Raw genomic sequence first — 72,089 nt, 5'->3', positions numbered from 1 at the left:
GCATAAAAAAGTTTTTTCAAAACAGTGTAGGCCATTCTGTCAACGCAAAAGGAAATAATGATGGTACTCACCTTCATAGTTGAAAATATAGCTGGACACATACAATCTGAAGCCCTTGTCCAGCAACGAGTTGGATGCTTTACTGCTGGCTTTTACCATCCTGTGTACATCAGTTATTTTCATTTTTGGTAGCTCATCTAAGCACCTGGTGTAAAAAGGAGCCACTGCCATTCCTAGAAAAATAATAGATTTTCAAAATATTGCATTCATGTGTGAAAAGTTTGATTTACAAGTATGTATCCAACTTCCAGCTTACAAATGGAACCAAATTGATCAGTACAGGTCCATCCTATAATTTTACATCTTGACTTAGATCTTCATACACTTGTATAGCAGGACTATGCATGCAGACAGATAAACAAACAGAACACAGAAAGCTTCCATATATGATAAAATAATACAAATTAATAAAATACCTGCCAACACTGTCCTCCTGTATCTGTCAGATGATAATACCAAGTGGGTCCCTACACACAGAAACGGGGGGTTATTCAAATTTGAATACAAAAATGAAAGATCTACAAACCACATTGCATTGTGACTTGTTGTGAGCATTGTGAGCTTTTGTCATGCAATAATAAGAGTACTGGTATGTAAAAATAATATGCAAAAATAATAATAAAGTACAGAGTGTTTGTACAGATAAATACATTGATCTGTGATCAGATGCAGGCATTGGTGGAAAAAGCAGACATACTGAACATATTTGGCATAACATTATAAACGTTATGCTGAGGGTTGGGCAGGACACAAACATAAATAAACAATCATCATCATCATCATCATCATTCATCATTATGATGAATTGAAAACGGTGGACCCTCTGGTAAACAAGTGTAATGCTTTATGGTGTCGTCCACTCACAGTTAACAGTTGTTGTATTTAGTTGTGCTTGAATGTAGCCTACTGTAATTATGCAAACTGTTAATACATATTTCAATCAATCATCATCATGTAGCCTACCATGGATGTTCACATGTTTTATTAAGCCATATCCATGTAGCATGGCATAGCACAAGTCTACTTTAATTAGCAGAGGTGGGGACTTGGACTCGAGACTCGAGACTCGACTTGGACTCGAGTCCCGATTTTGATGACTTTAGACTTGCTTGATCAAATCAAAAATAGACTTGGACTTGCTTGGGACTTGAATGCCAAAGACTTGAGACTTGACTTGACTTGAACGCCAAGGACTTGAGACTTGACTTGACTTGAGCCCTCTTGACTTGAACATTTTCAAGTCACTTAATACCTTACAGTATCTGATTATCTTTTTTATGACATGTAAAATAGTTTGGTATTTGTATATAAAGGGATGCCGCGGATCGGATATCGGGTCGATATCAGCCAAAAAACGTGATCGGGATCGGATCGGACTACAGCGAAAATGACCGATCCATTCCAAGCACTGCAAGCACTCCACTCCAGTCCATTCTAGTACTCCACTCCAGGACTTTATTCCTCCAGCAGTGTGCACTACAGAGGCATTGGCAGCCCCAGTCACACTTCACAGTGGCAGTCTTGCACAGTGCAGGCTGCTAGGCTAGCCACTAGCCATTACTGCGCGCTGCTACTCAGTGTGGAGAAAGCCGCATTGACAGCCGCTCCCGCATGGGAGTATTATATATTATAAAACAAAAAAGACCCAACAGCCGAGTGCAAAAATGGATTTGCCACCGTGGCAACAACAGCAGCAAAGTTTCAGCCTTAGCTCCATGCAAGTTAACCTTAGCATTGATTAGCGTCAACGTCTTAGACGAGAGAGACGGAACAGCGCAACAAGCTGACAGCTGAGCATGACGACATGCTCATGTTCTTAAAATGATATATCCCCACAGTCCCCAACAGTTGGTTGACAAATATGACCGCTGTCAATACTTATGTGACAGACCATGCTATGATGCTAATAACTGCTTAAGTGCTAACCAATGCTTAAATAAACAGACGTCACTATTTCCATTGTCATGGACAGACAGTGTGCTGTGTAGCTGTAGACAGTATGCACGGTTTGGGGATCAGGGGTCCCCACTCCCAGCCAAATGATAGGTTCCATTTGTACACTCTAAATTGACATTGATTTTACAATATAAACAAATACAAAATAATAATTTGGGGTCACAGAGATACAAATTGCTGGGTCCTTAAAATGTTGTGCATAATGTGCATAATAATAATAAATAGTATGGATAAAAAAAGGCATAGAATACAATAAAATAAATTTGTCACTAGAACACTTCCACATTTGAAGTATAGGCTCAAGTTGTTAAAAATAAATGGGTCAGTTATTCTCAACCTATACTCATGTGGAACTTGTTTGTTGACTATTATTCTGGGGAGGTGTTCTCTGTTTTGAGTAATAATATTATCACTTGATCAATCCTGATTCAACATTCCAGACTATAAAATCTGTAATAAAAGGTAAAGATAAAAAAAAAAGTCTGACAGATTTGGGAAAGCATAGAGCGACTTAAATATGTGCTGGATCGGATTGGATCGATATCGGATCGGTATCAGTTATCGGATCGGTTTTGATGATTTTAGATCGGTATCGGATCGGGAGTGGAAAAAGTGGATCGAGGCATTATGTAACATTCCTCTTCTACCCTGGATTTGAACACCTTTTCAGTGCAAGTAATGACATTTTACCATTGTATAATAATAATAGCCTGCTTGCTCAGGGGAAACATTTAATTTGTGTCAGATCCTGTGTCTCGGTGAGACATGACCTATGACATGATCTAAATGGCTCAATAGATGCTCATGATTTATGTAAATCTTTACATACTGTATCATTAATTAGTATTATGTCTTGGTGGGACTTGTTTGGGACTCGAAACAAAAGGTAAGGACTTGGTTGGGACTTGAAACAAAATGCTTAGGACTTGTTTGGGACTCGAAACAAAAGGTAAGGACTTGGTTGGGACTTGAAACAAAATGCTTAGGACTTGGTTGGGACTCGAAACTAAAAGTTAAGGACTTGGACTTGCTTGGGACTTGAATGCCAAAGACTTGAGACTTGACTTGACTTGAGAGCAAAGACTTGAGACTCGACTTGGACTTGCAACATAGGGACTTCCTCCCACCTCTGTTAATTAGACTTGCTTACATCAGGTGTTAACATTGAGCATTTGAGTTATCAGTAGTATAATGTAACTCCTAGAGTTATGAATAATGTATGTGGCGCACAGACGTTCTATAGATATATTTAATGGCCATATAGAGAGATTGGCTTCAGACGGAGCTAATCTGTGATGCTAATGATCATGATAATGATGCTAATGTTGTGCTGTGTTCTTCTTTGTCATTATCAAACGAGTCTAGGTCTAACAAACGCGATGGTGACACAATTGAATTGATATGTCTCATATAATGATATGCTGTATCCCAGCTAGCAAGTCATGGCGCGCCGCCAACGTGAGGCGGTCCCCGCGCGCCGCGGATCGTGTCCTCCGCCGGGCGCGTGACGCGACGTGGGTGAGTCGTTCATGATCAGCGTGGGCCGCGCGCCCCGACGCGCGTGTAGCCGGCGCCCCGCTTCTCTGCCGCGACTCGAACGTCAGCTACGGACGGCAGCAGCAGGACAGCGTGAAGCTGTCTTATGACACCCCCCCCCCCATATATATTGCGACCCGCACACCTCGATCCTCCCCCATGCTCACCTCCCTCCCACATATTTATAGAAACATAATTAAGCAGCAAATGTATACTTCATTTTGTTTCTTTATTAGGAAAAAAAAAAGGTTACAATGAAAACATTTAGACAGCCATGTTAAACATAAATAAAGGCACATAAACATAAAAAAACATGGAAATATTTTAAAACAGACAAGTTTAGAATACAAGTGGTTGATTTTTATGCCATTTTGCTGAGAATGCATTTTAGGACCACACTTTGAGAACCACTGGCTCCTAAAATCTATAAAACAGTAAAACACCAACTTTCCTGAAACCACCAGAACATTGTTGGATAAGATTGTGTCCACAATTCCACAGTTTTCTGAAAAACCCATGTTTCTATATCAGTAGTCTCTCAAGAATATCAGTGGTTCTCAAATTATGTCATGTCAAGGACCCCAGAAATATTATGAAATTGGCCGCTGACACCTATCTGAAAATACGTTGTTTCAGGGACTACCCAGAAGCAAAGAGGAGTTAAAAACGTTTGCTCTGAAATAATATATATTCAAAGATTTGCACATTTTCAGGATAAAAAAAAAATAGCAGACCTACAAGCTCGTAGCGCGGTCCCTTGAACAACATATTTTCAGATTAGAGTAAATCGTTTGAACACCAATGATACAGAAACATCTAGGGTTTTCAGTAAACAGTCCTACTGAAAATGTGGCCCAAACCCAGTGAACGTTTTAACTCAAATCTGCGAGGATTTAGAAGACATTTTGTGGAATCAAGTCTATTCTGTGTGGTTAGTTATGTAGGCACAGTAATGTTGCAATAACAGTTACACAGCAATAAACAGAACACACAATCGAGATTCACCTTTTGAGCAAGAAATCGTGCAGCATACATTTGAACCCTTTTCATGCCAAAGTTATTCAGCATTTGAGCCACGGACCACCGTTTGATGAGCTGCCTGCTGTGCCTGGCCGTTTCCTTCCTTTCTGAAGCCTGACTGGTGGTGGCTGCTTAGCAGAAGTTCCAGAATGCACCCTATCCAACGTCTCCGGCTCTCAGACCCCAGGTCCCCGTCACTGAAGTCCAATATCCCCTGGTTTTAGCCACTTTAACCATTATTTAAAAAGCTGTAAGCTGTTGAAAACGAGCTTGTAGATTTGCTAATTTTGAAACATCGTGAAAATGTGGCACAAATCTGTAAATATATATATTTTTGCAGCAAACGATTTAACTCAAATCTGTGAGGATTTAGAAGACATATCAGTTCTCAAGTTTAAGTGCTTAAGTCTTCAACAATTCTCTTCTGAGTGGAGTCAGGAGATTGAGCGTAGCAATGTGTGTATGTCCCCGTGTCTGTATGTTCAAGCACGGAAAGCTGGGTGCGTTCCTTGAGGTGTGGATGTTGCGGGGACAATGCAGGCTGGGTATAGTCAGGGAAACCCGACTGGTGGTAGTCTTTCCAGCAGAGGTTGCATTTGAAGTCGATAGGTCTTCCTCCAGCGAAAGTTCGTCTGAAATCACAGAATTAACCAAATAAATTATTTTCACCTTAGTCATTTATCTGGCTTGTGATCGATGACTTAACAGTTGCCCTGTGGGTAAAAACTAAGGCTGTCACGATTCTTGATACGAATCGAAATTGACGTTCGATTCAGTGTATCGAAAAGCCAGCTGTATCGGAGCCTTGCCACACACACACACACACACACACACACACACACACACACAGTCAGTCACACATGATTGAGCATGGGGAAGCATCGGACAAACACATGATTTCATTATAAACTGTAGGCCTACGTACCGGTAGATTTTCACCCAATGAAAATTTACACTTCACCGATTATAGGCCATTTGGAATTAGAACAATCGGTTGAAAATTGACCGAGAATAACACGATTTAAATATCAACTTTTTTGTTGCGCTGAGGACTTTTTGCGCCGAGGTGTTTTATAGTACTATACTTGTGAGGACCTGGCTGGTGCACGCCGCACACAAAAAGGGTTAATCTGCAAGCTCACAAAGCGCTGTCATGCAACACTTGGAGCTTGTAGATATGATACACGGATGACAATAAACACACAGAAGTGAGAGAACGAGACCGCTGTTGTGTTTTACCATGGCCAGTGCTGTTGTAGACAGCGACGACGATGACACACGGAAAGAAGTTTGGAAATATTTTGGCTTCCCAGTGAGTTATGATGGCACACGACGCATCGTTGACAAAACGGTTTCAGTTTGTCGTTTATGCTCCAAACGAGTGCCAAAGGCAACGCGTCAAATATGGGCCAGCATCTTAGCAGACATCACAAAGAAATCGATCTGTCCAAAGATGGTACAAAGACAACAACACAGCCAACTATTCTAGATTCTTATAGAGAAAAGCTCTCAGCTAATTCGCCCCGTGCTAAACAATTAACGCACAGAGTTGCGGTCTGCATAGCTGCAGACATGCGATGATGCGACCACTTTCAATGGTGGAAAACGTTGGCTTTCAATATTTAATGAGAGTTGCAGAACCACGTTACAAAATGCCATGCAGGTCGCATATGACCACATGTGTGTTGCCTGGCATGTATGATAAAGTGAGGGCACAAATCACTGAAGGGCTGAGCCATGCAGATCAAATTGCACTAACTAGTATTCACACTTTGTTAGAGCTCTCATAGTCTTACCTGTTCAAACAATGTGAACATTCTACAAAGTAGGCTAGAATAATTTGTAACAGCCAAATAACGCAATTGTTTGGTTGAACTTTGTATTTAGGACTACTATTTGTCTTTTTTCCCCTTTATTTTACTTACTTAGAGCTTAACAAGAATGTTACAAGTCATCTAATCTTAAAGAAACATTTAAAAAAAATGTTAGGGCATAAAACCCAAAGTTGTTAAACCTTTTATTATTCTCATTCTGATTTGTTATTTATAGACAAATCAAGATATTGGCCTAAATTATAATTATTAATTATATAGCCCTCAATGCTGAAAAAGGAGGTTTTAAAAAAATAGATTGAAAAAATCGAAGCAAATCGTGAGCTTCAAATCGAAAATGTAATTGAATCGTGGACTAGGCGAATCGTGATAGCGAATCGAACATCGAATCGAATCGTGAGCTTCAAATCGAAAAGTGAATTGAATCGTGGACTAGGCGAATCGTGACAGCCCTAGTAAAAACCCAGCCATTTTCTAATTTCTATTCCTGTGCTAAAATGTGACATGTGACAACATGTGAAAATGTTCTTACCATTTTTATTATCCATTTTATTTATCCATCACCATCATCTCCACGTGACCTCCTCATCTGTAATTTGAACAAAATCAAATACAAAATTGATATGGATTGCATTTGTATAGGGCTCACAACACGTGAGCTTGTAGATCGACTATTTTCACCATGCAACCAAGTGTAAATTCAGGCATTCTGAAATAGGCCTACCTACCATCACTGCTGTGAAATGTGGGATAACGTTTTGATGGCTGTGAGAACCACTGCCTTAACCCATTTAGACCTGAGGACGCATCTGTGTCGCCTCATAGGGTTTAAATATTATTTTAAAAGCTAGTTTAGTTAGTTTAAAAGCTCATAGTGTGGCACAGAGTGCCACAGTACTCATCATAATACACCTCAGTCATTTAAAATGTTATGATGGTAACAATGGTACACAGTTACTCATTGTTGGGTGCCAATTTTCTGTCCTTGGTAAAAATGAAAATTAACAATTACCTTAACTTAAAGAACGATGTCTCAGCTCTGTACAGCATGTCACCTTGTCTGTAAAATGAAAACAAATGTAACAGCAAACTTGAGGCAAGAGAGCTTGTAGCATGCAACCTTAATTCAGTGGTAGAAAATGTTCTTACCGTTTGTACGCCCAACAGATCCAAGTCCTGTGTCTGAAATCACAGTAACAACAAAATGGTAAACATTGTATGTAGGCCTACATAAAATCAATTTGATGAAAACAGAAGATCTACAAGCACACATGTGCTGCGAACTTGTAGACCAGCTATTTTCAGCATGCAACCAAGTGTAACAACAAAATGACTAAAACTAAATCAAAATGTGTTGTAATTAGACAAATCTTTATTTGCAATTGTGGCCTAGCAAAAGCCTTTTGAGCGGGGATGAATAATCACACAACACATCCCTCTTTATAGCTTAGTTGACAGTTAACTCTGTGCTTTGCACGTTATGAGCTTTAATATACTTACAAGAACACATTGTAGTTGTAAGTAGGCCTACTTACTTTAGAAAATGCTTGAGTTTCATGGTTTTCAAGTTCTGAAACAAAGTTGACAAAAAAGGAGGCATTAGGAGGCAAGAAAGGAAGATTTACATTGATATTCAAGTACACATCACCAGTACAGTAGGCCTGTTGAAGAGTCTGAGCAATTAAGTTTTAGTTTACTTTATGCCAGTGTTACATTTTTTGCTAAGACTAGATAGTTTAAGTAGCCTATGCATGCCTAAAGTTCAATGGATTGTTCAAAGACTGAGCTTAAATCAGAATTTGCTACTAAAAGTAACACTAAGACTTAAGTTGCTAAAATACTTTTAGTTAAAGTGAGGAACAAATAACCTTTTTGCATGGTGGGGAACAGTACGCTGCAGCCTAAAATCAAATACAGAGCTGCTAAATATATTTGCTAAAGTAATAAAACCTTTGCAAAACAAACACGGCAACATCAACAGTTACATTATAACCTCATTTCACAGTTTACATTGGTTTAAATACTATTAAAACCGGAATCTATTCCAAGAGCAGAACATTCTTCCAACAACAATGGAGTTAGCTATTTCGCTAGCTAGCATGGAGGCTAGGTAGAAACGCTGATCAATAAAGAACTCTACTCTAAATTGTAAACCACACACGGCAGATATATCCCCAGACAGACACCAAAGTGCACTCACCTATAGACAAAATGTAACGAGAGGAGAAGGTATCCATGAGGATTTATTTTCCAAATGTTTGTTTTGTTTATATCGAGTCGATTTGAGTGTTGAAAGTAGACCCCGGCGGACCTAATCCTGGTGGGCTCACACTCACAGAGTAGACTCAGTGGAGACGCGACGGACCGCTACCTGGAAGTTGTTGCCAGATTGCGTGATAGAAATAAGCAACAAGTTCTATGAAAACAATCCCAAAATAACCTACTAGGCCAGTAGGCCTTTTGAAAATAGTAGATGTACAAGCTCATAACGACAAATATATATTAATTTGGGGGTTAGGAAACAAGCCCAAAAAACCGCAACCCACAACTAAAATTATAAATATTTACAAGCAACTTAACAGACAAAGAAGTCCAAAGTATACTTATAAAAAGCGGACATGGCAACACTGGTGCCAGGTTGGTTACAGGCTAAAATATAGTATATTTGTATATTATACTTGTATATACTATATACAAATATATAGTCCCTGCTGTACTAAATATTATTATTATTATTATTATTATTATTATGAATAATCAAATAATAATAATAATAATAGGTCACTATTAATGAGTTTATACAATAACAGCATAAGAATAAAAACTAAAACAAGGCAAACATTTATTTATACATACGATGCACATCCATGCCTGAGAGAGAGAGAGAGAGAGAGAGAGAGAGAGAGTCGGGCGGGGGAGGCAAGCCTTACGTCAGCGTGAGGAGGGGCTGTACATCGCTGTAAATTCACGAGGCATTAAAATGTGAATGAGCGCGATCGTCCCTCGCCCCGACAGCGGAGCGAGGGACGATCGCGTTCGGGCGTGCTACGCGAAGAAATAGACAGCGGGAGGCGGTACCTAGCGGGGAAATGTTAGCTGGGATATGCACAAACAAATGTGATTAAACCAGCAAACTGTGCCTTGCTCTAACAGTAAATGTTTTTTTATACATTAAATAAAGCCCCAAAAGCTTAAAAGACACCACTGATAAAAACACTTAACAAACGTTAACTTATTAAACAAATTGTAGCATAATAAAATAATTCTGGGTGCCTGCCATGCAATGGCAGAAACACAGGTTGAAATCCGCAACCAATACTTAATTATTATTATTCAGACACGGACACTTCGGTGCCTGCCATGCAATGGCAGAAACACAGGTTGAAATCCGCAACCAATACTTAATTATTATTATTCAGACACGACACTTCGACGTCTACGGCCGGCCGCACGGTTTACCAAAGCCCCACAATATATACATCGAAACGTGCGGCTCGGCCGGGAATGGTGTGCTTGTGCTTTTCTTTCCGTTTCGGGTTACCGTGCCGACGTAATTCGCAATAAACGACGCGAAAAATGCCCCATGCAAAGTCAATGGGGAAACGCGGGTAAAAACAGAAAACGACACGTTACTTTGGAGCCACATTGCTCTGGCATACTGTTACGTAGAAACACGATTTAAACCTCAAACAGCACACGAGGCCATCGACTTTGTTGTGGTTCAGACGGAATTCGAATACGTTGCACGGTTTGCCCGCTACCGCAGTTCAAAGTGTGTGTGGTCTGAGCAAAAATCTCGACTCGCAGTGTCGCACGCCCAGAGAGAGAGCGGGTCAGAGGGACAAGACATTGTGAAGACTGTAGCGAAATTCTCCGAACAAATCGTCCTCACGGCCAAAATATTAACTTTACACGCATGGGTTTCGGTAATTTTGTAGCCACACTCGTCCTCTTTCACCCAATGTCACAACCACAGCCCAGATTCATACGGTACGTGAACTACAGCCCTGAAAGCGACAGGTGTACCATCATAATGTGTCATACAACTCCATGTTAAAGCATGAATGAGTCAGCAGTTTTTTCATCACAAACACAATTTCTTAACTCGCTCTCATAACCACGTTTTTTATCGTACCAATACCACGATCGCACACGGCGTACCTCAATGTCTCGGGTCACTCACGGCGAAAACAAAAATCGCATTTGACGTTTACTTTTTGCGATAGAGCAATTTGTTCGGACATACGTTCTCTCACTGAATCAGTGTGGTTTTAACTTTCAATAGTGTTTGCATTCGCATAGACTAGCCCTAGCCCAGGTGAAATTGATACTTTGTTAATGATTCAAGGTCAAGTTGACCACCTCTCAAACACGCGCACACACGAACGCACATGCACGCACATGCACACATGTGCACGCACACACACACATTGAAAGTCAATGGAGAAAATTGGGGAAACACGTAACTCTGTCATTTCTCGACCGTTTCAGAAGCAGGGCGGCTCGCCGGAACCGGGCCGCCCCCCTGAACGAAACCAAATGGACCCTTACAGCTCAGACATCTTAGCATTAGCATGTTAGCATTAGCATGTTAGCATTAGCATGTTAGCATGTTAGCATTAGCATGTTAGCATGATAGCATTACATGTTAGCATTAGCATGTTAGCATTAGCATGTTAGCATTAGCATGTTAGCATTAGCATGTTAGCATATTAGCATGTTAGCATTAGCATGTTAGCATGATAGCATTAGCATGTTAGCATTAGCATGTTAGCATTAGCATGTTAGCATTAGCATGTTAGCATGTTAGCATTAGCATGTTAGCATTAGAATGTTAGCAGCATTAACATGTTAGCATGATAGCATTAGCATGTTAGCATTAGCATGTTAGCATGATAGCATTAGCATGTTAGCATTAGCATGTTAGCATTTTAGCATGATATCATGTTAGCATTAGCATGTTAGCATTAAAATGTTAGCATGCTAGCATGTTAGCATGTTAGTATTAGCATGTTAGCATGTTAGCATTAGAATGTTGGTGGCAACGTAATGCGCAATGAACTAAGACAAAATACCTCATTGAAAGTCAATGGGGAGACCTGGCTCACATGTAACCAAATGGACCCTTCTGAGAGGCTAAATGTCATCAAATGGTGGTCCGTGGCTCAAATGCTGCACAGACTTGGCGAGCTTCAGGCACCCAGTAAAATTTCTTGAATTTTTTTTTCTAGTGTTTACCTTAGAATCTAGCTGTGTGCAGTGTGCATAGCCATTCGCCTGCCATACAGTGTTGAATCCACATCAATTCTCTTTGGAAATAAACACACGATAAAACAATTCCGATAAAAACGAAAGGTATATTAATGAACCATACAAATAAAAGTAATTTTTTAACGTAATTAATACATTTACGAGTGACGAGAAAATAATATAATTTACCTTAGAAAACCAACGGAATCAATGCAATGTGGATAGGGCGGAAGTAAACAGAGGGGCACTATTCCGACAGGAAGTACCCCTTAGTCCCGCCTCCTACATTGTGCAAAGGGAGAATAGCATACAAGTTAAGCAACAACAGTAGTAACAAGTAATAATTATTTGTATTAATAATAATAATAATAATAATGCATTGCTTGTAGGCAATATCCAACAATACCCAATTCAAATTGCATTACGCTGTGACATTATATGATCTGTTATCTAATTATTATAATAAAAAGGCTACTATGTTTCTTTTCCATTTTACCTCCTTTATGATGAATTCCTGTTCTGTTCTTTTACTATATAGAAAGCTCTGAATGTTATGATGAATTGAACATGGTGGACCCTCTTGTAAACCAGTGTAATGCTTAATGGTGACGTCCACTCACAGTTAACAGTCTTTGTATTGAGTTTGTGCTTGAAATGTACTGTAATTCTGCAAACTGTTAATACATATTTAAATCAATCAAAACTCAATAATCAGACCCAGTGTTACATTTCTATATACAGGTTTAATGTTTGTTTTTAGTCAATTGACAATAAAGATAATTTATAAGTTTGTTTTGTCACCGTTTGTTTCATTATCATTACATCATACCAAGCTACACTGAATTCCCTCCTCGGTGTTGTAAGATCATAAGAGCGCCCCTCACTTCACATGGGTGTGATTTTCTCAGCAGATTTTTGTTCAGATTTAGTTTTAGTCTTTTTAATAACAAACCGTTTAGTCTTATAGTCCTATGTCGTCTTCTGAAAATGTCTTTATAGTCTAGTCTAAGACGACTAAATATCAAAAACCTTAGTCTTTTAGTCTTTACTATTAGTATTTTGCTATTAGTATTGTAGTAGTCAACAAAAATAACGTTTAATTGATATTGTTGTAGTTCAGATGTTTGGTCTAAATTAAGCCTCCTGAACCACGGGACAATAATATTATAACTATGTTCACAACTCACTGACCCCATCTGTTGGACACAATGAGAAGTGCATCCAAATACTAGCACTACATTTGTATGGCGTTAAAATGTTCTGTTGAATTGAATATTATAATGATGTACCACAATGGAAACAACAAGCCATAGTGCTTTATTTATAAATCCTCTTAACAGACCTTGTATTGAACTGGACTTTACTGTGCTTTTCTTTTCTCTACAAAGTATTAATAAAGTATTCCATCAATCTGATTCAATTACTGCTATTTTTCCGTTCCATATATGGTTACACTTGGTCTATAAATACATGTATTCTCTCTCTGTGTTCTCGGGTTTCTTCTATTATGTGTTCAAATATAATGTCTGTGTTTACCATGCAGAGAAACACCGTGTTTAGCCTGTAAATAAACCCAAATAGTGTCTGAAACACAGAATCAGCCTTCTAAAAACAGTGGTTCACAAAGTGGGGTCCGGGGACCCCCAGGGGTCCTTGAGGCAGTTCTAGGGGTCCCCAGCTAAATAGACTTTTTACCGGGCCAGTTTCGAACTGCAGCCACCTGTAAGGGCTCTTTGAGAGCGGTTTTGAAGGAGTCTAGGGATTCACATTTCTTTACTGTTGGTAGCGCCCTACCAACAGTCATAAAGGAAAGTGAATTTCCGTGGCATGGGAGAACGAACTCAACCCCTTGTTGTTTGAGCCAAATCTGGGCTGCGATGTTTAAGTCTCACTTGTTTCGTGGCCATGTGAAAAGTGAAAACACTATGAATAATTAATAGACGACAACAGAACCACGACAGACTTTTCAACAATACGTTTATTAAATTAAAACAATTACAGTTTATCATCACTGAGCCATTTACAGTAACATGTTTTAACATTTAGGGCACTGAGCCATTTACAGTAACATGTTTTAACATTTAGGCACTGAGCAATGAATCCACTGAGTCATTTACAGTAACATGTTTTAGAACACCACAAAGTTGGTACGGTGACTTTAAAATAAAATACACCATGAAATAAAATACACCATGAAATAAAATACACCTTTGGCCCAGCCTGTAACAGGAACATCTGTTCATAGGCCTACAGTAAAAATCACACCTGTGTGAAGTGAGGGGCGCTCTTATCATCGTACATCATCTCATCCCGACCAATCACAATCTGCGTCCCCACCTTCGTCATCAATGCGTGTGTGTTTACACAAACACTTTAACCCATTCAGGCCTGACGTCGACATTTAAATAATGTCTTCTAAATTCTGACCGTTTTCTGAAATATCTGTATCAGTGGTTCTCAATATTTCATGTCAAGAACCCCAACCCCCAGCAAAGATTTGAGTTAAAATGTTCACTCTGTAAGTCTGTAATAATATATCTTCAAAGATTTGAGGCACCTTTTCACGATTTTTCAAAAATAGCAGATCTAAAAGTTCAAACGTCGATCACTCTCTGCTGATTTCTGATCGCCTGCATCTTTGTTAAATTGGAACGCACGCACACACGCACGCACGCATGCACGCACACACGTGCGCGCGTGTCTAGATTCTCCCGGCAGATCCTGCCGGGAGCTACCTATGCCATAGAGAGCATTGGACCCCAGGAAAAGATCCCTGTGGTGATGACTAGTTATAGACCCTCTGTGTTTGAACCAGTGTTAACTAGTGTTAACTAGTGATAACTAGTGTGATAACTAGGAGCAGTAACCAGGCAGGCTGTGCCACTAGATTGGTTGAGACGGTTGTGAGTTTGTTGATCTGCTATTTTGAAACACATTAGAAGGAGATGAAGAAAAACAAAGTAAAAAATATCCAAATTCACAAATAAACCTGAGGTATAAATCTACATATTCATATATTAACCTGAGATGAGGTATAAATCTACATATTCATACATTAACCTGAGATGAGGTAGAAATTGTGGGACACTGCACTCCCAGTGGGGGGGTGGGGGGGGGACACTGCACTCCCAGTGGGGGGGTGGTGGGACACTGCACTCCCAGTGGGGGGTGGGGGGACACTGCACTCCCAGTGGGGGGGTGGTGGGACACTGCACTCCCAGTGGGGGGGGTGGTGGGACACTGCACTCCCAGTGGGGGGTGGGGGGACACTGCACTCCCAGTGGGGGGGTGGTGGGACACTGCACTCCCAGTGGGGGGTGGGTGGACACTGCACTCCCAGTGGGGGGGTGGGGGGGGACACTGCACTCCCAGTGGGGGGTGGGGGGACACTGCACTCCCAGTGGGGGGGTGGGGGGGACACTGCACTCCCAGTGGGGGGGTGGGGGGGGACACTGCACTCCCAGTGGGGGGGTGGTGGGACACTGCACTCCCAGTGGGGGGTGGGGGGACACTGCACTCCCAGTGGGGGGGGGGACGGGACACTGCACTCCCAGTGGGGGGGGGGGGGGCACTGCACTCCCAGTGGGGGGGTGGTGGGACACTGCACTCCCAGTGGGGGGTGGGGGGACACTGCACTCCCAGTGGGGGGTGGGGAGGGACACTGCACTCCCAGAGGGGGGGTGGGGGGGGACACTGCACTCCCAGTGGGGGGGACGGGGACGCCTGTGTCAACATTAGAAGTCAGTGGGGCGAAGAGTTCTGAAGTTACGTGGATTACAGCCGTGCGTACACACGTGCACACACAGAGACGTAGTCGTGCGTACACACGTGCACACACACAGACACGTGGTGCATTTATTATAGGATATATATTTGTTTCCTTGGAAACAATTCTACTGGAACACAATATGTTCAGCTGGAGGTCAGGGGTCAAACCCTATCAACCTGGGGTCAGGGGTCAAACCCTATCAATCTGGAGGTCGGAGGTCAAACCCTATCTTGTGGTCTTTAGCACATCAAGGTTTGATTGACAGATTGTCACTGTGCTTCTTATATACATCATCAGTGTGACATCACCATGATGTCATGATGAGTCACTCATGACCAAATATGGAGTCCATGATGTCAGGCGTACTGGTGACGGTGGTAACCATGACAACCTGGACTCACTCAGACATGTGGAGTAACCATGGCGACCTGATGTGACCCTCGCTCACATCGAGACTCTATCTCTGCTCACACAGAAACACTGAGGAGCCAGACAACAACCTGAACCCAACGCAGAGCGGTTCAGTGGACGTGATCTGGAATGTGTGCAGGTGGGCCAGAGTGTCCTCTGAGGACACGTCATAGAAGGACAGAGTCCCAGCGGGACGGTCTACATACACTGCTACTCTGTAGACCCTGTCCTCCCTGTCCTCACGGTCAGCATCCACTGCTGCTCTGATGGAGCGTCTAGAGGGACCGACAGGGAGGTCAGTCTTCTCCCTATTGTGTCTGACATAGTAACTGTGACCACACTGCAGACTCCATGACATGCCATAGCCTCCAAGCCAACAGTCCTCACCACATCCTTTCCTGCTGATTGCTCTGTCAGTCCCTGCTATATGAACCGTTCCACTGCACTCTACCTCAGAGTAGCAGCGTTCGCTCACACTCTCTGCACTCAGAACCTGAGGACGGACATCAAACCGTTCAAGATGATCAGGATACTGATGACCCGGTTCATCCTCCAGTGTGACCTTCCTGTTGTCCTCAGACAGAGTGAGGTCACAGTTTGCTGTGTTGGTGTCCAGTGAGAGACGCTGGAAATCTGATGAGAAAACACACAGTAACCATTAAGTACATCATTCACTGACACACACACACACAATTTACAATTTACAATTTAGGCATTTAGCAGATGCTCTTAATCCAGAGCGACTTACATTAAGCAAGAACAACAAAGCATGGGAATACATCACATAAAAACATTTATCATGAAACATGCGTAAGCTAAGAAAGTAACAGTGGAATATCTATATAATGAAACTATACATATAAACTATACATCTATACTACTATGCTATACATATGTACTATGACGTGCTATGACTACATACAATGCAATTATAGTGCTGTATACATAACATGCTATAAGTCTGTATCAAATGCTATCTAAGTCTACAGAAATGCTATCTAAGGGGGTGGGGTAAGTGCTATGGGCCATGATGGAGTCTGAAAAGGTGGGTTTTCAGACTACGGCGGAAGATTGGGAGTGATGCTGCAGTTCTGTCTGCAATGGGAAGTGCATTCCACAGTTTTGGAGCCAGAAGGGAGAAGAGTTTGGGACGAGTTTGGGACGTGTGGAGCGTTGTCCCACACACACACACACACACACAAACACACACACAAACACACACACACACACACACACACACACACACACACACACACACACACACACACACACACACACACACACACACACCGTTGTAGACTACTGTTACAGTCTATGATCGGGAGCCACCCCCCGTTCGAGTCAAAATAAAAACCAACGAAGAAGAAGGGGGGAAGTCCTGCCATGTTGTCTGGGCCATAATATGAGCTTGTACTGTAGATCTGCTATTTTTCAATAGCTAAAGTATAACAATAATGCTTGAAACACCAGAATGGGTTAAAGTGGGATATTTGGTATACAGTCTTTTTTATTGGCCTGAACTATTGTCTATATTCATACATTCATGAATCCACTTGCTGAGCGGCTGTCACTATTGGGCTTTCTTTTTCACTAACATCCTACGGCAGGCAAAATTGTCGAACATGTCAAACTTTCCTTATGCTTTAAGTAGCATGTGTAAAACTAAGGGCTTTCCAGGCTAAACTCAAAAGTACAACTTATTTAATTTTAACAGCTTCAAACACTTTGCAGATGATTGTCTCATTTTTAAGATCTTAAATGGACTTGCACCTCCACCACTGAACCAGTTCATAGATAGGTAGGTAGGTAAAACAGTCTTCTCTGTTAGAGCCTCCCATCACTGGAACAGTCTCTGTTAGAGCCTCCCATCACTGGAACAGTCTCCCTACAGAATTAAGAGAGACTTCCAACTATCTGACCTTCAAATTCAACCTGAAAAGGTGGCTAAAAACAATTAAAATCTGTAATCATGAGTAACTATCAGCACTATTTAGTATTTATCACCGGTGTCATTTCTCACTTCACTTTGCAGTTGTTCTGTCCCCTGTACCATGTCGATCTGTATTGTATTGTATTGTGTATGGTCATGGTGTTGGGTGCCTGCACATATGCACACATGGCATCAACGCATGGTGTTGTGTGCGGGCACCCCACACTTAGTCTTTCTTTTATCTGTATTGTACTGTGTTTTTGTATGGACGTGGTGTTGGGTGCCTGCACATAATTGCACACATGGCATCAACGCATGGTGTTGTGTGCAGGCGCCCTACACTCTGTCTTTCTTTTATCATTCACTTTTTAAGAGCCTGCCCAGGGACTACATATGAAATTTAGCTTCGGCTAACTCTGGCCCATTTACATTGATGACTGACATGTTGATTAATGATCTTTGTCCCTGTCAAATAAATAAAGCCCAATACTTTCAGTCGGTCAGCAAGTGGATTCATGAATGTTTGTATATAGACAATATGTTAGGCCAATAAAAAAAGACTATATTCCCACCCGTCAACCTCGACTGCCGGACTACTAGACAAGGAGGTTAAATGGGAGGCTATTGTGCAGTCAAAGTTACCAAAACAAGCTAGTTAATTCAGCATTCTTTTATTGAGCGGTCAGGCCGGTATGGTAGGCCTCAGGCCTAGCAATATAGGCCTCAGGCCTACCATATCTGGCCCACGTTCAAATATGTGAGTGAGAACACGTGAGTGAGTGTTTCTGTCATTCCGATCTCCAACATATTTCTATTGACTGGCTTTATCTCTCAGCCAAGGCTGTAGTTGTCTGCGACGTGTCACTAAGGAGTATGAAATCCTTGTTTGACCAACACGCGCACGCCTGAAGATGCACTGTGTGCACGCCACACTGCGTGCTTGACAAACTACAATGTGAAAGCAAACCCAGCCAACAATGTTACAACTACAGCCCTGAAGTCTACCAAACTATACAGTAGGTGTTAAAAAACTCTGTATAAGATGTCAATAGTGAGAGATACTCACGTCCTTTAATGAGATGAGGATTGAACCGATCTTCTCCACCATGTTTCACTCTGTAGGAAGTAGAACAACAATGCATCAATGTCTGACTGTCTAACACAACATCTCCAGTTCTCCACTATAGCTGACACTACAGTGTTTCACTCTGTAGGAAGTAGAACAACAATGCATCAATGTCTGACTGTCTAACACAACGTCTCCACTAGCTGACACTACAGTGTTTCACTCCGTAGGAAGTAGAACAACAATGCATCAATGTCTGACTGTCTAACACAACGTCTCCACTAGCTGACACTACAGTGTTTCACTCCGTAGGAAGTAGAACAACAATGCATCAATGTCTGACTGTCTAACACAACGTCTCCACTAGCTGACACTACAGTGTTTCACTCTGTAGGAAGTAGAACAACAATGCATCAATCATCACATGAAAATAGTAAAATAGTGGTGATGCCCCACAAACATTACCCACACATAGTAAAGGGTTCTGCTGTAAACCGGGCCCCACAACAGGGTCTACTCACTTGAGATTCTTCAGCCCAGCAGAGAGCAGCATCTTCATTCCTGACTCATTCACCATGTTGAGACTCACGTCCAATTCTCTCAGATGGAGGGAGGGATTAGAAGTTAGAGCTGAGGCCAGAACTTCACAGCATCTCTCTGTCAAGAAGCAGTTCACCAGTCTAAATGAAGAGAGAGAGAGAGAGAGAGAGAGAGAGAATGTGATTCACATTGCATGTGAATTATTGCATGTGAATCATATTGAATGTGGATCACATTCAATGTGATCCACATGAATTTAGGGACCTTAGGGACCACTTGAATTTTATGAAAAGGGGGGCCTTGTAGTTTGTAGTCAGAGGGAGGGTGAGCTAATTGTATTTCGAGAACAAGGGAGGGTGATCCAATTCTGCTAATAAAATAGTCAGGGTTTTTATATATACATGTTTTACTGCAGCTTTTTTTTATTCAGTCGAACTTTGTCTAATAATTTCACTTTCACTTGTAGTTGGTACTTCCCAACGCTGGCCATGCGAGGCTACAGTTTATCATTGTTCCTCCTATGTGTCAATCATTGTGATTGGCCACACTGGGCGTGTGCAGCACACACACACACACACGCACGCACACCCTCACACACACACACACACACACACACACACACACACACACACACACTCTACTCTGCCGATGCAAACGGAAATAAAAGCCTGTCTACTGAAGGATAGTCTGACTCAGTCCCTCATATCTCTGGACACTTTCTTCATACTGAGCAAGCACAGAAACGCTATTGGCCCATTTTGGACTGAGGTCGATTAAAAAAAAAGCTTCTAAATCCTAACATTTTTCTGAAAAACCTATGTTTCTATGTCAGTGGTGCTCAACCTTTTTCATGTCAAGGACCCCCAGAATTATCTCTATTGGGCCACGGACCCCCATCTCAAAATATGTAGTTCCAGGGACCCCCCCAGAAGCAAATATCGTAGTTAAAAATGTTCGCTCTGAAATATATATTCAATGATTTGCGCCATATTTTAACGATTTCTCAAAAATAGCAGACCTACAAGCTCGAAGCGCGCCACTCGGTGGAGCTTGTAGATCTGCAATTTTTCAATAGCTAAATTATAACATAATGTTTAATTATAAAGTAAGCTATGCTACTACGCTTTCATATATGGAGTATACGGTTGTCTACGCACATACTGTATGTAGTTTGCACCATTAGGTACCGTTAGCCTTGCTAGTTTTATAAACGTAGATAGCAGCAAATAAGTTAATATAAATATCATTCAAAACTAGGGGATGACACTGACAACAAAACACATTGAACCACTCAGAGGCCACTGTATCTTATCAATATTATGGTCAGTGTGAGTTACCATGATATTAACCTCATCCACACTCTTCAAATACTACCACCATCATAACTACATTATAATCACTTACCATAACAGAACTTTACTTAACCAAATAAAAATGTTAAATTAATCTGACCTGAGAGTCTCCAGACAACAGTTTGGGCTCTTCAGTGCAGCACAGATGAGATCCAGTCCAGAATCCTTCAAGCCGTTTCCACTCAGGTCCAGTTCTCTCAAATGGGACGGATTGGAGCGGAGAGCTGAAGCCACAACTTCAACGTGTTCCTTTCTGAGGTCACAGTCAACAAGTCTGTAATTACAGATTAAATGTAAAATCAGAGATGATCAAAACAGAACAGACCATGTTCACTGTGGTCTGAAATGTGTGTGTGTGTGTGTGTGTGTGTGTGTGTGTGTGTGTGTGTGTGTGTGTGTGTGTGTGTGTGTTTGGATACTTTTCTAACTAAGCAAATAGCGGCAGTGAGTAACACATATTTAATGTGCTCATAACTTTCCACTTTTGTCATTTGATTGTAATACAAACATTAAATAATTAAAACGATCCAAACTCGCTGCTGTTGTTCCACTCTATGGCAGTGAAGTGAAGAAATGTTCTGTCAACAGATTAACAGTCTGTACGACCGCATGCCATGGCAAAATCACCCTGATATCACTAAATATACTAAACACAAATCACACTTGAATTGGATTGCAATACTAATATATATAAATATGAAGTGAGTCTCTCTCTCTCTCTCTCTCTCTATATGTTTTTTATTGAATGAATGAATGAATGAATGAATGAATGAATGAATGAATGAAGTATATAGTGATCTAACATGTTAACATTCACACTACTAACCTGGCTGTTGTGCAGTTCCTCACAGCTGGGACCAGTCTCCGTCGCCCCTCCTTTGATGTGTTGTATTTCTGCATGTCCAACTCCTCCAGAACCTCCTCTGACAGCAGCAGCATGGAGGCCAGAGCTGAACACTGGGGCACAGAGAGTTCCTTCCCTGATCTGTTCTCTGACTCCAGGTACTGTTGGATCCCCCGACTGACTGTCGGGTCGTTCATCTCCATCAGACAGTGGAAGATGTTGATACATCTGTCAGGAGAGGCATCACGATCATTAATCTTCTTCAGGTTGTCGATGACTCTCTGGATCTCCTCTGGACTGTTCTCTGTCTGACCCAGCAGACCTCCTAACAGACTCTGGTTGGACTGCAGTGAGAGACCATGAAGGAAGCGGACTAAGAGGTCCAGTTGTCCACTCTTACTCTGCAGGGTTTTCTTCATAGCAGCCTCCAGGAAGTCAGACAGGGAACTGTCACTGTCGAAACGGCGGCCTCCCAGGAATGTCTTCAGGACCTCCGTGTTCTTCTGAGTGAAACAGTGGGACAGGTAGACTGCAGCCAGAAACTCCTGGATGCTCAGATGAACGAAGCAGTAGACCGTTTTGTGGAAGAACAAACCGTCTTCTTTGAAGAAGGTTGTGCAAAAGCCCAAGTTCTTCAAGTCCACGTTCACATCAAGACCACACGCCTTCAGGTCCTCCTCATAGAAAATTATGTTGCCTTCGACCAGTTGGTAAAACGCCAGCATGCCCAGCTTCAGAAGAACTTCCCCTGCATACTTTATGAGCTTCCCTCTGTCTGCCTTGCCTTGTGCAGGATTCTCCCGCTGTATCTCACCCATCAGGAAGTGGCAGAACAGCTCAACCAGGGTTTTGGGCAGCCTGACTGTCGTCACCATGTTCTTCACAATGGTAGCAAGGATCCAACAGAAGACTGGGATTTCACACATGGTGAGGAGGATCTTTGATTCTTTGATGTAAGAGAGGATTGATCTAGCCTGGGTCTCATCACTGAACGTCTTCTGGAAGAACTCCTTCTTCTGGTCATCTCTGATGAACCCTCGTACTTCTGTCATCCTGTTTACAAACTCCTTAGGGATCTGATTGGCTGCTACAGGTCGCGAGGTTACCCAGATGCGAGCAGAGGGGAGGAGCTCTCCCTTGATGAGGTTTACAAGGAGATCATCCACTGGGTAAGAGTCGTTGACATTCATGAGGCCAATTTCTTTGATGAAATCAAACTGGAAATTATTTTCATCATAACCATCCAGAACAAACATGACTTTGAAGGGGCTGTTGCTGTAGTCTCCTGACTTCTGCAATTCAGTGAAGATAAATTTAAGAACGTCTTCCTCGATAAATCTGGTTTCCTTGATGCAGCAGTGAATAAGCTGTGCCAAAGTAAACTTCTGTCCCTTGAGCAAATTTAACTGCCGGAACTTGAGCGGGAACACAAGGTGTGGGTCTTGGGGGAAACATTTCTTGGCCCAGTCGAACAAAAATTTGTGTACGAGGAACGTTTTTCCAATCCCTGCACAGCCAACGGTCAGCACTGTTCTTGTGATTAGTCCAGAAAGGTCTTTGAAGATTTGACCGAGTTGGATTTCCTCTCTTGGTTTCTTCATCTCCATCTGGCTGACCTCATGATGGCGGTGGGTGTCTGTTCTTTCGATGTCTACATTGTAGAGCGGAGCGAAGACGTTTTCAAACACCTCAGTCTGTGTGCCCAGTCCTACCCTCAGATATGTGTTGTTCATTTTGCGTTGAAGTTGCGCTTCATAGTCAGTGATGTGACGATATCCTGGTGTTCTCTTCAACAGACCTGTAGCGAACAAAGCAATTCTATGTTTAACAGCCTTGTCTCTCTCCACACACACACACACACACACACACACACACACACACACACACACACACACACACCTCTCAGTTTGGCGGCTCTGTGTCGTCTTTCCTTCTCTTCTTCTGTCAAAGCTGAAATGTGAGACAGTGATTTGTCAGTGAGATGTGAGACAGTGATTGGTCAGTGAGATGTGAAACAGTGATTGGTCAGTGAGATGTGAGACAGTGATTGGTCAGTGAGATGTGAGGCAGTGATTGGCCAGTGAGATGTGAGGCAGTAATTGGTCAGTGAGGAGACACTATAGGATCATTCTCGTCTTCACATAATGACACAGAGATGGATGGATTTATATCAATATAGATTGTAAATAAATCTAGTTAAAAATAAATGAAAGACTCACGAGGTTTCTTGTTCCAGATTAAAGTTGCCAGTGCTACTGCGTACATGGAGAGAGTAACAATAATCCCACGTCTTTGTCCTCTGCCTGTTGGTCCTTTAGTAGCTGAAAGACAGAAATATAAAACAGAACTAGAAAAGAAAATGTCTTCACCTTTTCGATTCCTCTGTGACCACTTCCTGGTAAAACAGGAAGTGAACAGATCCACTAGATGTGTGTCCTGTATCACTATTCACTATGTTCCATGTGACAGAGGGGTCGAAGTTGAATTAAGCAATATTACACGAGAGGGTGTGGTTTAAGTTTAACGTGAGTATTGCTAGAAACATCAGCATCCGATACGCTCGGATCAAAACATGGATTAAAGAATACAAGCCCTCAAACCACAGAATCTTGGGCACTGGGGTACCAATTTAAACCTTTGTTTTCCTCGTTTCTGGCGGACTCCGTGTTAATATCTTTACAACAACCGCTATAATAATGGCAAGTATTTCCTACAGTCCAAAAATATGAACCACACACTACACAGACACAGACACAGACACACACACAGACACAGACACACACACACACACACACTAAACTACACACCTTTGTAAAGTGGGTTGCGGTGCTCCTCACTCTGCTCCTCACTGAACAGGTTCTTTATTTGACAGGATATTGTTTTAACCCTTCGCCCTCTCTCAACGTTGTAGATGGTCGTCTCCCAGGAGTTGGGTCCGCTCCATTCGCCTGCATCGAACCTCCAGCGATAGCCGAACGGACCCGACTCTGTGACGTCGTCAATCGTACAGTGCAGCGTGCAGCTGCTGGAGTTGGAGTCACACAGTTTGATGTTCAGGATTGGCCTCGGGACTTTCTCTGTGGAGGACACAGTATTAATTACTGCACCACACACACACCTATCATCTATCTTCAAGTAAGTACATGTGTCTCCTGTCACAGGCCTAATGTTGTATATAATATACCACAGGTCGTAGTAGGTACATGTGTCTCCTGTCACAGGCCTAATGGTGTATATATATATATATATATATATATATATATATATATATTATACCACAGGTCGTAGCAGGTACATGTGTCTCCTGTCACAGGCCTAATGGTGTATATATATATATTATACCACAGGTCGTAGTAGGTACATGTGTCTCCTGTCACAGGCCTAATGGTGTATATATATATATATATTAGTGGTGGGCATAGATTAATTTTTTTAATCTAGATTAATCTCACTGCAATTCTGGAGTTAATCTAGATTAATCTAGATTAAAATGGCTCATTTGAACTCTGCCGAAAGCATTGAAAATATGTGTGCGCTACCTAAATAATGACCAGAAGTAAATCCTTGAACGGGCCACATGGCCCATTAGACCAGGAGCCCTATCATAATTGGTAATGAAAATATAATAATAATGTTCAATACGATGTACGTGTGTTATACATTGTTTATTCAGTTAAACACGAATAACCATAAACACGTTACCATACAGGCAATTTGAAACAGTGGGTGCAAGAACAAAGTACCCCCTTTTCTGGGATATGACATTAATTAAACTGTAAACCTAGAGGTGATGAAGAACTGTTTACAGTCAGTAGCTTTGTGACATGATTTGAGTCCAACCTCTACCTCTCCTTCTTCCACCAGTCACTCAGACACACCAGCTTGTTCACATTAGTGCTGTCAGTTCACCTCTATAATCCAATTCGAATTTCATTGCTTCATTATTTGTAATATTCGGAAATATTCGAATATTTACATTGTTTATTTTAGCTCATATTTAGCCTATAATAATACACAGAATAACAACCCATTTTTTAATGCTTGCGCAAGTTGGTTACATTGTATTATTAGGCTACTGCCTACCGTCATTGCGACGCATTATCACGGGCCACGGCCCGGTTAAAAACGAGAATGATACACACCATGAACTGACCATAGACAATATCCCCTTTACAGCTCTCTCTTTAGCCTATTAACCAAATTAAAGTCGCCACAATCGCCAGCCTATACACGTAGGACTGGACAGAAAGAGAGTGCAGAGAGTACAGACAATAATATGCCATACTATTAGGCTGTTGCGCTGCGCTCCTAATGCCTTCTCCACGGCGCGCACCGTGGCACATGAACAATAACAACTCCACGTGGAGTGGACCCACGACGAACCACATATGAATTAGATAATTTATAAGAAATGGCACGGCGGCCATCCTTGCAGGCAGTGACAGAATGATAATCCTTAGGCTGTAACCTGTTCATTTTGGGGGGCATCAAACAACAGCCTGTTGATGATGAATGATACTATGAAACTTAACAATTAATTAACTAGTACTCACCTAATGACGCCGCCACGGAGGATATACCATGTTTAACGTAATTCCAAAGTGTTTAGCCTACATTGTTTAAGTCATAGACGCATGCGGTTTTTATGAACTTTGGCTAAAAGCATGTTGTTGTTATTATTCCACTGCCACCCGCACCGGTAGACTCAAGACTGTCATGGTAGCTGGCTATAACCTGAAACAACTTCCTCTTCCTCTTCAAAATAAAAGCTGCTTGTAACAATACTTTTATTTCTTAAGTGAACTACAGGATGTAGTAGACGCAGAATGTATAGTGGATAAATCACACAGAAGGCAGGAGAAATAAACTCCGCAGGCAGTCGGGGCTTATTATTTTTAAATCTTGCCAACAGAATGAACTGGGATAATAAATGATAAAAGCTCCATTCGAATGGCAATTTGAAACGTGAAATTCCTAGTTTGCTCGATTTATGCAGTCAATGCAGACCCAGCTCCCAGACCCAACTTTGAGAATAGATTAATGGCGATAATTTCTTTGACGCGCGATAATATTCTCGCGTTAACGCAGCACGTTAACGCCGATAACGGCCCAGCATTAATATATATATATATATATATATATATATATATATATATATATATATATATATATATATATATATTATACCACAGGTCGTAGTAGGTACATGTGTCTCCTGTCACAGGCCTAATGGTGTATATATATATTATACCACAGGTCGTAGTAGGTACATGTGTCTCCTGTCACAGGCCTAATGGTGTATATATCAGGGGGGCAGTCAGCCAGATATTTCGTGAAGCCTCATTTGAAATCGGTAGTTCATATAATGGCCTGTTGTGGCGCTGGACTGGACCCAAAAAGCCCCATAGCTCCATAGAGGCCCATGTATTTTGGCCCAACTTCACCTAGACTGTATTACCTTAATAAACATGGTCATGAATACTTTCTTCTTCCAGTCACTAGTTTAAAGTCTCATTTCTAATGTCATAATATTCTTTTTGGAAAATTATGGTCCCATTAATTAAAAAAATTACCATAAAGTCGCGTATGTTCTGAGGGGCGTGGCTACCGTTACAGTCTATGATCGGGATTCCCCTCCCACTCAAGAGTCTTCTCCTCCCACTCGAGTCAAAATAAAAACCAACGGAGAAGAAGGGGGGAAGTCCCGCCTCGTTGTCTGGGCAGCCAATGACCAGCTGGTACAAAACGGAGCCAGCCAATGGCCAGCTGGTACCAAAAGATGGCGACTTACATCAGGAATTAGCATATCATTACAGGCTTCATTTTACGTTCATGTTAGACCCGGGGAACGCTTTGTCCATATTTTTTTACAGTCTATGGTATATATACTGTATTATACCACAAGTCGTAGTAGGTACATGTGTCTCCTGTCACAGGCCTAATGTTGTATAATATACCACAGGTCGTAGTAGGTATGTGTCATGTGTACATGTGTTCAAACGAGCACCACTCCACACCTAATCAAAACAAATAATTCAGCTGCTCTGTTCTCCCAGAGCGCAGCAAAGTCGGTGGCTAGGCTATCTAGTTTCTTGGGAAATTTGTGGTCGTAGTGACCACATCTGTCATTAAAAAATATGTTTTTTCAGCGATATTCTTAGTTTTAAGGGTAACTGTTATATGATTGCAATATTACACAAGAGGGTGTGGTTTAACATGATTATTGCCACGACAGTGATGCGGTCAGCAATATTACATCTCGTGTAATATTGCTTAATTATGTAATCTGCCTTGATCTGGATTGTCAGTTTAGTATTCAATTGATCATTGTTTGCAAACCGTCATGTGGGTTTATTGTAATTGTTTATGTAAACAAAAGTGTCACTTAAATAAAGAATCAACCAATCAAAAAAAGATCTATCATGAACACACTTTTACAGGGCTTTAACTAGTCGACTATTCAACTAGTCGATTAGTAAATCCACTAGTTGATCATGCTGGTACTAGTTGACTAGTTTATAAGAAGAAAGACTTTTGTAGAATTGTCCTCCGGTCTAAAGTATTGTAGTGAGTCATACTTACTCATCTCTTTAACCAGGTCAGTATTGTAGTGAGTCATACTTACTCATCTCTTTAAGCAGGTCAGTCTTGTAGTGAGTCATACTTACTCATCTCTTTAAGCAGGTAAGTCTTGAAGTGAAGTATTTCGTTGAACTCCACAGAATACCACCCGATGTCTTCTACGGTCATGTTGTCGATGACCAGCCGTCCGGTGTCTGGGTCCAGTGTGGAGCGTTCTCTAAACGTCCCGTAGTAATCCAGACCATCAAACGGATACCACTCCGCTACCAGGTTGTCTCCGCGCCTCCACAGGATGCTGGTGACGGCTTCAGGAACAGAGCGGTGGTCTGGAAGCAGTTCCACGCGGATGCCTCTGCCTCGTGGTGGAAGGTACGTCACCTCATTGGCTGTGGAGAGAAACGCATGGCAGTCAAGTTACAATTTAGGCATTTATCAGACGCTCTGAATCCAGAGAGACTTAGGCCTACATTAGGCAAGAACAAAAACCATGGCAATACATCACTATACATAAAAATAAGTATTCAAGAAACATGCGTAAGCTAAGAACGTAACAGTGGAATATCTATATAATGAAACTATACACATAAACTATACATACTATACGTATAAAGTGCTATGACTACTTACAATGCAATTCTAGTGGTGCCTACGTAACATGCTATAAGTCTACAAAAAGTGCTATCTAAGGGGCTAGGCCCGGGTAAGTGCTACAGGCCATGGTGGAGTCTGAAAAGGTGGGACACCTCCTGGCTGGAGAACAGGCAAATCCTTTTTTTACATTAAAGAGCCATGTTTAAATTTTCTTGATAGTGTGCCAGATTAAAATTATGTTTAATTGTCACCACATCGAAATCAAATCCAATATGTCCAACTGAGGCTAGGGGCCAAAGTTCCATTTGTACACTCTCAGAGTTACAGACCCATAAGGGTCCATTTGGTTCCAAGCTATCATTTAGCTGCGGATCCCCTGGAACTCCCTCAAGGACCACTGGGGGTGCCGGACCCCACTTTGGGAACCAGCAAATTAAAAATGTAGTTTTAGTCATAGTCTACAGATGCCTCAAGACCTCAACCACCAGATCCAGAAACAGCTTCTTCCCCTCAGTCATTATTCTCCTGAACTCTTTAAGCAAACGATAGTCTGTCCCCCCCCCCCCCCCCCCAGGTCAACATATGAACTCCTGACTGTACATAAACTGTATTTTTTCCTACTGTTTTTACTCTTGCCAATACTAACAACTATTGCAGTACTATATGACAATTTCTTTGTATTGCATTTGGATTGATGCCAACAGATTAATGTCGTTGTACACTTGTGTCCAATGACAAAATAAAATCCATCCATCCATCCATCCATCCATAGTCTCTTGAATAGTTTTCATTTAGTTTTAGTCACATTTTAGTCACCTACATCTACAGTTGATTTAGTGGTACAAAATGTATTTTGGCGGGCCTTGATGCCGTCGTAATGACTGTTTTTACACTTGCTGAAAATAGCTGATCTACAAACTCACAACGCGTCACAGCGCGACACATTGTGAGCTTGTAGATCGGCTATTTTCAGCATGCAACTCATTGTAAAATGACTTGTACTGGATCTCTTGTCCACTAGTCCCTTTCTAACGTTTTAGTCTAGTTTTTATTTGTTGATGAAATTGTCAGTAGGCTATATATAGTCTTAGTTTTAGTCAGGTTTTATTTAGTTTCCATTTAGTTTTCGTCAGTGGAAAAAGGTAGTCGACGAACATTGTTGCTCTTAGTTTTAGTCGACGGAACCACTGATGTATAAATGTGAGGGCGGGGACTTCATGTAACGTTTTGGAATGCTTAATTTTAAATGAAAAAACCTCTCCCAGCAGGAGCTGATGCAGGAGAGATGGGAGATGGACGACAATTGGACCATCGCATGTGACGGCCACGCATCAGGAAGAAAGCCAGCTAACACCATGCACCGAATGCCTTATTGTCTCCACCAGGCCGAAGGCATGGGGGGAGAGTATGTTTTGCACTCCGTCCGTACGTCCGTGTGTCCGTCCGTCCGTGTGTGTGTCCGTGAGCAGCTAATCTCCGGCACCGTTAACCCGGTCGATGCCAAATTTTGCACACACACTCGCTGGATGCCAACGATGAACCTCTGCCCCAAAATTTCCAGAACGGCCTGTTATAGCACCACCAGGAGGCCGCTTTGTGCAAAACAAGTTTTTGCACAGTACACCTACAGATTTTGTCCAAACATCGCGCAAATTGGTACACAGTCTCTCTAGAGCCATTCAACGAAACGGGTCTTTCAGATTTCTCAGACTCCATCCTGATTGGTTAAGATTGGCTTCCAAAGTTCACAGGAGTGCTCAGTTTCAAACAAAATGCTGCAAATCATGAACACATCGCGTGATTTCCGTGAAATTGTGCACGCACATTCCCACTAGGCCGAGGAAGAAATGCCACATGAACAATTTCAACTCAGCCTCAAGGTGGCGCTATAACTGGCCGAAAAGTGTTTTTACCTCTAATTTACTTTTGTTGCCCTTTTATCCAACCACCAGATGAAGGCAAGCTGCAATGTCCTACATTCCTATCCTGGTGGAGACCTGTGCTCAGAAGGGCACTTTTTCTAGTTCTTTATAATTACATACAGTATTAACCCATTTAGACCTGAGGACGATTCTACAAATGTTTTCTAAATCCTGACAGTTTTCAGACAATCCTGTTTCTATGTCAGCGGTTATCAACGTTTTTCATGTCAAGGACCCCAACAATTATTTGTAATTGGCTGCCGATCCGCATCTGACAATATGTTGTTCCAGGGACCCCACAGAATCAAGTTAAAAACTTTCGCTCTGAAAGACTATACAGTATATATTCAAAGATTTGAGACACAATCTTTGTGCTGCGCTATGAGCTTGTAGATCTGCTATTTTTAATGTAATGCTTAAAACACCAAATGGGGTTCCCGTCCAGAATGGGTTAAAACATTTATATTGATGGCTTTTGTAAAATGTTGTATTTATTAATTAAATTATTCTGAATAAGCTTATATATTTTAGATTGATTTGTATTTTATTTGTATTATCTTATTAGTGTGGTTGCCCTAACAGGGCGTCGACCCATGATGAGCTGCATGCACTGAGTCTTAAACAGTTTCTGCACGTAAAACATCCCTAAACGTCTTAAGGATTAAAACCGAGCTGAGCCTTAAACGTCTAGGGACGTCCTAGTGCAGTGTTTCCCAACCTTTTTTGTCCCAGGGAACACTTTTCATAGCCTAAGAATCTCGGGGAACACCTAGGGGGGGAAGGGGATGGGGGGGGGGGGGGGGGGGGGGTGTATATATATATATATAAAATATACATATAATATTATAGTAAAAGTAAATATATACGTAAAAGTAATATAGTAAAATGAAAACACATGACAGCACTCATCAAATAACGAGAATGAAAAGGACAGAGACAGTGCCTCAGTTAAAACAAATTGCTCATGCAATGTGAAATGCCACCTAATCCTTTTCCTTGTCTTTATTATGGACCAACTTGTGAAAGCTGCATGCTTTTATTGTGAAGGGTCTCAGTTCTCACAGCCTGCTTATTTTCACGTGCTGAAAATAGCTGATCGACAAGCTCACAACGCGTTGCGTCCACAACGCGTTGTGAGCTTGTAGATCAGCCATTTTCAGCATGCAAGCATAACACGTGTACGACGAAGAATAAATCAGGCATCACTGCGCTTCTGTGGAGGGAGGGAGATATATTTTGTTGGCCGAACGAGGCGATCATGTTTGGACATCTATGGACAGCTATTTTGGACAGCTATTTTTCGTGGCACATTATGTTTAATCACAACAACGTCACGTTTACTTTACGTGTTTGGGTCGGGACTACGAGAATCTAAATGTTTGGGCTAGGTCGGGACATGTAGGACTGTATGTGTCTGCTGTCTACGTGCATGTGGCTGCGCTCTGCGCGCTCCAGTCTTTCTGGAGGGAGCGAAATGTAGCCTCTTCTGCATGCATCTAAGCATTAACATTTCAGTGGCTGAGGGTCGTTAGTCTATTGTTCCGTGTTGATGTTATCGCACGTCTAATGGTTAGACGTGTGACAACAACGACGCAATCACGCAACTATAAGAAGCCTGCAGCCCAGTAGCTATAATATTGCTTTTGGGGGAGAGTTAGTGTGCCGCCTGATTTGACAGAAAGTAACACTATAACTTAATTTCGGTCAAATTACGCGGAGCACTTGGACACATCAAACGGAGCACCAAAGCTCCGCGACACACAGGTTGGGAAACACTGTCCTAGTGCATCCTCAATGATACGGGGCGAGATAAGAATATTCTGAATTTTTCCTTTTTTTTTTGTTGGCCCTTTCGGCTGCCGTATGCTAACGCTCTGGGCTCATATTAGCTTGCCGTTGACTTACATGTTAGCGCAACGGAAAGAATGACTCGTATCTCCTAATCCAGGGCGCTCTCCGTGGTGATGAACGGATCGATATGCTGGCGCTTCATTTCTGCTCCTCATCCGTCTCTCCCGCAAAATATGAACGCTTTTTGGATCATATATCGTATAAATTAAAATGATCGCAATGTAAGCTAGCAATGTAAAGTCAACTTTTTTTAGTAGATTGTTTCCGGGTCATGGCTTTCAGAGTAAAAGCACCGAGACAACCCCGGCCACCCAGAGCTCCTATTTTGAAGCACTTCCGGCACTGATAGGGTTAGCTTCTAGCAATATGCATTGGTAGAAAAAGTCACATTTTGTACTTGTATCAATACTAAAGTATCAATAATGCAATATAGAAATACATTGAAATACATACTGTTACAAGTAACAGTGCGGTATTCAACATGTACTTGAGTAAAAGTACAAAAGTATTGGTATCAAAGTGTAGGCCTACTTAAAGTACCAAAAGTAGAAAGTACTCATTGTGCAGAATGTCCCATTTCAAGTTTCCAAATGTATACAAATCTTTGGAAAATAGCAAATCTACAAGCTCATAATAGATCCGCTATTTTCAAATAGTCTACTATACTGAGGAAGTGGTTAATGCATGTTTTTTGTATAATAATCAAAATCTCCAAAGTAACTACCGGTAGTAACTAACGTTTGCAAATAAATGTAGTGGCGTACAAATACAATATTTGCCTCTGAGATGTAGTGGAGTAGAAGTAAATCAAACACACATTAACAACTTCAGTCCTATACACAATTTGGCCATTTTAAAATAGCCGATCTACAAGCTCGCAATCACCACGGTGCGATGTAGTGTGAGCTTGTAGATCTGCTATTTTCTCTCTCTTCAATTCAAAGGAGCTTTATTGGCATGAGAAAACATACGTTTACATTGCACTCAAACTCTCTTTCCTGCCTTGAACTCCTTCCTGTTTTATAACTTGTAAAACTGTGATGTAATGATGATGTAATGATGATGTAATGATGTAACAGCTTCTGATTCTGATCCTTTATTGTCAACAGCAGATCTACATTTCCACAACACACAGTATGTGTGTGTGTGTGTGTGTGTGTGTGTGTGTGTGTGTGTGTGTGTGTGTGTGTGTGTGTGTGTGTGTGTGTGTGTGTGTGTGTGTGTGTGTGTGTGTGTGTGTGTGTGTGTGTCATCATATCTCACAGCAGGGGTGTCATACACCCAGCCAGGCCACCCTATCCCTATACCCACACGCGTGTACTTTACAATGAAATAATTTACGTTCCGAACGGAGCCTCTTTCCTCTAATGACCCAATTAAGCATTACACTCGTTTACAAGAGGGTCCACCATGTTCAATTCATCAAATAAATATTCATCAAATATCCTATTGTTTGGCGGTTAAACCCAACCCTTTTTGTCTCGTCTGAAGTCCCACCCTGTTCTTTCAATGTTTCACCTACAGCTCGCTCCATGCCTTGTGTTCTGCCCCCCCCCCCCCCCCCCCCCCACCTCATCAAATGGGTCTGAGAGGCTAAACCTCATCAAATGGGTCTGAGAGGCTAAACCTCATCAAATGGGTCTGAGGGGCTAAACCTCATCAAATGGGTCTGAGAGGCTAAACCTCGTCAAATGGGTCTGAGAGGCTAAACCTCATCAAATGGGTCTGAGAGGCTAAACCTCGTCAAATGGGTCTGAGAGGCTAAACCTCATCAAATGGGTCTGAGAGGCTAAACCTCATCAAATGGGTCTGAGAGGCTAAACCTCATCAAATGGGTCTGAGAGGCTAAACCTCATCAAATGGGTCTGAGGCTAAACTTCATCAAATGGGTCTGAAAGGCTAAACCTCATCAAATGGGTCTGAGAGGCTAAACCTCATCAAATGGGTCTGAGAGGCTAAACCTCATCAAATGGGTCCGAGAGGCTAAACCTCATCAAATGGGTCCGCGAGGCTAAACCTCATCAAATGGGTCCGAGAGGCTAAACCTCATCAACTGGGTCCGAGAGGCTAAACCTCGTCAAATTTGTCCGAGAGGCTAAACCTCATCAAATGGGTCCGAGAGGCTAAACCTCATCAAATGGGTCCGAGAGGCTAAACCTCATCAAATGGGTCCGAGAGGCTAAACCTCATCAAATGGGTCTGAGGCTAAACTTCATCAAATGGGTCTGAGAGGCTAAACCTCATCAAATGGGTCTGAGAGTCTAAACCTCATCAAATGGTTCTGAGAAGCTAAACCTCATCAAATGGGTCTGAGAGGCTAAACCTCATCAAATGGGTCTGAGAGGCTAAACCTCATCAAATGGGTCTGAGAGGCTAAACCTCATCAAATGGGTCTGAGAGTCTAAACCTCATCAAATGGGTCTGAGAGGCTAAACCTCATCAAATGGGTCTGAGAGTCTAAACCTCATCAAATGGGTCTGAGAGTCTAAACCTCATCAAATGGGTCTGAGAGGCTAAACCTCATCAAATGGGTCTGAGGCTAAACTTCATCAAATGGGTCTGAGAGGCTAAACCTCATCAAATGGTTCTGAGAAGCTAAACCTCATCAAATGGGTCTGAGAGGCTAAACCTCATCAAATGGGTCTGAGAGGCTAAACCTCATCAAATGGGTCTGAGAGGCTAAACCTCAGCAAATGGGTCTGAGAGTCTAAACCTCATCAAATGGGTCTGAGAGGCTAAACCTCATCAAATGGGTCTGAGAGGCTAAACCTCATCAAATGGGTCTGAGAGGCTAAACCTCATCAAATGGGTCTGAGAGGATAAACCTCATCAAATGGGTCTGAGAGTCTAAACCTCATCAAATGCATGGGTCTGAGGCTAAACCTCATCAAATGGGTCTGAGAGGCTAAACTTCATCAAATGGGTCTGAGAGGCTAAACCTCATCAAATGGGTCTGAGAGTCTAAACCTCATCAAATGGGTCTGAGAGTCTAAACCTCATCAAATGGGTCTGAGAGGCTAAACCTCATCAAATGGGTCTGAGGCTAAACCTCATCAAATGGGTCTGAGAGGATAAACCTCATCAAATGGGTCTGAGAGGCTAAACCTCATCAAATGGGCCTGAGAGGCTAAACCTCATCAACAATTTACAATTTACAATTTAGGCATTTAGCAGACGCTCTTAATCCAGAGCGACTTACATTTAAGCAAGAACAAAAGCATGGGAATACATCACATAAAAGCATTTATCATGAAACATGCATAAGCTAAGAAGGTAACAGTGGAATATCTATATGATGAAACTATACATACACTATACATAATAAACTATACATATTCACTACTATGCTATACATATGTACTATGGCGTGCTATGACTATATACAATACAATTATAGTGCTGTCTACATAACATGCTATAAGTCTGTGTCAAATGCTATCTAAGCCAACAGAAATGCTATCTAAGGGGTTAGGGTAAGTGCTATGGGCCATGATGGAGTCTGAAAAGGTGGGTTTTCAGGCTACGGCGGAAGATTGGGAGTGATGCTGCAGTTCTGACTGCAATGGGAAGTGCATTCCACAGTTTTGGAGCCAGAAGGGAGAAGAGTTTGGGACGTGTGGAGCGTTGTCCCGGCGTTTTAAGTGAGGGTACTTCCAGTTTCCCTGCGTTGGCTGATCTGAGTGCGCGGGAGGGTTTGTAGGGTTCAATCATACTTGTAAGATATGGGGGAGCCATACCTTTGGTTGCTTTGAATGCCAGCATCAGAGTTTTGTATTCTGTGCGGGCAGCGACCGGGAGCCAGTGGAGGGAGCGGAGCAGGGGGGAGACATGTGAGAATTTTGGCTGGTTGAAGACCAAGCGAGCTGCTGCATCAAATGGGTCTGAGAGTCTAAACCTCATCAAATGGGTCTGAGGCTAAACCTCATCAAATGGGTCTGAGAGGCTAAACCTCATCAAATGGGTCTGAGAGTCTAAACCTCATCAAATGGGTCTGAGAGTCTAAACCTCATCAAATGGGTCTGAGAGGCTAAACCTCATCAAATGGGTCTGAGGCTAAACCTCATCAAATGGGTCTGAGAGGATAAACCTCATCAAATGGGTCTGAGAGGCTAAACCTCATCAAATGGGTCTGAGAGGCTAAACCTCATCAAATGGGTTAGTGGCTCAAAAGTTTGTGGCTCAAAAGTTTGTGGCTCAAAAGCCGAATACATTATGGGGCCTTGTTGAAAACCATAGACTGTAAAAAATATGGACAAAGCGTTCCCGGGCTCTAACATGAACGTAAAATGAAGCCTGTCAGTCCTTGAACTGTAAGTCGCCATCTTTCTAGATCCGTTTGGGCCCAGCTGGCCCATTCGCTGGCCCAGACAACGAGGCAGGACTTCCCCCCTTCTTCTTAGTTGGTTTTTATTTTGACTCGAGTGGGTGGGGGATCCCGATCATAGACTGTAACGGTAGCCTCGCCCCTCAGAACATGCACGACTTTATGGTCATTTTTTTTTATAAATGGGACCATAATTTTCCAAAAAGAATATTATGACATTAGAAATGAGACTTTAAACTAGTGACTGGAAGCAGAAAGTATTCATGACCATGTTTATTAAGGTAATACAGTCTAGGTGAAGTTGGGCCCAAATACATGGACCTCTATGGGGCTATGGGTTTTTCTGGGTCCAATGACAGCGCCACAACAGGCCATCAACTTTCAGGAAATCCCGATTTCCTTGTGGCTTCACAAAATATCTGTCTGACTGCCCCCCTGTTGAAAACCCACCGTCTTAAAGAATAAAATAAAAGCATTATTTGGATAACAAAGAGCAGGTCTTACCAACGTGGAGCTGGATGTCAGCGCTCATGCCCATGTCTGGCACCGAGCAGTGGTAGGTTCCCTGGTCCGACAGCCTGACCCCGGACAGCTTCAAGTTAATTACACCCTCGGACAGATCCGACAGGGACAGTGTCGCTCTCTGCCTGTCAATGGTGGAAAGCACCAGGACTAAGTACTTTTACTTAAGTATACTGTACTTAAGTACTTAAGTATCATTATTTTACAAAATATTATGGTAGTTTATTTATTTATTAATAGACCCCAGGACATTACATCTGACCACAAAAGATGACAGGGTCTACTGAATGTGAAGGTAGATCACAGGATCTACTGAATGTGAAGGTAGTTCACAGGATCTACTGAATGTGAAGGTAGATCACAGGATCTACTGAATGTGAAGGTGGATCACAGGATCTACTGAATGTGAAGGAGGCCTACTGGGGGGAAGCCACACAAATATGTCAGTTTGACACATTCAATACTCTCGTGATCTTTTGTGGCCAGATGTAATTTCTTGGGGTCTAGTAGGACTATAGTAAATAATACAAAAAATAATCACTACAACATTTTGTAAATAAATACATATTCAGCCCCATGCTCGAATGACCCCGCCCCCCTGTCAAAAACAGCTAAAACCCCTAAAACGAAAGAAAACAGCAAATGAAGAAAATTAACATTAATCTTTTACTTTGTCTAATAACAACCTAAAACATGAACCTAGGTTGATAAAAACTAAAGTTGTCCTTAAAGTAAAACAATTGAGTACTTGTAGGCCGGGTTCTGGTCCTGGGTGAGGTACTGCCCCTCCCGGACGGCGACGACAAGCAGGAGCTGGCCGAATCTGGTCCACACCACCGTTCCCCAACTCTGCATGCTGATTGGTGGGTGGATGTGACATGGGAGGATGGCCACGCCTCCCACGCCGGCCAGCACGGGTTGAGAGGAGCCAATCACCTTGTATCCTTAAAGGGATTGTGACATAAAAATAAAAAGATTTAGAATTATTTTATTTTGATTATTTTATAGTTATGTTAACTTTATGAACAAAAAACAAATATATTGGACATAAAAAAGGACAATAACATTTAGTAATTATCTGAAATCAATCATTTCTCAGTATTCTGATATTAACCTGAGGGCCACATTAAGTGAAGGTGGGGGCCTCATGTGGCCCCCAGCCGGGCCACCACTTGATATTAACCCAATATTAATATTTCAGTTAAAATATAGCATATTAGCTGATCTACAAGCTCAAAATGTGTCGCAGTGCGACGTGTTTTGAGCTTGTAGATCAGCTATTTTTGCTACAACAGTAATATGCACTGTGGCCCTCTGGAGTGAGTGTGGAACTATAGTGGCCCTCTGGAGTGAGTGTGGAACTATAGTGGCCCTCTGGAGTGAGTGTGGAACTATAGTGGCCCTCTGGAGTGAGTGTGGAACTATAGTCGCCCTCTGGAGTGAGTGTGGAAGTATAGTGGCCCTCTGGAGTGAGTGTGGAACTATAGTGGCCCTCTGGAGTGAGTGTGGAACTTTAGTGAACCTCTGGAGTGAGTGTGGAACTATAGTGGCCCTCTGGAGTGAGTGTGGAACTATAGTGGCCCTCTGGAGTGAGTGTGGAACTATAGTGGCCCTCTGGAGTGAGCCTGGAACTATAGTGGCCCTCTGGAGTGAGCGTGGAAGTATAGTGGCCCTCTGGAGTGAGTGTGGAACTATAGTGGCCCTCTGGAGTGAGTGTGGAACTATAGTGGCCCTCTGGAGTGAGCGTGGAACTATAGTGGCCCTCTCCATCGTCAAAGTTGCCCATCCCTGCTCTGACAGAGATGTAGAGTTCTTATAATAAGGGCCTAAATCACCTAATCCTAAATAAGATAAATCCGGCCATATTCACTTGCCCAAATGTGCTGACCTCATCACATTTGTGATGACGGCTATGGCCGTTTTCCTCCCATTTTTTATTATTTGCTAAATTAATGCTAAAAACATAACACAGGTTGAGAGGACCCGTTGACCTGGTGGAGTCCTAAAAACACAACACATGTTGAGAGGACCCTTTGACCTGGTGGAGTCCTAAAAACACCTTTTAACCTAATCCTGATGTCTTTACTGTTCATTGAGAAGAATTATTATATTATATTATATTATATTATATTATATTATATTATATTATATTATATTATATTATATTATATTATATTATATTATATTATATTATATATTTTTTTAAAGTGAAAACCACTAAATATTACCATTACTCATTGTTTTACAACATATTACCATTGTAATGTTTCACCCACTATTGAACCCATGACCCACAGACCCCTGTCTGGACAACAACCCCCTTCCCCAAAGGTAAGTGGAACGGAATAAACCAGGCTGTAAAAGCCTACAGCTGTCTCTGAAAAGCCTACAGCTAGTTCAAAATGTTGCGGCGCGTGTGCTGACAGGTACCAGAAGAAGAGACCATATCACTCCTTCACTGGCCTCTCTACACTGGCTCCCGGTCAAATACAGAATAGAGTTCAAAATTCTTCTCCTTACCTACAAAGCTCTCAATGGTCAGGCACCACAATATCTCAAAGAACTCATCGATCCCTACAAACCAAATAGAACACCAGTGCGTCTACAGTATGCAAAAAATGCTTACTGTCCTTCGGTCCGTGGGGCTGCACATTCAAGACTAGGTTGAAAACCTTTCTCTCCCCCCCCCCCCCCCCCCCCGACACGGTCGAGGCAGATGGCCGCCCACCCTAGAGTCGGGTTCTGCCTGACGTTTCTTCCTAAAGGAGGAGTTTTCCGTTACCATTGTCGCAATATTGCTTGCTCTGGGTGGATCTTTGTTGGTTTGTAAAGTGACAACTTCTTGTGATTTGACACTATAATAAAATTGAATTGAATTGAAAGACCAGGATTGAAAAAGCCTGGTTTTGGCCTAAATCCTGGATTAATTAATCCAAGTTTCGTGAAACAGGCCCCTGGTGGAGTCCTAAAAACACAACACAGGTTGAGAGGACCCGTTGACCTTTGACCGGGTGGAGTGGAGTCCTAAAACCACAATGCTGTCACATGAGCTAGAGCAGTGGTTCCCAAAGTGGGGTCCGGGGACCCCTAGGGGTCCTTGGGGGAGTCCCAGGGGGTCCCCAGCTAAATGATAATTAGGAACCAAATGGACCCTTATGGGTCTGAAACTCAGAGAGTGTACAAATGGAACCAAATGGACCCTTAAGGGTCTGTAACTCAGAGAGTGTACAAATGGAACCAAATGGACCCTTATGGGTCTGAAACTCTGAGTGTACAAATGGACCCTAACGGGTCAGTTAAATTAACATTGATTTTACAATATAAATTGGGGGTCCCAGAGATAGAAATGCCATTAAATGGGGGTCCGTAGACTAATGCATGTCAAACTGCGGGTCATTGAAATTAAGCCGTAAAAATCTTCTCTTATGGGGGTCCCTGGCATAGCTTTTCAAATGGTGCTCAATTAGTGTCAATTTTGGGGGCTATACAAGTGACGTGGGGAGAGTAATTTGGCTAAACAAAGAGTATGTGTATTAAATATAGTATAGCATATAATACAATAAAATAAAATGTAAATACAATTTCCAATACATTTACATCTACTCCATACATTGCGGTATTGATACTTTTACTCAAGTAAAAACATTTGTACTTGACATTACATTTGTGTAAAGTTCTACAATAAGCATTAGTGAAAGTCTTTTTACTTGGTTTACTTTTTTGCTTGAAAAGGAACCTTGTTTATCTCTCTCTTTCTGGACAAAGAATACACACTGAAAAGGCCTAGGTGGGCTGCAGGGGGTGGGCTGCAGGGGGTGAGCTGCAAGGGGTGGGCTGCAGGGGGTGGGCTGCAAGGGGTGAGCTGCAAGGGGTGGGCTGCAGGGGGTGGGCTGCAAGGGGTGAGCTGCAAGGGGTGAGCTGCAAGGGGTGAGCTGCAGGGGGTGGGCCTATACACATAGGCTCTGATTCGTGCAATATTTCTAAGGTGAAAAAAGGCAATCTTGGTAACATGATTAATGTGTGAATTAAAATTCAATTCGGAATCGATAATAACCCCCAGGTTCTTTACTGTACTGTTACTTTCTACAGTCAGGTTGCCAAGTCTGCTTAATATTGATTCTTTCTGCTCACTAGAACCGATTATGAGAACTTCTGTCTTATCCTCATTTAGCTTGAGAAAGTTCTCACTCATCCAACATTTGATGCTAGACAGACAGGTAAGCAGCGGGTCTAAAGCACAGGGATCATCTGGAGCCACAGAAAGATATAATTGGGTATCATCAGCATAGAAATGAAAATTGACTCCGTGATTGGCAATGAGTTCGCCCAATGGCAGTATGTACAAGGAGAAAAGCAGAGGGCCAATAATCGAGCCCTGTGGAATACCAGAACTGATGTTGTGTTTGTCTGAGTCAAACTCGGCTAGATTGACAAAGTAACTTCTGTTTGATAGGTAGGAGGAAAACCAGACGCTGTATTAAAATTGAGTGATCAATTGTGCGTGAATGAAGTGTCTATTTCTGTTCTCTCTTGCAATTACTATATTCAGATGTGAAAACAGATGATGGTTATCTCCCACACTGTATTGTAGGCTGGATACTGGCTATAGTGGCTGGCTGCCCACCCCCTGCAGCTCACCCCCTGCAGCTCACCCCCTGCAGCCCACCCCCTGCAGCCCACCCCCTGCAGCCCACCCCCTGCAGTGCAGCCCACCCCCTGCAGCCCACCCCTTGCAGCCCACCCCCTGCAGCCCACCCCCTGCAGCCCACCCCCTGCAGCCCACCCCCTGCAGTGCAGCCCACCCCTGCAGCCCACCCCCTGCAGCCCACCCCCTGCAGTGCAGCCCACCCCCTGCAGTGCAGCCCACCCCCTGCAGCCCACCCCCTGCAGCTCACCCCCTGCAGCCCACCCCCTGCAGCCCACCCCCTGCAGCCCACCTAGGCCTTTTCAGTGTGTATTCTTTGTCCAGAAAGAGAGAGATAAACAAGGTTCCTTTTCAAGCAAAAAAGTAAACCAAGTAAAAAGACTTTCACTAATGCTTATTGTAGAACTTTACACAAATGTAATGTCAAGTACAAATGTTTTCACTTGAGTAAAAGTATCAATACCGCAATGTATGGAGTAGATGTAAATGTATTGGAAATTGGAATACAGTCAAGTAAAGTACAAATACCTTAAAATTGTACTTAAAAAGTACAGTATTTGAGTAAATGTACTTAGTTACTTTCCACCAATGGGTTAACGGCAGGAGGATGAGTTAACAAAACGCCAACAAAGAGAGTATCTGACCAAGCTGTCCGTCTGATGACAAAAATGATTACCAAAGAAAGGAGAGAGAAGTATGACTAAGAGGAAGTGGTCAATGTTATCCTCAACTTCATATTGACATCTGTTGTCCAGATCATATCTCACAGCAGGGCTGTCATACACCCAGCCAGGCCACCCTATCCCTATACCTATATATACTATGAAATAATTTACGTTCCGAACGGAGACTCTTTCCTCTAATGACCCAATTAAGCATTACACTCGTTTACAAGAGGGTCCACCATGTTCAATTCATCAAATAAATATTCATCAAATATCCTATTGTTTGGCGGTTAAACCCAACCATTTTTGTCTCGTCTGAAGTCCCACCCTGTTCTTTCAATGTTTCACCTACAGCTCGCTCCATGCCTTGTGTTCTGCCCCCTGAGAGGCTAAACCTCATCAAATGGGTCTGAGAGGCTAAACCTCATCAAATGGGTCTGAGAGGATAAACCTCATCAAATGGGTCTGAGAGGCTAAACCTCATCAAATGGGTCTGAGAGGCTAAACCTCATCAAATGGGTCTGAGAGGCTAAACTTCATCAAATGGGTCTGAGAGGCTAAACCTCATCAAATGGGTCTGAGAGGCTAAACCTCATCAAATGGGTCTGAGAGGCTAAACCTCATCAAATGGGTCTGAGAGGCTAAACCTCATCAAATGGGTCTGAGAGGCTAAACCTCATCAAATGGGTCTGAGAGGCTCAAAAGTTGAATACATTATGGGGCCTTGTTGAAAACCCAGCGTCTTAAAGAATAAAATAAAAGCATTATTTGGATAACAAAGAGCAGGTCTTACCAACGTGGAGCTGGATGTCAGCGCTCATGCCCATCTTTGGTACCGAGCAGCGGTAGGTTCCCCGGTCCGACAGCCTGACCCCGGACAGCTTCAAGTTAATTACACCCTCGGACAGATCCGACAGGGACAGTGTCGCTCTCTGCCTGTAAATGGTGGAAAGCACCAGGACTAAGTACTTTTACTTAAGTATACTGTACTTAAGTACTTAAGTATCATTATTTTACAAAATTGTATTTTTATTATTTACTATAGTCCTAATAGACCCCAGGAAATTACATCTGGCCACAAAAGATGACAGGATCTACTGAATGTGAAGGTGGATCACCGGATCTACTGAATGTGAAGGTAGATCACAGGATCTACTGAATGTGAAGGTAGATCACAGGATCTACTGAATGTGAAGGTGGATCACCGGATCTACTGAATGTGAAGGTAGATCACAGGATCTACTGAATGTGAAGGTGGATCACAGGATCTACTGAATGTGAAGGTGGATCACAGGATCTACTGAATGTGAAGGTGGATCACAGGATCTACTGAATGTGAAGGTAGATCACAGGATCTACTGAATGTGAAGGTGGATCACAGGATCTACTGAATGTGAAGGTAGATCACAGGATCTACTGAATGTGAAGGAGGCCTACTGGGGGGAAGCCACACAAATATGTCAGTTTGACACATTCAATACTCTCGTGATCTTTTGTGGCCAGATGTAATTTCTTGGGGTCTAGTAGGACTATAGTAAATAATACAAAAATGAATCACTACAAAAAATAAATAAATTACATATTCAGCCCCATGCTTGAATGCCCCCCCGCCCCCCCCCTGTCAAAAACAGCTAAAATCCCTAAAACGAAAGAAAGCAGCAAATAATAAAAACTAAAGTTGTCCTTAACCCATTTTAGGCGGGAACCCATTTTGGTGTTAGCATTATGTTATGCTTTAGCTATTGAAAAATAGCAGATCTACAAGCTCATAGACTCATGTAGGTCTGCTATTTTTGAAAAATAGAAGAACGACTGACACAGAAACATAGCTTTTTCAGAAAACCGTCAGGATGCAGAAGACATTTTTAGAATCTGATCTCAGGTCAGAATGGGTTAAAGTAAAACAATTGAGTACTTGTAGGCCGGGTTCTGGTCCTGGGTGAGGTACTTGGTGAGGTACCGCCCCTCCCGGACGGCGACGACAAGCAGGAGCTGGCGGTCTCTGGTCCACACCACCGTTCCCCAACTCTGCATGCTGATTGGTGGGTCGATGTGACATGGGAGGATGGCCACGCCTCCCACGCCGGCCAGCACGGGTTGAGAGGAGCCAATCACCTTGTATCCTTAAAGGGATTGTGACATAAAAATAAAAATAAAAAGATTTAGAATTATTTAATTTTGATTATTTTATAGTTATGTTAACTTTATGAACTAAAAACAAATATATTGGACATAAAAAAGGACAATAACATTTAGTAATTATCTGAGATCAATCATTTTTCAGTATTCTGATATTAACCTGAGGGCCACTTTAAAGGTATATTCAGTGATTTCACTTAATTCAAATATCACTTATTTTTTTGTTTTGTTGTGATAATCCTCCCTACTATAGAGTGTGCTGACCATATAAGGAGTTCCTCCCTGTCCCCAGTTAACCCCTGGGGGTCAAAAAACCTTAGGTTTCGTTTTTGACTCTCTATCCTGATTGGACGAAAGGCTGGGTCCCAGGCCAAAAACGAAACCTAAGGTTTTTTGAGTGAAATCACTGAATATACCTTTAAGTGAAGGTGGGGGCCTCATGTGGCCCCCAGCCGGGCCGCCAGTTGATATTAACCTAATATTAATATTTCAGTGAGGGGCGCTCTTATCATCGTACATCATCTCATCCCGACCAATCACAATCTGCGTCCCCACCTTCGTCATCAGTGTGTGTGTTTACACAAACACTTTAACCCATTCAGGCCTTCGACATTTAAATACTAATTGTAAATTGCTGTTAAGTTACAGTCTGTGACTAAGAAAGACTATGTTTCCTGTTTAGAAATGTTTTTGGAACGGGTCGGAACCGGTAAAATGACACAGATTAATTTTATTTATTTATTTTTGCATCCGTGCAGAGCTCTGGACCAAAGACCAGATGGAGGAAAGTAGGAAACGCATTGGCTCACTGGCCTTGGAACGTCTCGGGATCCCCCAAGTCACTAATGTTGCTCTGGAGAGGAATGTCTGGTGGAGCTGTTGCCCCTGTGACCCGATTATAGATAAGCGGTTGAAGATGGATGTATGGACAACAACCACTATATTAAGGACAAGTATGTCCTACAGCTTTAACCCCATTTTGACCTGAGATCAGATTCTATAAATGTCTTCTACATCCTGACAGTTTCCTGACCTTCTTCAATTCTTCGTTCTTCAATAAAAAAAATTAAAAAAAAAATTCAATAGCTAAAGCATAACATAATGCTAACACCAAAAGGGGTTCCCGCCCAAAGTGTGTTAATACATTATAAATGCCCTCTATAACTAAAATCTAACATTTAAAACACCTAAAATATTTTTTTTATTTCATAAATTGATAATCTTTCACTCAATAGGGGGAACTCCTGTCGCAAGTTGATGATGTCATATGTCCTTGCGTGGTCTAGCGGCGCCCTATGGAACGTATGGAATGCATTGTCTTATTAGACAGGGTTCATTTTAAGTCCAAACATCTGAACTACCCCTAACACGCACGCACACGCACGCACGCACGTGCACACACACAATCAGTAAACTACGTACCTCTGTAAAGCGGGTTGTCTACAGCGTCGCTCTGCTCCACACTGAACCAGTTCTTTATCGCACAGGATATTCCTCGAACTCTTCTCCCTTCCTCGTCGTCGCTGATCGTCACCGTCCGGGAGTCGGGTCCGATCCATTCCTCATCGTTGTAGATCCTGGTCTCGTTGGGTTTGGGTCGAGTCCATTTCTCATCGTGGAACCTCCATCGATAGACGACCACGCCCGACTCTGTGACGTCTCCGATGCACTGCAGCGTGCAGTTGCTGGAGTTGGAGTCACATGGTGCCACGATGGTCAGGTCTGGATCTGGGACTCTCTCTGTTGAGGAGACAGAATGAGTCACATGGTGCCACGATGGTCAGGTCTGGATCTGGGACTCTCTCTGTTGAGGAGACAGAATGAGTCACATGGTGCCACGATGGTCAGGTCTGGATCTGGGACTCTCTCTGTTGAGGAGACAGAATGAGTCACATGGTGCCACGATGGTCAGGTCTGGATCTGGGACTCTCTCTGTTGAGGAGACAGAATGAGTCACATGGTGCCACGATGGTCAAGTCTGGATCTGGGACTCTCTCTGTTGAGGAGACAGAATGAAGACGGATCACAATTACTGCAGGTAAGTCTTGTTGTGAGTCATACTTACTCATCTCTTTAAGCAGGTAAGTCTTGCCGTGAAGTCTTTCGTTGATCTCCACAGAATACCACCCGATGTCTTCTACGGTCATGTTGTCGATGACCAGCCGTCCGGTGTGTGGGTCCAGTGTGGAGCGGTCTCTAAACGTCCCGTAGTAATCCAGACCATGAAACGGATACCAGACCGCTACCAGGTTGTCTCCGTGCAGCCACAGGATGCTGGTGACGGCTTCAGGAACAGAGCGGTGGTCTGGAAGCAGTTCCGCGCGGATGCCTCTGCCTCGTGGTGGAAGGTACGTCACCTCATTGGCTGTGGAGAGAAACGCATGGCAGTCAAGTTACAATTTAGGCATTTATCAGACGCTCTGAATCCAGAGAGACTTACATTAGGCAAGAACAAAAACCATGGCAATACATCACTATACATAAAAAGTAGTATTCAAGAAACATGCGTAAGCTAAGAACGTAACAGTGGAATATCTATAAAATGAAACTATACATATAAACTATACATACTGTAACGAACCATTTAATCACTACTTTGTGTAAGAAGTATTGTTTCCTAAAGGCTAAAGAGATGCTCCCCCTATCCAGACGGCGGCGCTGTTGCCCACAAAACGAGTTGTACAGGGGACTTTCATAGTTACTTCACACTGGACTTTGGCTGCCTATGTTTATACAGTTTCTCTTTAGTTGAATCATATAAACGGTTTTCATGGTTATATAGTGTATTATTATCTATGTCTCTACCAACTTATTCAGTGTGTTTTGCTTGAAAGAATTGTATTTGAGTTCGTTTTATTACAGTCTGTTTGTGTATAGCTTTTAATTTGAAACTGTGAGAAACAGGAAGGAAGTGGTCAAGTAGATGAGTAGATTTTAGCGTGGTCTTTTCTCTGCAACAGCCATGAATGAAAACAACAGCAAAGGAACACTCCCGTGTTCAGATTCAGAACGAAACGAAAGGTTTATTTAGTTTAAGCACCTGGCTGAGGGCAACAAGGTACTGTTATTATTTTGTTGCTTTGTATGCAATCTCTTTTACCTTGCTTCTGTGCATTTGTGTTATGTTAATAGTAACTTTGAAGACGTGATTCTGCCATTCTATTTTGAACCCTTTTTATGAAGCCTCTGTAACGTTGATAAATCATTTCCTAGATAGATAGGTTTAAATCGGTAATTCATAATAAATAACAATTGATTAAAAGGTGCATTTCATGTTTACCAATATTATAATGTACTTTACAAATAACAATAGCCTACTTGCTTGTTATAATGATACAGTACAGATACAGTAACAAACATTCCATTATTGGTTCAAAAGGATAAAATATAAAGGTTGTCATTAAGATAATTCATTATTCAGTTATTGTGTCAAAGTAATGTTTTGCACTCATTTTGGTATAAAAACAGTTAATGCTGAGCAAATTCAGAGGCTCATTTAAATGTTATCGATTTATTTGTGACTTTGATTTTCATGATAGTACAGTATTCAGCTTTGCTACTGTATGGTTGGTCAATTGTTTTCTTCATAAGCCACATATGTAACATTTGTGTACTGTTTTGTGTGTTTTTCCACCTATAGTTCTTACGGTGTTTCTAGAATAAATCATTCTAAATCATCAGTTCGAGAGCTCATCCTTTTATCAGCCGGGGTTGCTTACTATACGTGGAACAAAATGTATTTTGGCGGGCCTTGATGCCGTCGTAATGACTGTTTTTACACTTGCTGAAAATAGCTGATCTACAAGCTCACAACGCGTCGCAGCGCGACACATTGTGAGCTTGTAGATCGGCTATTTTCAGCATGCAACTCATTGTAAAATGACTTGTACTTGATCTCTTGTCCACTAGTCCCTTCCTATCATTTTAGTCTAGTTTTTATTTGTTGAAGAAATTGTCAGAATATATTTAGTCTTAGTTTTAGTCATCATAGCTTAGGTTTTATTTAGTTTCCATTTAGTTTTCGTTGGTGGAAAAAGGTAGTCGGCGAACATTGTTGGTCTTAGTTTTAGTCGACGGAACCACTGATGTATAAATGTGAGGGCGGGGACTTCATGTAACGTTTTGGAATGCTTCATTTTAACAGACAGGCTAAACCTCATCAAATGGGTCCGAGAGGCTAAACCTCATCAAATGGGTCCGAGAGGCTAAAGCTCATCAAATGGGTCTGAGAGGCTAAACCTCATCAAATGGGTCCGAGAGACTAAACCTCATCAAATATGTCCGAGAGGCTAAACCTCATCAAATGGGTCCGAGAGGCTAAACCTCATCAAATGGGTCCGAGAGGCTAAACCTCATCAAATGGGTCCGAGAGGCTAAACCTCATCAAATGGGTCCGAGAGGCTAAACCTCATCAAATGGGTCTGAGGCAGTGTTGTTTTCGTCAGGACTGGCGATAACGTAAATGACGAGGTCAACGCCCCTTTTTCCAGGACTAAGACGGACTAAAACGAACGACACTAAAATAATTCGGGACAAGACTGACGCTGACGAGCTAATTAGCTCTGTTTGACACGATGACGATGACGAGACGTGTGTGTGTTATCGCTGACAAGACGAGGCAAGACGAAAAATATCACCGAATAGTAATAGTGGTCCTAAAGTTGTGAATCGATATAATTCAACTAAACTGCGGGGAAAACACAGATGTACAAGCCCAAAGCGCTGTGCATTGCGACAGGTAGATAACTTGTAGATCTGCTACTTCCAGCGCAGGAAGGGCGCATGCTTATGACGCACTTTAACAATGCATCATCGACGCTGTGACAGTCACAACACACGAGCAGACGGAATGCACAGACAGACACATCCGACACAACTTTATTGCACTCATCCACGCTTCCATAGCCTTTTAAATCTTATTTCCCATCCACGGGCACAAGCAGTGATATCAGCAGCTTGCCTTCCACCCGATCTGGATGGTGGTGGTGTTGTCTGACGAGGGTAGCTACTAGCTAGCATGGGAGCTAACATTAGTTTAGCTCTGGTCCATATCGTTAGAAGGAGTCCTCCTTAATAACACTATTGTAGCCTACTTTCCATCCGTTCCCCAACTAAACCCCTCGATGCTGCGTTTACACGGGCAGACACAAAGACGAATGGGAATATCATTTGGAGCAGTTACACGTCTTTGCATCAACATGTTGCTGGTTTCCATTATAAATGAATATCATTTGGAGCAGCTACACGTCTTTGCATCAACATGTTGCTGGTTTCCATTATAAATGAATATCATTTGGAGCAGCTACACGTCTTTGCATCAACATGTTGCTGGTTTCCATTATAAATGAATGATAGACTATCCTTGCGTCTGCCCGTGTTTAGTTTAACTGTCCAGTGTCCACAGCAGGCAGACCTGTATAAACTATGCACTTCTCAGAGACATGCTAAGTTCAAACCCACCTCTAGAATATTACTTTCCCCAGCTATCTCATTCCACTTTCATTTATTTTATTCCATAGTTTTTCCCTAATAAAGTTGTTTTTATTTGTTTTCTCATGTTCCCCTTGAAAAGCATCTTTAAGTACTTTATTGCCTATGCTTATGTAGAAAACAAAGCTCACTGCTTTGGTCAAATAGGCATATTGATATGCGATTACAATTGAGTAATTGAGATTAATTAATCACAAATTAAGCCTCCAATTAATTAGATGTTTTTAATGGAAAGTGTTAATTATTTAAGTTAGGTTTTGCCATAATCATGTATTTTGCCATAATTAGGTAGCTTTACAACAAAGATGCATTTGGCTATTCGGTATTCGGTTTTCGGCCAACTGTTTCCTATATTCGGTATTCGGTTTCGGCCAAGAATTTCCCTTTCGGTGCATCCCTAGCTGTTACTGTATGTCCACGGAAGAAACACAGAGGTGTTTTCTTATAGTCATGTCACATATTTGCTGCACCAATTGAAGCCCCCCCACCCCCAAACCCTGTGGAATGCATTCCCCAAAACTCTCAGAGACATGCCCCCACAATCCAAACCTTCAATATTACTTTCCCCAGCTATTTATTTCTATTTACTTAGTGTTTTTCCTTTAATAAAGTTGTTTTTGATTTATCATGTCCCCCTTGTAAAGCATTTTGGGGTACTCAGAAAAGCTCTATATAAATTATTAATTTTGAGATATTATTACTACAAAAACAATGTTTTATTGCTTAAACTTATGTATTCACTATTCATTGATTCACTAGTATACCAAAATCCATTAAAAAAAATGGCTCTCTCACAGTTCTTGGGTCAAATAATGATATGCGATTAAAATGCGATTAATCGAGATTAATTAAATACAAAGCCTCTGATTAATTAGATAAAAAAAAAAATCGAGTCCCAGCTCTAATTAATACCTGTACACTATAGACATTTTATTTAAAGACATTTTTACATTTTTGACAAACTGGAGACCTTTTACTAAAATGACTAAAACTGACTAAAACCCTTAGGAGTTTCCGTCGACTAAAACTATCAAGGATAGAAATGACTAAGACTGACTAAGACTAATTAAGCATTTTTCCAAATGACTAAGACTGACTAAGACTAATTAAGCATTTTTCCAAAAGACTAAGACTGACTAAATCTAAAAAATGTCTGCCAAAAACAACACTGGTCTGAGGCTAAACCTCATCAAATGGGTCTGAGGCTAATCATCAAATGGGTCTGAGAGGCTCAAAAGTTTGTGGCTCAAAAGCCGAATACATTATGGGGCCTTGTTGAAAACCCACCGTCTTAAAGAATAAAATAAAAACATTATTTGGATAACAAAGAGCAGGTCTTACCAACGTGGAGCTGGATGTCAATGCTCATGTCCATCTCTGGCACCGAGCAGCGGTAGGTTCCCTGGTCCGTCAGCCTGACTCTGGACAGCTTCAAGGAAATTAAACCCCCGGACAGATCCGACAGGGACAGTGTCGCTCTCTGCCTGTCAATGGTATAAAGCACCAGGACTAAGTACTTTTACTTAAGTATACTGTAAGTAAGTACAATTTTGAGGTAATTATTATTATATTATGAAAACTAATTACTAGTTACTTTGGAGATTTAAATTTTGATTAGAAAACATACATTAACCACTTCAACCCTATACATTTTGGCCATTTGTAAACGCGACGCATTGAGAGCTTGTAGATCGGCTATTTTCAATAGTACATTTTGATGCAGATACTTTTGTACTTTTATTCTAGAGATGTCCCGGATACTTTATCGGTATCGCAAAAGTATCGGATCGGCCCTTATTTGGTCATATTGGGTCATATCGTTATCGGCAAATATGCCAGTCTAACCAGCGATCCGACACAGGGGTATAGGGCAGGTAAATATAATGTTGGGACATGTGGAGTTTGCTTTGGAGTTGCCCCAAACTGCAAGGGCACATTTGAGTGAGGGGTCTGCTATAAACACAACACCAGATATATAGCTAGATTAGCTATAAACACTATTCCCGGTCGGTGGACTTCAAAATACAATGTAAGATATATTTTCTTTTTTATTATTATTATATGTTATTCTCTGTTATCGGTATCGGTATTGGGACATCCCTACGAACTTAGTACAACTATTATATGTATAATTTTATCATATTATATAATAATAATAATATATATATATATACTAGAATTTCGCGGCCGCTCATCCCAGAGTTACTTTGTAAGACACATGCACTATGGGAAGAAGGAAATTGTGGGAGTTGACTCCACATGTAGTAACGGATGGGTTATTAGTTATTATTATGTGTCCTTATTAGTGTAGTGTAGTGTAGTCAACACGTTATGGCTCATACACACTGCCCGGTATTTGCTCTGATTATGCTGTCGGGGAGCATTTTTGGCGCTGGCCGAGATCGTGATCTACCTTTTGGGCACCGCTTAACTCAACCTTTTTTGTCCCAGGGCACACTTTTCATAGCCTAAAAATCTGGGGGCACACCTAGATATACGGTTTGTGTACACTGTATATATACCGGTGTGTATATATAGTAAATATATATAGTACATATATATATTATATATAATATATATATATATATATATATATATATATATATATATAGAATATTAGTGGTCCATGACATGAAAATGTTTGAGAACCACTGCTCTAAAACAACATTGGACAATGATGTTTGACAGTTTCTGACTTGATCTGGCCTGTTAACATTTTCATAGACCTGGTTGCTTGTTTCCCTCTCAGTCAATGTGGCAACCCTGGTCAATGCCGTGTTGACTGTTTAACAGTATTTCGCGCAATTTATGTCCCCACATTTATGGATATGGACTTATGGCTCCATCACTGCCTCTTTCTTTAGTAGAAGTAGAAATGTAACGTGCTGCTGACTGTTTACCTCCCTCTCACACGCGCGCGCGCACACACACACACACACACACACACACACACACACACACACAGCTGACGTCCTCTCCCACCGACGTCAGCTGTTCATTTATCTCCTTATTCATACACGCTTTGAGCTGAGAGAAGCTATAAAGCGCCTTTTAAATATGACAATGCTGTATGGTTTGACAGCTTAAATCCGCACGGCAATGTTGTGTGTGTGTGGGACACGGGGTAGTGTTGTGTGTGTGTGTGTGTGTGTGTGTGTGTGTGTGTGTGTGTGTGTGCGCGTGTGCGTGCAATCAGAAGTACTGGCAGTAGCGAAATAACAAACGCGATCTGTCTAATCGTAGTAGTTAGGCTCAAACCAAGTAGTTTGTAAGCACAATGTTGATGTAACTAAGACATTCGCTGAGCAACCTATATTTTAAATACAGAGATTTAGAAGGAATAAGCGAAATGTTGAGGCGACCTTCCGTGAGGTAAGGTTTCTCTGCGGAGACGGAGGGAGATCCATAGGGGAGATCACATTACAGCAGCCAAAGAGGGAGGGGGGGGGGGGGGGGGGGGGGGGGCTAATGGGGGGCACATCTTTCATGGGTACATCTTTTCATTGGCTAGAGGCACATCTTTTCATTGGCTAGAGGCACATCTTTTCATTGGCTAGAGGCACATCTTTTCATTGGCTAGAGGCACATCTTTTCATTGGCTAGAAGGCACATCTTTTCATTGGCTAGAGGCACATCTTTTCATTGGCTAGAAGTCACATCTTTTCATTGGCTAGAAGGCACATCTTTTCATTGGCTAGAGGCACATCTTTTCATTGGCTAGAGGCACATCTTTTCATTGGCTAGAGGCACATCTTTTCATTGGCTAGAAGGCACATCTTTTCATTGGCTAGAGGCACATCTTTTGCGCCACGTGACAACTTTACAACTATTAAATTAGATAATATATATATATATACACAAACTATATCATATATCATATCAATATAGTACAGTTTAGAACTAGCCTACTTCGTTACAATGACGTAGGCTAGTTCATGTTTTAGATTGTTATTAGAGAAAGTAAAAGATTAGTGTTAATTCTTCTTCATTTGTTGCTTTCTTTCGTTTTAGGGATTTTAGCGGTTTTTGACAGGGGGGCGGGGGCATTCGAGCATGGGGCTAAATATGTATTATTTTACAAAATATTATGGTGATTTATTTCTTTATTATTTACTATAGTCCTAATAAACCCCAGGAAATTACATCTAGCGACAAGAGATCACAGGATCTACTGAATGTGAAGGTAGATCACAGGATCTACTGAATGTGAAGGTGGATCACAGGATCTACTGAATGTGAAGGTAGATCACAGGATGTACTGAATGTGAAGGTAGATCACAGGATCTACTGAATGTGAAGGTAGATCACAGGATCTACTGAATGTGAAGGTAGATCACAGGATCTACTGAATGTGAAGGTAGATCACAGGATCTACTGAATGTGAAGGTGGATCACAGGATCTACTGAATGTGAAGGTAGATCACAGGATCTACTGAATGTGAAGGTGGATCACAGGATCTACTGAATGTGAAGGTAGATCACAGGATCTACTGAATGTGAAGGTGGATCACAGGATCTACTGAATGTGAAGGTGGATCACAGGATCTACTGAATGTGAAGGAGGCCTACTGGGGGGAAGCCACACAAATATGTCAGTTTGACACATTCAATACTCTCGTGATCTTTTGTGGCCAGATGTAATTTCTTGGGGTCTAGTAGGACTATAGTAAATAATACAAAAATGAATCACTACAAAAAATAAATAAATTACATATTCAGCCCCATGCTCGAAAGAACGACTGACATGGAAACATAGCTTTTTCAGAAAACCGTCAGGATGTGGAAGAACATTTATAGGATCTGATCTCAGGTCAGAATGGGTTAAAGTAAAACAATTGAGTACTTGTAGGCCAGGTCCTGGTCCTGGGTGAGGTACTTGGTGAGGTACCGCCCATACTGGACGGCGACGACAAGCAGGTTCTGGTCGTCTCTGGTCCACACCACCGTTCCTAAACTCTGCATGCTGATTGGTGGGGGGATGTGACATGGGAGGATGGCCACGCCTCCCACGCCGGCCAGCACGGGTTGAGAGGAGCCAATCACCTTGGATCCTTAAAGGGATTGTTACATAAAAATAAAAATGAAAAGATTTAGAATTATTTTATTTTGATTATTTTAAAGTTATGTTAACTTTATGAACTAAAAACAAATATATTGGACATAAAAAAGGACAATAACATTTAGTAATTATCTGAGATCAATCATTTTTCAGTATTCTGATATTAACCTGAGGGCCACATTAAGTGAAGGTGGGGGCCTCATGAGTGTGGAACTATAGTGGCCCTCTGGAGTGAGTGTGGAACTATAGTGGCCCTCTGGAGTGAGTGTGGAACTATAGTGGCCCTCTGGAGTGATTGTGGAACTATAGTGGGCCTCTGGAGTGGGTGTGGAACTATAGTGGGCCTCTGGAGTGAGTGTGGAACTATAATGGGCCTCTGGAGTGAGTGTGGAACTATAGTGGCCCTCTGGAGTGAGTGTGGAACTATAGTGGCCCTCTGGAGTGAGTGTGGAACTATAGTGGCCCTCTCCATCGTCAAAGTTGCCCATCCCTGCTCTGACAGAGACGTAGAGTTCTTATAAGGGCCTAAATCACCTAATCCTAAATAAGATAAATCCGGCCATATCCACTTGCCCAAATGTGCTGACCTCATCATTTAAATAATGTCTTCTAAATTCTGACCGTTTTCTGAAATACCTCATGTTTCTGTATAAGTGGTTCTCAATATTTCATGTCAAGAACCCCGAAAATGTGTAATATGCCTCCGTCTCCCCATCTGAATATATGTTCTTCCAGCCCAGCAAATATTTGAGTTAAAATGTTCACTCTGTAAGTCTGTAATAATATATCTTCAAATATTTGAGGCACCTTTTCACGATTTTTCAAAAATAGCAGACCTACAAGTTCAAACGTCGATCACTCTCTGGTGATTTGTGATCGCCTGCATCTTTGTTAAAGTTAAAGTAACACTAGACCCTCCCCCGAAAGCGATAGCTAGGCGTCCTATTGTTGCGTCGTTGTTGTTGCCACACGTCTAATTAGACGTGTGACAACAACATGACGACGGAACAATATAATCTAACGACCATCGGCTATAGAAATGTTAATCGCTGCCATACAGAGCATTGGACCCCAGGAAAAGCTCCCTGTGGTGATGAATGGTTCAAACACAGAGGGTCTAGTTAACTAGTGTTAACTAGTGATAACTAGGAGCAGTAACCAGGCAGGCTGTGCCACTAGATTGGTTGAGACGGTTGTGAGTTTGTTGATCTGCTATTTTGAAACACATTTGAAGGAGATGAAGAAAAACAAAGTCAAAAATATCCAAATTCACAAATAAACCTGAGGTATAAATCTACATATTCATATATTAACCTGAGATGAGGTATACATCTACATATTCATATATTAACCTGAGTTGAGGTATAAATCTACATATTCATACATTAACCTGAGATGAGGTAGAAATCTACATATTCATACATTAATACCTTTACAACAACCGCTATAATAATGGCAAGTATTTCCTACAGTCCAAAAATATGAACCACACACGACACAGACACAGACACAGACACAGACACAGACACACACACACACACACACACACACACACACTAAACTACACACCGTAAAGAGGGTTGCGATGCTCCTCACTCTGCTCCTCACTGAACAGGTTCTTTATTTGACAGGATATTGTTTTAACCCTTCGCCCTCTCTCAACGTTGTAGATGGTCGTCTCCCAGGAGTCGGGTCCGCTCCATTCGCCTGCATCGAACTTCCAGCGATAGCCGACCGGAACCGACTCTGTGACGTCGTCAGTCAGACAGTGCAGCGTGCAGCTGCTGGAGTTGGTGTCACACGGTTTGATGTTCAGGATTGGTGTCGGGACTTTCTCTGTGGAGGACACAGAATGAATTACTGGACCACACACACCTATCATCTATCTTCAAGTAGGTACATGTGTCTCCTGTCACAGGCCTAATGTTGTATAGAATATACCACAGGTCGTAGTAGGTACATGTGTCTCCTGTCACAGGCCTAATGGTGTATATAATATACCACAGGTCGGTACATGTGTCTCCTGTCACAGGCCTAATGGTGTATATATATATATATTATACCCCAGGTCGTAGTAGGTACATGTGTCTCCTGTCACAGGCCTAATGGAGTATATAATATACCACAGGTCGTAGTAGGTACATGTGTCTCCTGTCACAGGCCTAATGGTGTATATATATATATATATTATACCACAGCCCACAGGTCGTAGTAGGTACATGTGTCTCCTGTCACAGGCCTAATGGTGTATATATATATTATACCACAGGTCGTAGTAGGTACATGTGTCTCCTGTCACAGGCCTAATGGTGTATATATAGTGTATTATACCACAAGTCGTAGTAGGTACATGTGTCTCCTGTCACAGGCCTAATGTTGCATATAATATACCACAGGTCGTAGTAGGTATGTGTCATGTGTACATGTGTTCAAACCATAGACTGTAAAAAATATGGACAAAGCGTTCGCCGGGTCTAACATGGACGTAAAATGAAGCCTGTTATTCCTGCACTGTAAGTCGCCATCTTTCTAGATCCGTTTGGTACCAGCTGGCCATTGGCTGGCTCCGTTTTGGACCAGCTGGCCATTGGCTGCCCAGACAACGAGGCGGGACTTCCCCCCTTCTTCTCCGTTGGTTTTTATTTTGACTCGAGTGGGAGGGGAATCCCGATCATAGACTGTAACGGTAGCCACGCCCCTCAGAACATACGCAATGTTTTTTTTTCTTTATGGTCATTTTTTTAATTAATGGGACCATCATTTTCCAAAAAGAATATTATGACATTAGAAATGAGACTTTAAACTAGTGACTGGAAGAAGAAAGTATTCATGACCATGTTTATTAAGGTAATACAGTCTAGGTGAAGTTGGGCCAAAATACATGGGCCTCTATGGAGCTATGGGGCTTTTTGGGTCCAGTCCAGCGCCACAACAGGCCATTATTATGAACTACCGATTTCAAATGAGGCTTCACGAAATATCTGGCTGACTGCCCCCCTGGTTCAAACGAGCACCACTCCACACCTAATCAAAACAAATAATTCAGCTGCTCTGTTCTCCCAGAGCGCAGCAAAGTCGGTGGCTAGGCTATCTAGTTTCTTGGGAAATTTGTGGTCGTAGTGACCACATCTGTCATTAAAAAATATGTTATTTCAGTGATATTCTTAGTTTTAAGGGTAAATGTTATATGATTGCAATATTACACAAGAGGGTGTGGTTTAACATGATTATTGCCACGACAGTGATGCGGTCAGCAAAATTACATCTTGTGTAATATTGCTTAATTATGTAATCTGCCTTGATCTGGATTGTCAGTTTAGTATTCAATTGATCATTGTTTGCAAACCGTCATGTGGGTTTATTGTAATTGTTTATGTAAACAAAAGTGTCCTGTAAGTACATATGGGCGGGGCTTCTTCGGAAGCATGACACTTAAATAAAGAATCAACCAATCAAAAAAAATCTATCATGAACACACTTTTACAGGGCTTTAACTAGTCGACTATTCAACTAGTCGACAAGTAAATCCACTAGTTGATCATGCTGGTACTAGTTGACTAGTTTATAAGAAGAAAGACTTTTGTAGAATCGTCCTCCGGTGTAAATGAGTTAAATAAATGTATCGATAATATAAAATAAAAAAAACATCATTAAAGGACAGCCAATAAATGACGAGTCATACTTACTCATCTCTGTAAGCAGGTCAGTCTTGTAGTGAGTCATACTTACTCATCTCTTTAACCAGGTAAGTCTTGTAGTGAGTCATACTTACTCATCTCTGTAACCAGGTAAGTCTTGTTGTGATTCATACTTACTCATCTCTTTAACCAGGTCAGTCTTGTTGTGAGTCATACTTACTCATCTCTTTAACCAGGTAAGTCTTGTTGTGAGTCATACTTACTCATCTCTTTAAGCAGGTAAGTCTTGTTGTGAGTCATACTTACTCATCTCTGTAACCAGGTAAGTCTTGTTGTGAGTCCTACTTACTCATCTCTTTAAGCAGGTAAGTCTTGTTGTGAGTCATACTTACTCATCTCTTTAACCAGGTAAGTCTTGTAGTGAGTCATACTTACTCATCTCTGTAACCAGGTAAGTATTGTAGTGAGTCATACTTACTCATCTCTTTAAGCAGGTAAGTCTTGTAGTGATTCATACTTACTCATCTCTTTAAGCAGGTAAGTCTTGTTGTGAGTTATACTTACTCATCTCTTTAACCAGGTAAGTCTTGTTGTGAGTCATACTTACTCATCTCTTTAACCAGGTAAGTCTTGTAGTGAGTCATACTTACTCATCTCTTTAAGCAGGTAAGTCTTGTTGTGAGTTATACTTACTCATCTCTTTAAGCAGGTAAGTCTTGAAGTGACGTCTTTCGTTGATCTCCACAGAATACCACCCGATGTCTTCTACGGTCATGTTGTCGATGACCAGCCGTCCGGTGTCTGGGTCCAGTGTGGAGCGTTCTCTAAACGTCCCGTAGTAATCCAGACCATCAAACAGATACCACTCCGCTACCAGGTTGTCTCCGCGCCTCCACAGGATGCTGGTGAACAGAGCTTCAGGAACAGAGCGGTGGTCTGGAAGCAGTTCCACGCGGATGCCTCTGCCTCGTGGTGGAAGGTACGTCACCTCATTGGCTGTGGAGAGAAACGCATGGCAGTCAAGTTACAATTTAGGCATTTATCAGACGCTCTGAATCCAGAGAGACTTACATTAGGCAAGAACAAAAACCATGGCAATACATCACTATACATAAAAAGTAGTATTCAAGAAACATGCGTAAGCTAAGAACGTAACAGTGGAATATCTATAAAATGAAACTATACATATTATAAACTATACATACTATACGTGGAACAAAATGTATTTTGGCGGGCCTTGATGCCGTCGTAATGACTGTTTTTACACTTGCTGAAAATAGCTGATCTACAGGCCCACAACGCGTCGCAGCGCGACACATTGTGAGCTTGTAGATCGGCTATTTTCAGCATGCAACTCATTGTAAAATGACTTGTACTGGATCTCTTGTCCACTAGTCCCTTCCTATCATTTTAGTCTAGTTTTTATTTGTTGATGAAATTGTCAGTATGTTTAGTCTTAGTTTTAGTCATCATAGCTTAGGTTTTATTTAGTTTCCATTTAGTTTTCGTCGGTGGAAAAAGGTAGTCGACGAACATTGTTGCTCTTAGTTTTAGTCGACGGAACCACTGATGTATAAATGTGAGGGCGGAGACTTCATGTAACGTTTTGGAATGCTTCATTTTAAATGAAAAAACCTCTCCCAGCAGGAGCTGATGCAGGAGAGATGGGAGATGGACGACAATTGGACCATCGCATGTGACGGCCACGCATCAGGAAGAAAGCCAGCTAACACCATGCACCGAATGCCTTATTCTTTATAATTACATACTGTGTACAGTATTAACCCATTTAGACCTGAGGACGATTCTACAAATGTTTTCTAAATCCTGACAGTTTTCAGACAATCCTGTTTCTATGTCAGCGGTTCTCAACGTTCTTCATGTCAAGGACCCCAACAATTATATGTAATTGGCCGCCGATCCCCATCTGAAAATATGATGTTCCAGGGACCCCACAGAAGCAAAGATTTGAGTTAAAAACTTGAAAGAATATAATATATATTCAAAGATTTGAGACACAATCTTTGTGCCACGCTACGAGCTTGTAGATCTGCTATTAAGCACAATAGCAGAGCTTGTAGATCTGCTATCGTAGTGCAGCACCGAGTGCCGCGCTACGAGCTTGTAGATCTGCTTTTTTTTATCTTGAAAATGTGGCTCAAATCTTATAGAATATATCAGTGATGTAAATGGGGTGCGTTTTGCGTCCCAAAACGCACTTTATAGTTTTGGGGCGCAATACACCAACAACCTCTGCGTACACGGGATGCACTACTGTACTCAACATGCACAGTAATAATAATCCACGTGAAAAAGAAAATCGCGGGAAAAAGAATTGCAGTAAAACAATAATCTACGGACACTCAAATTAACTCAAATCTCAAATGAAGGTTCCGTGGCTCAAATATGTCCGAGAGGCTAAACCTCATCAAATGGGTCCGAGAGGCTAAACCTCATCAAATGGGTCCGAGAGGCTAAACCTCATCAAATGGGTCTGAGGCTAAACCTCATCAAATGGGTCTGAGAGGCTCAAAAGTTTGTGGCTCAAAAGCCGAATACATTATGGGGCCTTGTTGAAAACCCACCGTCTTAAAGAATAAAATAAAAACATTATTTGGATAACAAAGAGCAGGTCTTACCAACGTGGAGCTGGATGTCAGCGCTCATGCCCATCCCTGGCACCGAGCAGCGGTAGGTTCCCTGGTCCGTCAGCCTGACTCTGGACAGCTTCAAGGAAATTACACCCCCGGACAGATCCGACAGGGACAGTGTCGCTCTCTGCCTGTCAATGGTGGAAAGCGACTATAAGTACTTTTACTTAAGTATACTGTAAGTAAGTACAATTTTGAGGTATTTGTACTTTACTTGAGTATTTCCAATTACCGGTACTTTTACTTCTACTCCACTACATCTCAGAGCCAAAATGTCGTGCTTTTACTCACACTACAATTATTTGAAAACTAATTACTAGTCACTTTAGAGATTTAAATTTTGATTAGAAAACATACATTAACCACTTCAACCCTATACATTTTGGCCATTTGGAAACGCGACGCATTGAGAGCTTGTAGATCGGCTATTTTCAATAGTACATTTTGATGCAGATACTTTTGTACTTTTACTCTAGAGATGTCCCGGATACTTTATCGGTATCGCAAAAGTATCGGATCGGCCCTTATTTGGTCATATTGGGTCATATCGTTATCGGCAAATATGCCAGTCTAACCAGCGATCCGACACAGGGGTATAGGGCAGGTAAATATAATGTTGGGACATGTGGAGTTTGCTTTGGAGTTGCCCCAAACTGCAAGGGCACATTTGAGTGAGGGGTCTGCTATAAACACAACACCAGATATATAGCTAGATTAGCTATAAACACTATTCCCGGTGGACTTCAAAATACAATGTAAGATATATTTTCTTTTTTATTATTATTATATGTTATTCTCTGTTATCGGTATCGGTATTGGGACATCCCTACGAATTTAGTACAACTATTATATGTATCATTGTATCATATTATATAATAATAATAATAATAATAATAATAATAATAATAATAACTAGAAACAAAATTTCAAGAAATATTACTGGGTGCCTGAAGCTCGCCAAGTCTGCAGCATTTGAGCCACGGACCACCATTTGATGACATTTAGCCTCTCAGAAGGGTCCATTTGGTTACATGTGAGCCAGGTCTCAATGAGGTATTTTGTCTTAGTGCATTGCGCATTACGTTGCCACCAACATTCTAATGCTAACATGCTAACATGCTAATACTAACATGCTAACATGCTAGCATGCTAACATTTTAATGCTAACATGCTAATGCTAACATGATATCATGCTAACATGTTGCTAACATGCACATGCTAACATGCTAATGCTATCACGCTAACATGCTAACATGCTAACATGCTATCATGCTAACATGCTAACATGATAATGCTAACATGTTAACATGCTAATGCTATCATGCTAACATGCTAATGCTAACATGCTAAAGCTAACATGCTAATGCTAACATGCTAATGCTATCATGCTAACATGCTAACATGCTAATGCTATCATGCTAACATGCTAACATGCTAATGCTAACATGCTAATACTAACATACTAATGCTATCATTCTAACATGCTAATGCTAACATGCTAATGCTATCAAGCAAACATGCTAATGCTAACATGCTAATGCTATCATGCTAACATGCTAATGCTATCATGCTAACATTCTAATGGTAACATGCTAACATTCTAATGCTATCATGCTATAATGCTATCATGCTAACATACTAACATGCTAATGCTAACATGCTAATGCTAACATGCTAATGCTAACATGCTAATGCTAACTTGTTAACATGCTAATGCTAACATGCTAACTTGTTAACATGCTAATGCTAACATGCTAACATGCTAATGCTATCATGCTAACATGCTAACATGATAATGCTAACATGATAATGCTAACATGCTAACATGCTAATGCTAACATGTTAATGCTAATATGCTAACATGCTAATGCTAACAAGCTAATGCTAACATGCTAATGCTAACATGCTAATGCTAACATGCTAATAGTAACATGCTAATGCTAACATGCTAATGCTATCATGCTAACATGCTAATGCTAACATGCTAATGCTATCATGCTAACATGCTAATGTCATCATGCTAATGCTATCATGCTAACATGCTAATGCTAACATGCTAATGCTATCATGCTAACATGCTAACATGTTAACATGCTAATGCTAACATGCTAATGCTATAATGCTAACATGCTAACATGCTAACATGATAATGCTAACATGCTAATGCTATCATGCTAACATGCTAATGCTAACATGCTAATGCTAATATGCTAACATGATAATGCTAACATGCTAATAGTAACATGCTAATGCTAACATGCTAACATGCTAATGCTAACATGCTAATAGTAACATGTTAATGCTAACATGCTAACATGCTAATGCTAACATGCTAATGCTATCATGCTAACATGCTAATGCTAAGATGTCTGAGCTGTAAGGGTCCATTTGGTTTCGTTCAGGGGGGCGGCCCGGTTCCGGCGAGCCGCCCTGCTTCTGAAACGGTCAAGAAATGACAGAGTTACGTGTTTCCCTGATTTTCTCCATTGACTTTCAATGTGTGTGTGTGCGTGCACATGTGTGCATGTGCGTGCATGTGCGTTCGTGTGTGCACGTGTTTGAGAGGTGGTCAACTTGACCTTGAATCATTAACAAAGTATCAATTTCACCTGGGCTAGGGCTAGTCTATGCGAATGCAAACACTATTGAAAGTTAAAACCACACTGACTCAGTGAGAGAACGTATGTCCGAACAAATTGCTCTATCGCAAAAAGTAAACGTCAAATGCGATTTTTGTTTTCGCCGTGAGTGACCCGAGACATTGAGGTACGCCGTGTGCGATCGTGGTATTGGTACGATAAAAAACGTGGTTATGAGAGCGAGTTAAGAAATTGTGTTTGTGATGAAAAAAGTGCTGACTCATTCTGGCATTTAACATGGAGTTGTATGACACATTATGATGGTACACCTGTCGCTTTCAGGGCTGTAGTTCACGTACCGTATGAATCTGGGCTGTGGTTGTGACATTGGGTGAAAGAGGACGAGTGTGGCTACAAAATTACCGAAACCCATGCGTGTAAAGTTAATATTTTGGCCGTGAGGACGATTTGTTCGGAGAATTTCGCTACAGTCTTCACAATGTCTTGTCCCTCTGACCCGCTCTCTCTCTGGCCGTGCGACACTCTAAATCGAGATTTTTGCTCAGACCACACACACTTTGAACTGCGATAGCGGGCAAACCGTGCAACGTATTCGAATTCCGTCTGAACCACAACAAAGTCGATGGCCTCGTGTGCTGTTTGAGGTTTAAATCGTGTTTCTACGTAACAGTATGCCAGAGTAATGTGGCTCCAAAGTAACGTGTCGTTTTCTGTTTTTACCCGCGTTTCCCCATTGACTTTGCATGGGGCATTTTTCGCGTCGTTTATTGCGAATTACGTCGGCACGGTAACCCGAAACGGAAAGAAAAGCACAAGCACACCATTCCCGGCCGAGCCGCACGTTTCGATGTATATATTGTGGGGCTTTGGTAAACCGTGCGGCCGGCCATAGACGTCAAAGTTTCGTGTCTTGATTATTGCGATTAAGTATGTGTTGCGGATTTCAACCTGTGTTTCTGCCATTGCATGGCAGGCACCCAGAATAATATATAATATATATCATATATCATATCAATATAGTACAATTTAGAACTAGCCTACTTCGTTACAATGAAGTAGGCTAGTTCATGATTTAGGTTGTTATTAGAGAAAGTAAAAGATTAGTTTAAATCTTTCTTCATTTGTTGCTTTCTTTCGTTTTAGGGATTTTAGCGGTTTTTGACAGGGGGGCGGGGGCATTCGAGCATGGTGCTAAATATGTATTATTTTACAAAATATTATGGTGATTTCTTTTTTTATTATTTACTATAGTCCTAATAAACCCCAGGAAATTACATCTGGCCAGAAAAGATCACAGGATCTACTGAATGTGACGGTGGATCACAGGATCTACTGAATGTGACGGTGGATCACAGGATCTACTGAATGTGACGGTGGATCACAGGATCTACTGAATGTGAAGGTGGATCACAGGATCTACTGAATGTGAAGGTGGATCACAGGATCTACTGAATGTGAAGGTGGATCACAGGATCTACTGAATGTGATGGTGGATCACAGGATCTACTGAATGTGAAGGTAGATCACAGGATCTACTGAATGTGAAGGTAGATCACAGGATCTACTGAATGTGAAGGTGGATCACAGGATCTACTGAATGTGAAGGTGGATCACAGGATCTACTGAATGTGAAGGTAGATCACAGGATCTACTGAATGTGAAGGTAGATCACAGGATCTACTGAATGTGAAGGTGGATCACAGGATCTACTGAATGTGAAGGTGGATCACAGGATCTACTGAATGTGAAGGAGGCCTACTGGGGGGAAGTCACACAAATGTCAGTTTGACACATTCAGTAGATCTTGTGATCTTTTGTGGCCAGATGTAATTTCTTGGGGTCTAGTAGGACTATAGTAAATAATAGCCCCCCCTGTCAAAAACAGCTAAAATCCCTAAAACGAAAGAAAGCAGCAAAATTAACATTCATCTTTTACTTTGTCTACAACAACCTAAAACATGAACCTAGGTTGATAAAAACTAAAGTTGTCCTTAAAGTAAAACAATTGAGTACTTGTAGGCCGGGTTCTGGTCCTGGGTGAGGTACTTGGTGAGGAACCGCCCCGCCTGGACGGCGATGACAAGCAGGAGCTGGCGGTCTCTGGTCCACACCACGGTTCCCCAACTCTGCATGCTGATTGGTGGGTCGATGTGACATGGGAGGATGGCCACGCCTCCCACGCCGGCCAGCACGGGTTGAGAGGGGCCAATCACGTGGCTGTATCCTTAAAGGGATTGTGACATAAAAATAAAAATAAAAAGATTTAGAATTATTTTATTTTGATTATTTTATAGTTATGTTAACTTTATGAACTAAAAACAAATATATTGGACATAAAAAATGACAACATTTAGTAATTATCTGAGATCAATCATTTCTCAGTATTCTGATATTAACCTGAGGGCCACATTAAGTGAAGGTGGGGGCCTCAGCTGGGCCGCCAGTTGATATTAACCTAATATTAATATTTCAGTTAAAATATAGCAAAAATAGCTGATCTACAAGCTCAAAATGCGTCGCAGCGCGACCTGTTTTGAGCTTGTAGATCAGCTATTTTTGCTACAACAGTAATATGCACTATAGTGGCCCTCTGGAGTGAGTGTGGAACTATAGTGGCCCTCTGGAGTGAGTGTGGAACTATAGTGGCCCTCTGGAGTGAGTGTGGAACTATAGTGGCCCTCTGGAGTGAGTGTGGAACTATAGTGGCCCTCTGGAGTGAGTGCGGAACTATAGTGGCCCTCTGGAGTGAGTGTGGAACTATAGTGGCCCTCTGGAGTGAGTGTGGAACTATAGTGGCCCTCTGGAGTGAGTGTGGAACTATAGTGGCCCTCTGGAGTGAGTGTGGAACTATAGTGGCCCTCTGGAGTGAGTGTGGAACTATAGTGGCCCTCTGGAGTGAGTGTGGAACTATAGTGGCCCTCTGGAGTGAGTGCGGAACTATAGTGGCCCTCTCCATCGTCAAAGTTGCCCATCCCTGCTCTGACAGAGATGTAGAGTTCTTATAATAAGGGCCTAAATCACATAATCCTAAATAAGATAAATCCGGCCATATCCACTTGCCCAAATGTGCTGACCTCATCACATTTGTGATGACGGCTATGGCCGTTTTCCTCCCATTTTTAATTATTTGCTAAATTAATGCTAAAAACACAACACAGGTTGAGAGGACCCGTTGACCTGGTGGAGCCCTAAAAACACAACACAGGTTGAGAGGGACCCGTTGACCTGGTGGAGTCCTAAAAACACTAGCCTCGGTACCAGGCTTTCATTTTTTTTGGTGCTAAAATGTAAAGCCTGGAGGAACGCATTGGCCGCTCTGGTCTAAAAGTGGGAGTCAACCCTTCCGGGTGGGCGTCGCTCCAAATTATGTGACGTAGCGCTGCACTAGGGGGGAGAGGAGGGGCCGGGGGTGACGGACAGATCGATGAGATCCAATCAGGGCGTGCGCAAATCTCAGCCGCGACCCGCCCCTCTAGACCAGAAACCTAACACGTTAGCTCAGGCTATAAAAACACAACACAGGTTGAGAGGACCCGTTGACCTTTGACCTTGTGGAGTCCTAAAAACAATGCTGTCACGTGAGCTAGAACAGTGGTTCCCAAAGTGGGGTCCGGGGACTGCCAGAGGTCCTTGAGTCAGTTCCAGGGGGACCCCCAGCTAAATGATAGTTTGGAACCAAATGGACCCTTATGGGTCTGTAACTCAGAGAGTGTACAAATGGAACCAAATGGACCCTTAAGGGTCTGTAACTCAGAGAGTGTACAAATGGAACCAAATGGACCCTTATGGGTCTGAAACTCTGAGTGTACAAATGGACCCTAACGGGTCAGTTAAATTAACATTGATTTTACAATATAAATTGGGGGTCCCAGAGATAGAAATGCCATTAAATGGGGGTCCGTAGACTAATGCATGTCAAACTGGGGGTCATTGAAATTAAGCCGTAAAAATCTTCTCTTATGGGGGTCCCTGGCATAGCTTTTCAAATGGTGCTCAATTAGTGTCAATTTTGGGGGCTATACAAGTGACGTGGGGAGAGTAATTTGGCTAAACAAAGAGTATGTGTATTAAATATAGTATAGCATAATACAATAAAATAAAATGTATAGTCAGTAATTTATATACAGTAAATATATTTTGAAAATCTCATGGGGAAAAAATGAATGGGATATATTTGAGTGGAACCACCACAAAATGGCCTAGTGTATTTAACTTTGTGTTACAGGGCGGAGGGGATGGGCCAATAGGAAAGGTGTAGCCTAGTAGTTTGTCAATAATCTGACCTTTTCAGCATTTGATTCTATACATCTTTTTCCCTTTTTACCTCTATGATGATTTCCTGTTTTGACTTTATAGTTGTGTATATTCGTACGTCTCTAAATGTATTGATGAATTGAAAATGGTGGGCCCTATTATAAACAAGTGTAATGCTTTATGGTGTCGTCCACTCACAGTTGACAGTTTTTGTATTGAGTTGTACATGACATGTACTGTAATGCTGCAAACTGTTAATAAAGCCCACTTCCAACATCTACGAATGCTAAATATAAAAATGCTTTAGACTGATGGCCCGATTGTGGCCTACGGGGTGCTTGTGCAATGTTTTAGTCCGTAGTTTTTAATAAAGACGTGGTTTATAATGTCAGAGAGGCATACGGGGTGCTTGTGCAATGTTTTAGTCCGTAGTTTTCAATAAAGAAGTGGTTTAATGCAGTTTGTGGCCAAACGCCATTTCCCTCCCCTCGTTTACTCCCCGTTTACATTGAGCGTAATTCCGTCTTTCACAGTTTCGCTCCCTCCCTCACTACGGCCGTTGGGGAAGTTCCGACAGAAATCAGCCTGGATTAAAAGACTCATTTATTGAAAACTACGGACTAATATTTATACATTGTACAAGCAAAACATGTCAAAATCCATCAACTACATCTACAATGAAAACAAAACAAAAAACAATCTAAATCTTAGGCTACCGTTAGCTATAGTAGTAGCATAAGCCCAGGTCAGGACTACAATACAGTGAGTCGAGTGTAAATAAAGTTGTATACAGTTACAGTATCGTTACCTGAGCCTCTCACAGGTAATGTGTAGTAACCGCTCCACAGTATCACCAACATGTAGAAATGCATCCTCCTCATCGTCCAACAGCAACAAACCGTCTCTAGTGTGACCGAGAGAGAGAGAGAGACGCTATCACTACACTCCCGACGGCCCAAAAAACCAAGAAAGAATGTCCACTCACTCCCGAGTCCCGACCCGCACAAAACCAAAGAAGAATGCACACACACACACACACACACACACACACACACACACACACACACACACACACACACACACACATACGCAAATTAACGCAAACACTGAAGAAGACAAGTGGTAACAGCCTCAGGCCCCTGGCCTGTTCCATCTCGCCCCACTACTCTACCTGGCTGTAAATAACAAACATAAAAGGACAGCGGCCGTCACTGCAACAACAAGAATACAACCATTTTAGCCATGCATGTATTTGTAAAGAAACAATTGTAGTATTTCTTAATGGTGAACATTTATTCTAAATCCTTGCACATATATATATATATAATATATAGCATATGTGTTGTGAACCTGCAAAAGAGCCTTGGTGTATTGCAAACAAACAGACAGTAACAGATTGAAAGAGCCTATTTATTTACTTGTTGGGTGGATGTGAGCTGTACTATTCACATGTCATTTTGTCAAAGTAGTGCATATAAGGATGGTGTTCCATTGTCATTAAAGTCATTGGTTTGTCCGAAAAGTAGTGTCTAATTGGTCAATTAGTTATTCTATAGCTTTACATTCCTATATGAAGTGACTTTGTCCACGTGTGAAACAAATGACAGTGAAGATGTGGGGGCTGGATATTATGCATTGCATATTAAGTATCACCCTATCTAATATAACCTGACGCTGCCAGATCCAAGAAGCTTGCTACACTTTGTTCATGTTGGGGAACTACATGGTTACCCAATACTGGCAGAGTCAGGTTATGTCTAATATGCTTGTCTCCTCAAATGGAACACTGAATTATTATCAAACTGCTATTGGATGCTAAGTTCTATATTACATATGGATATGTATGTGTGCCCAACATTTGTCAACACATTTTATAAAGATGTTTTGGCCATTATCTCCGGAACGGAAGGTCCAATCTGTTCTCCGTTCCCACGCAGCCCATCGACTCAAACGTTTTGAGCCGTGCTTTTCAAAGCCAGCTCTCCAAAAGTGAGATAATGTCGCTACAGGCTGCCTCATTGGGCACAGATGCACCCCCTTTTTGTTGTGGTATTAATTCATAATAGGCTACTGTATATCGATCACATTGCATGCTCTAGTAGGCAGCGTGTGGGCTAAATGCCCACTGCGTGTAATCGTGTATGCGTGGCGCAGAGGAGGAGGGTGAAGGCAAAGTAACGCAAAATAATCAAACCACTTGGCAAATGGCAACACAGCTACAATACAGACAAGTCTGCGCGAGACTAGAGCATGCCTCAGCAACTCCAAATGTCCCGTGAATCATTTAATATTACTTATTGACGACGTATCATCGCCTGAACGCATCTGTCCGTATGTCCAGATTCAGATCCATTTCACCATGGCATTCCGACATCCGATATCAAGTTAATCAAATAGATGGATTTCCCCTCGTAAGCTCTGATAAAAACGATATCCGATATATTTTTTACCTCTGCAAAGGTGAGTGAGTGAGTTCAATAGAAATGGCTTGGTGCCTAAATCAAGGCTGAAGCGGGCTTTTGCAGTGGCAGCTCCCAAGCTCTGGAATGAGCTGCCTCTGCATATTGAGGATTTGAAAAAAATTCCCATCGTTTTTTGAATTTTTGAATTTTTTTTAAATCCTCGTTTTTCATCATTTTGGACCATGGGCTATAGCCCATATCGTACGGCATACTATATATAGCACGCCGTTTTTCATCATTTTTGAGGATTTGAAAAAAAAATGAAAAAAATGATGGGTTATAGCCCATCGTTTTTTGAAATTTTGATTTTTTTTTAATCCCCTTTTTTCATCATTTTCGACCATGGGCTATAGCCCATATCGTACGGCATACTATAGCACGCAGTCTTTCATCATTTTTGAGGATTTGAAAAAAAATAAAAAAATAAAAAAATGATGGGTTATAGCCCATTGTTTTTTTTTGTTTTTTTTATCCTCGTTTTTCATTTTGGACCATGGCTATATATAGCCCATATCGTACGGCATACTATAGCACGCCGTTTTTCAACATTTTTGAGGATTTGAAAAAATGAAAAAAACGATGGGTTATAGCCCATCGTTTTTTCAATTAAAAAAAAATATATATCCTCGTTTTTCATCATTTTCGACCATGGGCTATAGCCCATATCGTACGGCATACTATAGCACGCTGTTTTTCATCATTTTTGAGGATTTGAAAAAAATGAAAAAATGATGGGTTATAGCCCATCGTTTTTTGAATTTTTGAATTTTTTTTAAATCCTCGTTTTTCATCATTTTGGACCATGGGCTATAGCCCATATCGTACGGCATACTATAGCACGCCGTTTTTCAACATTTTTGAGGATTTGAAAAAAATGAAAAAATGAAAAAAACGATGGGTTATAGCCCATCGTTTTTTGAATAAAAAAAATATATATCCTCGTTTTTCATCATTTTGGACCATGGCCTATAGCCCATATCGTACGGCATACTATATATAGCAGGCCGTTTTTCATCATTTTTGAGGATTTGAAAAAAATGAAAAAATTAAAAAAATGATGGGTTATAGCCCATCGTTTTTTGAATTTTTGAATTTTTTTTATCCCCTTTTTTCATCATTTTGGACCAT

At 41.7% G+C, this 72,089-nt stretch overlaps 1 protein-coding gene and 1 long non-coding RNA gene across 2 annotated transcripts; both read right to left on the bottom strand.

Annotated features, from left to right (window-relative positions):
- Positions 1 to 5,056: 5,056 nt before the first annotated feature.
- On the bottom strand, positions 5,057 to 7,452 carry LOC310876540. Its single transcript, XR_014570729.1, has 3 exons — positions 7,417 to 7,452; positions 6,937 to 6,993; positions 5,057 to 5,204 (listed from the first exon to the last, which is right to left on the bottom strand). It is a non-coding gene; the product is annotated as an uncharacterized lncRNA (long non-coding RNA).
- An 8,124-nt stretch (positions 7,453 to 15,576) lies between these two features.
- LOC310877014 (uncharacterized protein) lies at positions 15,577 to 69,380 on the bottom strand (the record flags this gene model as incomplete). Its single annotated transcript, XM_083790660.1, has 13 exons — positions 15,577 to 16,467; positions 18,831 to 18,880; positions 19,352 to 19,510; positions 20,823 to 20,996; positions 21,549 to 23,364; positions 23,466 to 23,516; positions 23,786 to 23,887; positions 46,230 to 46,507; positions 46,709 to 46,739; positions 46,873 to 47,172; positions 61,634 to 61,776; positions 66,259 to 66,469; positions 69,308 to 69,380. The coding sequence occupies 13 exons, from the start codon at positions 69,378 to 69,380 to the stop codon at positions 15,881 to 15,883; spliced, it is 3,975 nt and encodes a 1,324-aa protein (XP_083646786.1). The 3' UTR covers positions 15,577 to 15,880.
- Positions 69,381 to 72,089: the final 2,709 nt, after the last annotated feature.

This window comes from Protomyctophum parallelum (genome assembly GCF_964188405.1).
Source record: "Protomyctophum parallelum genome assembly, chromosome: 19".
NCBI classification, from domain to species: domain Eukaryota; kingdom Metazoa; phylum Chordata; class Actinopteri; order Myctophiformes; family Myctophidae; genus Protomyctophum; species Protomyctophum parallelum.
The sequence above is the reverse complement of the archived record's forward strand: the minus strand, read 5'-3'. Positions and strand labels throughout refer to the sequence as shown.